At 38.0% G+C, this 72,089-nt stretch overlaps 1 long non-coding RNA gene across 1 annotated transcript; it reads left to right on the forward strand.

The window, feature by feature from the left end:
- The first annotated feature begins 15,723 nt into the window (after positions 1–15,723).
- LOC136338553 (uncharacterized) lies at positions 15,724–60,421 on the forward strand. The gene is made up of 3 exons (XR_010731973.1): positions 15,724–15,815; positions 58,628–58,775; positions 59,723–60,421. It is a non-coding gene; the product is annotated as an uncharacterized lncRNA (long non-coding RNA).
- The last annotated feature ends 11,668 nt before the right edge of the window (positions 60,422–72,089 follow it).

Below are 72,089 nucleotides of genomic sequence, written 5' to 3' on the forward strand. Positions count from 1 at the left end.
GGCCAGGGCGACTTTTACATTTCTATATCACCAGATCCTAATGCATTGTCTCGTGCATAATATATAGTGAGTAAGTGTTGACTAAATTAAAAAGCTGCTCATCCTCATTTTCTCTTCTAAGTAGAAATGTATCCCTTTTCCTTTTCTACCCCTACCCTACCAATCTATAATAAGAAAAGAGTCATTATTATGTAGTAGATAAAGTACTGGTCTTGAAATGTAAGTCCTTGTTTTACAAGTTCAGCTTTTTTTTGTTTTTAAATAGATCAACAGAGACAGAGCAGAGAGAGAAACAGACAGCTACAGACAGACAGGAAGGGAGAGAGATGATAAGTATCAATTCAGTTCTTTGTTGTGGTGCCTTAAATGTTCATTGATTGTTTTTCTATATGTGCCCTGATCTGGGGGCTTCAGCCAAGTCAGTGACCCCTTACTCAAGCCAATGACCTTGGGCTTCAAGCCAGCGACCTTTGGGCTAAAACCAGCAACCATGGGTCATGTCTATGATCCCACACTCAAGCCAGTGACCCCACGCTTAAGCTGGTGAGCCCATGCTCAAGCCAGTGACCGTGGGGTTTCAAATCTGGTCTTCAGCATCCCAGGTCCATGCTCTATCTTCTGCACCACTGCCTGGTCAGGCCAAGTTCAGCTTTTTATCTGTTATGTGGAATTAATACCATGTGACATATTTATCTCTCAAAAAATTGTAGAAATTCTAAATATATTAAAAGTATAAAAGAACTTTAGGAAAAAAAGATGTTACACAATTGTAAAAAAATAGTATTTTTTTGTTAATACATGTAACTTTTTCTGATTTTTCCCTTCCTATAGTTCATCCTTCATCTAATAAAGAGAATAATTTTCTTTTTCAAAATGAAAGTAACAACATATCACTTACTCAATTCAAATAATCAAATGGCTTCCCAATTGTCGCAGATGAATCTAAAATGATCCCCATGGATCCCTAGCTCCTCCTCCATTTTGTTTCCTCCCTGCTCCCCAGCTCCCACTCACTGCATTCTAGCTCCTTTGGCCTTCTGACTGCTCTTAACTGTGCCAGGAACACACTTAACTCAGGGCATTTGCACATGCTATTCATTAGGCCATAAATATTCTCCCCCATGACTCATTTCAAATATCATTCTGGTGTTTGCTCAAATAGTTCTGTTTCTGAAAGTCCTTCCCTGACAACTTTATTGAAAATCTCATTCTTTATTGCACTTTCCAGTTTTAAAAATGTTATATTATAGAGCACTGACATCATATTGTATTGACTATATTACATAGGCATTTACTACCAGGTTTTTTTTCTACCAAAAGGTAAACTTTATAATGGTAGGGATTTTTCACTGAAAATTTTTGTTCTTTTTCCCCCTCCAGAATAGTGTCTGATATATAATAAATATTTACCAAATCTGAGTTGAAGAAATAAATGAACTTGTGACAGCATGGAGCTTCCTGACCTGTTCTAATGGAAAGAATACTGGGCTATAGCGGTAGAGTGTCGGCCTGGTGTGTGGGGGAACTGGGTTCGATTCCCAGCCAGGGCACATAGGAGAAGCGCCCATTTGCTTCTCCACCCCCCCCCTTCCTCTCTGTCTCTCTCTTCCCCTCCCGCAGCCAAGGCTCCATTGGAGCAAAGATGGCCCGGGCGCTGGGGACGGCTCCTTGGCCTCTGCCCCAGGTGCTACAGTGGCTCTGGTCGCGGCAGAGCGACGCCCCGGAGGGGCAGAGCATCGCCCCCTGGTGGGCAGAGCATCGCCCCTGGTGGGCGTGCCGGGTGGATCCTGGTCGGGCGCATGCGGGAGTCTGTCTGACTGTCTCTCCCCATTTCCAGCTTCAGAAAAATACAAAAAAAAATAAATAAATAGAATACTGGGCTATTAGGAGGTCTGCTTTCTAGTTCTAGTTCTAGTTAAATATGCTATTGGGCCACTTGATATTCTCTAGCTGTAGTGGTCTCAGTTGTAAGCGAGGTTGAATGGAATCTGGAGTGTTTAAATTCTGCATGATAGAAACTATGTAGAAGAACTTGGTTGGACAAAGGTGATGTTTAAGAGTTGGGCTTCAGAACACAGTTTCTACATCAGCTAAAAGCTTTCTGTTCCAACCTATTTTATATTTATATAATGGGCTTCTGTAGAAGCTAGTGTAAGTGTTAGAAGATCACACTTTGTGGCTAAGGAGAAACATAACAACATAATATAGTCCTGATTTGTCTGCTTGCTGGTTTCCTTAGACATGGGTATTTCTACTTGGTTAACAAAGGTATCATGATTCATTATAATGAAGCAAAATGTAACTGTAAAAATGATTGTCTGCATAGCCTTAGCATTGGAAAAGCTAATATGGGACCAGTTTTATCTTGTGTCTTGAAATTTATTAGGTTTTTTAAACATGGTGTATGTTGCTTGGAAATTAAGAAAAAGGAAAAAAATATTTTAAGCAATAGTTGAAGATATAACATTACTTTTTGCTTTGGGGTTTTTAAGACCAAGAGGGAGACAAGTATAAGTGATGAATTAGATGAAGTGTTATTCCAAACACACATATTAACCATTTTTAATTTCCATAAATCATTCAAAATGTTTTAAGTATATTAGAACTTAATCTAGGATCCAGGAAATAGACCCACGATTGCTACATTTTTATAGCACATGCGTAAATAATTTTTCCCTGACCCGAGATAAAAATTTCAGTATCAGTCTCTTTTGGCATTTCTACAAACTTTTTATAAACCGTAAGTTAAAATACCCATCTAACCCTAAATATATGGTCTGAGTAGCTTTCAACCTTATCTTAAGCAAATTAAATGAATTTACTGGACCTGCTAGAGGGAATTTGGCTAACTCACAGCTCTGAAACACTCCCCTGAAGTGGAGACAGTGGCTTAGTTTATATGCGATGGAGAAACTTGGACAAAATGATCACTAGCAAGTCCTCCGTTTTGATTGTTATATAACCCTGGCTTGGAAACACACTGCGACGGGCTGACTCTATCCTACCCAATCACCTGCAGCCCAAATCTTTAGCATGCAGATCCAAGAATTTCACATGAGAACTCTTGGATACTTCTCCGCTTTTGTATCCAAAGCATGTGGAAAGTGGGGGAAAAAGGAACAATTCTAAGTTTTTGTTTTTGTTTTAAAAGGAGACATGAAATAATTGAGTTGAAGTCTCAGCTGTCCGCATCCTAAGGAAATGGTAACTCAGGGCAGTCTGGCCGCTCTGTTCTTGGAGATTAGGTACAACTGACAAGAATGTCACTTTGCTTCTCACGCAATATTCTGACCTAATTTTCTTTCACCGGGTCTTCGTTTTCCATCAACAAATTCTCAGCGACAATATGCGCACACAGAGGAAGGCTGTTCCTTGTGAGACAGGCCAGAGCAGTGCGCGGGCTCCTTGGCCGTAGCGTGCTAATGATTCCTGACAGGGGCACCTTGCCCTTCGTCCTCAACGTGCGCGCCTCGCCTGCCTTGGGGAGGCAGACCCGCTGAAGGCCTTTAAAAATAGGTGGCGGGTGGAACAGAAAATAAATAAATAAGCCGATGGAGAATCTAAGTGGGTTGAAACCCTTCTCCAAGGCGAAGGAAGGGCCTGCATCCATCACACGGTGACATTATAAATCTGTATGCTTTGCAAGGCAATGACATGAAAAATTAGACGGAACAAGCCGCAGATGCACAATTTGTCAGCCTCAAAGGAAAGGTTAATGCAAGTTAAATATTGACATGTCAGCAATAAAGATTACGCCAATTATAAATTTACACCAGCACTGGCTGCACTTTAATGACGGTGACACTGACAGGTCAACATAGGGTGGAAGAATGACAGCTGAAGAGAACATGATAGAAATGAGCACACTTGGCCATTTTAAGATCTCAGCTTTTTCTTCCCCTCTGTTTTACACTTATATATATATATGTGTGTAAAAGATATCTATATAGATATAGATATAAAAGAGGTTTATTATAAGAAATTGTCTCACGTAATTTCAGAGACTGACAAGTCCCAGGATCTTCATGGTGACATGGCAGGATAGAGACCCAGGAGAGCTGAGGGTGTAGTTGCAGTCTGAGGCTGACAGGCTGGAGATCCAGGAACAGCTGATGTTTTAGCTCAAGTCCAAGGGCGGGAAGAAACACAGATGTTCTTTTAAAGGCAGTCAGGTGGGAAAAATTCTCTCGTACGGCAGGATGGGGGAGTTATCAGGCTTTTTGTTCTATTTGTGTCTTTAACTGATTGGATGAGGCCATTCCATATTGAGGAGGGTGTTCTGTTTTCTACAGTCTACTGATTTAAATGTTAGTATTATTTAAAGAGAATGCCATTCGTGTTTTGATTGCGATTATATTGGATCTGCAGATTGCGTTGTGTAGTACGGACATAGTCTAAAAAACTCTCTCAGAGATACCCAGAAACAATATATAATCAAATATCTGGCCACCTGGTGGCCCAGTAAATCAACACATAAAATTAACCATCAAAACTCACATACAAATTCTTGTATGAGTAAATACTAGCATTGTATAATTATCGAACACATCCTGTGTATTGTGCTAAACACTTTACCTTTAATCTCTTGTGAAGCATCCCACAGTCCTTTGAAGCTGTTAGCGCTTGCCTTCGTTTCATTTGCCAGATGAGAAGTGAAGTAATTTTCCCACGGCCACAGACCTAGTAACGGAAGGACCCTGGACAGAAAACCTGAATGGGAAGCTGAACTCGTGATACTTACCACTGTCCTATGTATTCATGTTCTCACTAATTTGTATTCACACAACTGAGGGAGAAACTTCTGTAGAGGTTCTAAGGAATGAAACCTTCACTTTATAATAATGTCTTTCTGCCAATGCACATGCTTCCTAGGGGGCATTTCAGGAACGATGTGAAAAATATCTGTTGAAATCTAACAAAAAACTCATTATTGCAGTTACCTAGGAGGAAAAGGAAAATATGAATGGTCCTGCAAGGACAAATAAATCACCCCTCTTAAAATTTGGTTATGACTATTATTTGAAATAAGTTCATTAGTGTAAAATAAGGAACTGGATGCTTTTGTGGAATTTTGAATCTTTGATCCAATTTCAGCAGCAGGCACTTCAGAATCCTCTCCTACGAGATAACCAGGGTCCATGTCACATGGCTATGGTTGCCTTTCTTTCTACTGAAGTTGATGGAGTTAAGCAAGATTGTACATCTACTTTAGAAAAGAAAGCATAAAGTTTTGGAGTAAGATGTGACCAATAAATATTTTTAAAGGGGAGGTCTTAAGTAATTTTAGAGTATTTTAAGTTACTTCAGTGCAACTCGAGTGTGAAGCTCCTTTGGGTATAGAAAATTCCAAGTAAATCATCCTTTGATAAGGGCTAGGACAGGGGTCGGGAACTTATGACTCACCAGCCAGATGTGGCTCTTTTGATGGCTGCATCTGGCTGGCAGACAAATCTTTAATAAGAAGAAATAATAACGTTAAAAATATAAAACATTCTCAGGTATTATAATCCGTTCATTTCCTACTGCTCATGTTCATGATTGTGGGTGGCTGGAGCCAATCACAGCTGTCCTCCGGGACAACACCAAATTTTTATTGAATAATGTGTAACGTACATGGGTGGTTGTATGGCTCTCACAGAATTATATTTTAAAATATGTAGCATTCATGGCTCTCTCAGCCAAAAAGTTTCCCAACTTATGGGCTAGGAGGTCTTATTACATGGACCAAAATAGACAACTGGGAGAGCCCTGGTTTTAATAGCCATTTATAAAAATATTGGGTTATGTCCTTTAATATTTCATGAAAGTTCTGAAAGGGCAGTTTGGGGACAACTGAATGCTTACACACATATCATGTTTCTTCTGGGCACCATTACTCAGAAGTCATTTAATTTTCTAATCTACTGAATACAACTTGTGTGAAGTTATACCATTATAAATAGGTAAGCCAAAAATTTTAACAGCATTACCAACTGACCTTTTATTTCAGATTACTTCTTCAAATTTTGCATTTTTATTTTTAGAAAACACTATTATGCAAACATCTTATTCTTAGAGGAATTTCAAAATGCGTAGATATATAATTCTTATATAACTTTTGTCAAAGTGGTCAATAAGGACTTCTTAGTTGCAGTGATTGCAGATTCACTGTGTTTGTGTTTCCCTTCCAGAAATCCAACCTTGTAGCCATAACCCACAAGAAAGACATTACTATACAGAAAGGAGCTATTGGACTAATAGTCATAATTTGGACTAATACAGTAGAAAGATGAGCTAAGAATAAAATGAATGAAGGTTACCAAGATTAAGGGCAAGAACAAGGAAGCCAGCCTGGCTTTGTAGGGAAGGCTCAGCACAGGAAGTGGTATAGGGCAAGTCATAGGGCCTTAACAATGTAGCTGGTTCTGATTTGGGACACATTAGTATTATGAAATCCTAACTGAGGACCAGAGCACAGAGGCGATTCTAGGCAGAAGTGAGAAACGCGAGCAGTGGGCAGACTTTGACGTGGCGATGGCATGGCCAGCTGTCCAGCCCAGGAAACCGGTTAAACATGAGGAGAGCCTAACACCCAGATCTTGGTTCTTGTATCATTCACCAAGATCAGGAACCCCTCCTGCTTTTTGGAGAAATGGCTTATGATTTAGGGAAAAGAATATACAAAACGAGTCTGGGAGATGTTTGTTGCCGGAAGGATGGGGGCACGACACAGGAACATGGGAGCCAATCCGAAAGAGCTCCAGATGTTCACTGCTGGAACAAGTTGAGTTATAACAATAGTAATGATATATAGTACTTGATTATAATCCAAAGTATAAAATAAATATCCATCACTCCAAACTGATGTAAGTAAATGACTGAAACTATAAATAAATAGAGGACAGTAAACAAATCTTCCATACAGAAGAATGCCAGAGAGTTTCTGTAGTTACTCCCCAATTCAAAGAGGTGGATTTGAAACTCACAACTCCTTAAGTAGGGGGCTGCATTTAGTGATGTACTTCCCAATAATAAAGTATGGAAAGCAAATAAAAGTACCTTTTCGATGGTAGAGAACCTACAAACATTACCTTGAAAAACTGATCAAGCTAGAGTTTCACAGCATATACTCTTAATATGGTGTGATTAAAATGGTCCATTACCTATAGTCTTCCCCCCAAAATCTGTAAAGCCAGTACAACTATGAGACAAATCCAAATTGAGGGCATTCTAGGAAATACTTGACCAGTACTCCTCAAACACATCAACACCATCAAAACAAGAGAAGAGTAAGGCATCATGACAAGTAAATGTACAGTAGAGTCCTGGCAAATATTCTAAAAATACGCAGACATTAAGGAAAAAAAAGTGTAATTTTAATAATCTGTAGAATTTAGTAATGTACTCTTGGTTCCTGGATCCTTGTGACAAATGTACTGTTGCAATAATGTTAACAAAATCTTAATCACAGGGAAATTTTGATGGAGTACATGGAAACTATCTGTACTTTGCAACTTTTCTATAAATCTAAAACTATTCTAAAATTTTAAAAATTTATATAAATTTAAAAAGTGGTACCCAGGTTATATGAGAAAGACTTGTCGTGAACCAAATACCAAATTTCTAAGCAATCCTTTTTAGGGGCAAATTCAGCCCCTGTGGTGAAAATGACATAAGGATTGAGTTAATGTTGATACTATGACTTTAAACAAAGATAATACTTTAGTACCTTGTTTGTTTATTAACTCATTAAACAAATTTATTGCCACATCCAACGTCTTGCACACAGTAACAAGATCTGTACATTACTTTCAAAGACTGCGCTGTCAGTCTAATGAACAAGTCAGAAGAAAAGCAGTGACTAAATTACCATGAGAAAAGTTCTATGAAATGTACTAAACGAAGGTGATGATAACAATAATAATATTACTACAATTTATTAGGCACCTTTTTTATGTAGATATATTCAGTGAGAGTTAGGGAAATAGGATATTTAACAGAAATGGAAAAATCAAGAAAGGTGTTCAGAGAAAATCATATTTGAGCTTAGTTGTTTCAAGATTACTGAAATGTACAGTAGTATATAATGCCGAGATAGTCCTCCTTCACAGAGAGAAGGGTTTATTCAAAGACATACCAAGATGAATTAGACACGTAAACTAGCAGCAAGTGACAGAGATGAAGAAGTGAAGGTTACACAGGTGACAGAGCCAGGTTTTAGGGAGTCCTAATGAGCTGGCAAGGCAAATGACTGTCATCAGGGAGGTATGATTAGAAGTGGCGATCTTCTGCTATAAGCATAGATTACTTTTGTCACTTGAGAATGGAAACGTGTGGAAGCATATAAGCTCTGTTGCTAATCAAATAAAATACATGAAAAGGATAATTTGATAACAAGGAAACATTTTTCTTGTATCAAAGTGAAAAGAATAATTTGCTACAAGAAAATGTCTTTCTTATATCAAAATGGCATATATTTAAAGAAAATATTGATAGCCAGTGCTGGTAAGTAAAAGGAAAATGGCATGCTCATCAAAACTATTATAGGAATAAACTGGTGTGCTTTCTCTAGAAAGTGTTTGGTAGTGAAAGTCTTAAAATTTAAAAATTGTTTGATCAGTAATTTTATTTTTAATAACATTCTATCCAAAAAAATAATTGAGAAACAATATAAATTGTTACATATGTGAAAGAATGTCCATTGCACCATTGATTATAATTTCAAAAATAATTTTTGAAATAATTGGACACGGCCCTAGTATTTAAAATGTAGGTTTTCAACCAATTTGTAGTACACCTACATAATTAAATTTTTTTTACAACTAATAAAATTACATTAAAGAGTTTGTTACTGACTGAATTATATCCTTATGACATTCAAATGTTGAAACCCTAACTCCCCAGTGTGAGTGTATCTGGTCATTGCGATTTTAGGGAAATAATTAAGGTTAAATAAAGTCCTAATGGTGGGACCCTAAGCCTATAGAAATGGTGGTGTCACTTTAAGGAGAGGAAGAGACACAAGAGATGTTTTCTTCTCTATGTGCACAGAGGAAAGGCAGCGTGTAGGTACAGCTGAACGCTGGCCATCTGCAAACCAAGAAAAGAAAAGTCACTGGTGATAAACCCTGATAGCACCCTCCTTTTGGACTTCTAAGAATAGTGTGACAATAAATTTCTGTTATTTAAGCCAGTTGTGTGGGATTTTGTAAAGACACTAAAAGCTAACATGGAGATCATTAATTCAAGAAAATATTTATCATATGCTGTAGAAGCACAAAAAGGCAACTAAAAATTATACGCAATATAAACTGAATTTTGAAAAACAGTTTTTTTGTGGCATAACATTGGCAAACAGTGTTTCTCTTTTGTGTTGGAATTATTGGTGATTTTATTTGTTTTCTTTTTCCTTTCTCTTTTTTTATAGTTACATTTTTATTAATTGTGACTACAAATTACTTTTTTTAAATATAAATGTATAAAAAATAATAATAGCTAGTTGGAGATGAATAGGAAAATTTTACTTTGAAATATAAATAAGAAAACATCAAAGTTCCAGTCCTATAAATTGGGGCCCGAGGGGGAAGTAACACAATGTCCAGAAGTCAACTGTCTGTTGTATGTCTTTAACTGGAGTGAAAATAAAGCAAATGAGGAGAGAATTCAGAGGATGTCAGTTATCTCCCATGTATAGTAGAATGGTCTACTATTGTATTAAAATCCCCTGTAGTCTGGAGGAAATCATGCCCATAGTAGAGCAGATGATGTCACTCTTCCCTTGGTCAAGATTGGCTCAGGGGTTGAAACCTCACTGAGTGTGCAGACGGAACATGAGAAGGCCAGGCACCTGAGCAGAGGAGGGGAAAGGCTGGGACACCGAGGAGGACATCCGCAGAGCAAATGAAGTTCACTCCTCTGGGCAGCCTTCATTTCCACGTAAATGAAGGCAAAGACACAAAAAGGTGATTAGGTTTAAGAATAATATTCGAATAAGAAAGAGTGATACAAACGAAAACAAATACAGATAAGTCAAAGAAGAAAATGACATTGTCAGTTCAAATAGATTAAGAAATCCAGGGTTGAGAAATGAAAATGCCAATGAATAATAAGCCTTCTAGGACCTATATATCCATCCCTTTGTCTGTGTCTCTGTCTGTCTGTCTATCTATCTATCTATCTATCTATCTATCTATCTATCTACCTACCTATCTATCACAATAAATCTACACTGACAATGAACATATATTTACCTTTTACCTAGTGGCATGTGGGAAACAATAAGAGAAAGACTTAGTGTAATGAGTCCTATTTAGCACACAGTGGAGTCCAAACCTACCAAGTGCTCCATACATGATTGTGGTTGTCATATTCAGTTCCATTTAATTTCCATTTTAATTGGAAAAGGTGCACCGGAGAACAAAAAAACATGATAAGCCATCACAGAAGTTATTAATTCCAGGAGTAAGAAAGATAATGTTTGTATTTTTCAGAGAAGAGGCAATTAAAGTGAGATTATGATTGAAGGGGATAAAAGGAAAGGCACACAGAGTTGAGGCAGTAAAATACTGAATGTAATAATAACAGGGAGAGGAGCATGTGGCATTGTGATGGGTTATGATAAAAGTTTCCAGAAATAATAGTAGTCTGTCATATAATTTGTTCTATGTGATGGTAATAGTCACATTAATAAATGGTGGTACAATAAAAACAGTGTGACATTAGACACACTGAATAATATGTCATTAGCTCTAATGCATGAAGAATAATAACTCTGTGGTGTTACAATGGTAGTAATATTAATAAAAATATAATAACTACACTAAGAGCAATAATTATTATTTGTTACAATTTACCAAATACCTAACTACATTACTTTATACTTTAGCTTTTGGTTTATACTTGCATTTAAAAAGCTCCTTGGAGGACCTGGTGGGTAGCTCAGTGGATAATGTGTCATGCTGGCACACCAAAGTCACGAGTTTGATCCCAGTCAAGACATGTAGGAGAAGCAATCAATGACTACCTACTAAACAACTAAGTAGAACAATGAATTACTGCTTCTCTCTTTCTTTCTTTCTCTCTACCCCCCACCCCTCTCTCTCAATCAATAGAAAAAAAATAGAAATTAAAAATAAAAAGCTCTCTAAGAATTATAAATTGAACATTTGAGAACATGTATGGAATCCAAGCATCATGTTAAATATCTTGCTTAGGACAAGGCATGCATGACTTGCCCATGGAGGTGGAAGGAACATTGTTCTAGCTTTATTGATTCCAAATGTCTGAAAATGAACTGTGTCTAAAGTGAAAAGGAAAGAACAGAAGCAAATTCTGGTGCTCCAAAACATTATCAGAGCTGAGATTCTCTCTTTCTGTCTATTTGGCTTTCCTTCAGAAAGGCTCTTGACAATGACTAGGCATCTTTATCACCAGGAGCTTTTTATCCTCCCACTTTTGCAAACCCATCGAAAAGGGAACCTTTCTCCGGGTCTCCAAATACCAACATGACCGGTTAGGTTGAGTCACGTACGCTGGCATAAATCTGGTGTACAGAAACGCTGCTTCATCAACCAGTTAGATCACTCCTCCAACTTAAAAGTAATGGCAGCATTTTGTCATCAACCTACCCACTGAGACCACATGGAATCAGGAAACATTTCTTAAAATTTCTTGAAAAAACATGAACATAGAGGATGGCAAAACATGCTGAGGACACACATGAAATGCCAACTATATTCTGCTGCAGTACCAAAAGTATATCTCTATGGAATACATTTTCTTTTATGTCACTTAGACATTTTGCTATTCTGTGTCATTTATAGCTAACAGATCTTGTCAGTTTTTGCCTTCCCCTTCTTTGGTTTACAATGTCACAGCTTTTCAATGATACATCGTTGGTTTATGTGTATGCACATGAACAAACACACACACACACCATATAAAATGTTTCAAGAATAAAAATGGTGTCAGAATACTCAAGAGCAACATGAAAAAAAAAAGTTAATCAGTGCTTTAAAACTTCTGAGAACTGATAATTACCATCCTATAAATGTATAACTAGGCAAAGTAGCAATCAAGCGTGTATGTGTCATTTGTTACATACATAAAATAAATCGCCTTAGGGAAAGGACTAGAGGATGTACTTCAACAAAAAGAAAAGTAAAAACCATAAAAGAACAAGAAACAGTGTCCAGGAAACAGAAGGTTTAACCCAGAAGGAAAGCAAGGGAAATTTCTGGATGTTGTGCAGAAAGAGCTGTGATATAAGTCTATAAAGAGCAAGCAGCTGCAATGAGGCCAAAAACAAAAAACTAAAAAAAAAAGTAAGACTCCAGAAGATATGCTTCTCAAAAAAATAAGATAAACTTATTGAACATCTTTGAAAACTGGTATCATATTAACTCTATTGAAAAGTTTTAAGATAAGAGTATGGAAAGTAGTATTAACTTCAGAAATTAGAAATAAAAGGTTGTATAATAAATAATGGAAATATACATATTGTATACTACATGGCACAGATGTGAATAATATTTGGGTCATTAAAATGAAATCAGCAAAATTTGATTTTACCAATAATAGTGCTATAAAAATTCAGTGGTTTTTAAAATGTGATCTAGACTACCAGTGTCAGGATCACATAGGAAATTGTTAGGAATATAAATTATTGGGTCCTATCTCAGAACTACTGAATCAGAAGCTCTAAGAATGAGGCCCAGCAACCTGTGTTAACAAGCCCTTCAGCTGGTCCTCGTGCATAGTGACACTGGAAACCCTCTGCTCTAATGATATTAGAGGGGTTTGAGTGGTCTTGGAGGAAAACACTTTGACACTCAACACTCATCTTCTTGAGTAGAATATTAATGGAAAACAAAATAATCAAAACATTAATATAAGAATATTCTTAAATGTAGATATGAGTAGCAAGTGGAACAGATAAATTTATTAGAACTCTACTTTGGGGGATCAAGAAGCAGGGAGTGGAAAGTATACAACAGGGAGCTGTTATTTTTTTTATGACACCTTCCATGGTATTTGACTGCTTAAACTCTATAAATGTAATTTAATAAAAACAAAAAAAATTGGTAAGTAATAAATGAAAATTAGCAAAAGCATTGATTTCCAAGAAAAATAGAAGAGACCCTAATATCTGTGCAAGTGAATAATTTCCTTTTGTATAATTTGGAAAATGTGACTTTATCTATCACTCTTCAGATTATTTTCCTTGCCCTGGAGACATTTGAGTTTGCTACTCATGCATGTATTTTCTGAAAATAAGGTGTCATTGCAAGAAGTTAGATGGCCATCTCAGAATAATAACCAAGGAAGTTGACAGAAAAAATAAAGAAGTAGTGTGATTGATGTTTAAAAGAAGGAACTACTAAATGTGTGGCCAGCTTTTATGAGAAGGAAAAAGAAAATGGAGTCAAATATTTCTATGACAATGGAGTTTGGGAATGGGGGTAATGACAGTCCTGGAAATTGAAAACAGAAGGTTAGGAAGATGATTCAACTTCCTAGAATGTTCAGATACAGGTATCGTGAAAGCAAATGGACACTCAGATCTGTGATGTAGAAAGAACAAAAAACTGGGATGATGTGGTTGTCAACTGTCTTCTCTGATGAAGAAGATGTTGTAACTATGGCCTTGATCAATTAAGTAAGAAGGACAAAACTTTCTTGAGGCTTTTGACATTATTGGCATGGTGGGCTCATTAATGTCCCTATTCAGAGTGTGATGGTTCAATAGATATTGTTGGTGAGGATCTATTGCTTTTCTAGTGCTAGGGCTGTGTAGTGTCTGATAATATGCAACTAACATGAAATGATGATTTATATATCCATGATTGCTTGATGGATAACTAAGCAGAATGTCTAAATATATACATGCAAATGAATTGATTAACCAGACTCACTAGTCAAATGACCTTTTTTGGTATTCAGCATTCACATAGACTTTTATAATTTATCTGAAGGTTTAACTGTGTTTAGTATTTGAGTTTACATAGAGTAGGACCAATTTAAATGAAAATCATCTATTATCTTCAGGACTTAGCCAATATGTGTACAAGTCAAGCCTGTTACTCTTTGCAAAGTTCAGCATATTGTGCAATGAGATTACGTCAACCCTTAGAACAGGACTTTGGGGTTTTTTGAACTCAACATGTAGAAGATATTAGAGACTCAATATACTTTTTTGAAATAATAATGATACACAATGATAATTGTTCTTGAACTTTGTAATTCAAACTCAATAATAATAAGAATAAAAATCATTTATTGAGCATCTACTATACCACAGGCTCTATGATAGACCCTAAAGGTAGCAAATATTGGACCTATAAGCATTTTACCTTGAAAAGTCTGAAACCATGTATTTATACAGCATTGTCAGGGTAAATATTGGGAACTTCCATTTGATTTCTCAAGCTCTTGAAACCTGAAGTCCAGATCCATGGTGGGTTATGTCAAACCAAACTGAGCATACTTAGGCATAGCTGATACTTATGATAGAATTTCTCTCTTACTTTGTTGATTGACAAGACATAGTGTCATTTACAACAACATGGATGGACCTTGAGAACATTATACTGAGTGAAACAAGTAAACCAGAAAAAGCTAAGAACTGCATAATCTCACACATAGGTGGGATATAAAACTGAGACTTATGGACATAGATACAAGTGAATTGGTTACCAGGGGGAAAGAAACAAAGGGGGAGGGGGAAGGGGACTTGAGAGAATGGGGAGGGGGGAAGGGTGGGGAGAAGGATGCAAAGTGGAACAAATATAAATATAAGGTGATGGAAAATGACTTGCTTTAAGTGATCGGTATACAACATAATCAACAGTTCCAATGTTATAAAAATGTTCACCTGAAACCTATGTACTCTTATTGATCAGTGTCACCCTGTTGAAGTTAATTTTCTAAATAAAGTTTAAAAAGAGATTCGATAATAACCTATATGATTGAAGATAGGTGTATTTTAAAGATGTCATTTGAAACCATTTGCAGGACAACCATTCGGGAATCACGTCTATGGGTCTACAATGCTCTCTTTTGAATTGAAAGTGTCCGGTCACCATCTCTGCAGACCAACCTGAAATTCCTCCAACTCTTCTAAATGCGGGAAGAAACAAATTGCATTTTCAGTACCATGGAAATAATTATATTTTCAAGGTCACAATCAATCACCATAAACTCAGTACCTTCCTCTTGGGAGAAAAATGATTCAAATCAGTGATGTTTACGTTTTGTGATTTTGACAAAAAAAAAAAAACCGCCCACTTGATACAGCGAGTTATGAGACAATCTGTGTGATAATTCATTGTACTCCGTGGCATCTCTACTTTGATTTTCGGGCCACAAAATAATAGCAATGATGTCAATAATACCAATATGCATAATTATTATTTTTGTAGTGTTTCATTATTTCAAAAATGTTTTTTTATTTTCAATGTCATGTTTATAGTTCTGCTAATAGTCCTCTAAGGAGCAAAAATGATGGCAATCATTTCTATGTTATAGATCCAGGTGACCAGGGTGGTTTAGAAAGTTTTTCAAGGTCATGCAAGTAGAAGAGCTGGGAAAGAAATCCACAGCTCTTAAGAAAGGACAGGTGCTGTGTATATTTTTTAAAAGTTAAGTAAACAAAGCAAGCCTTTTCTTCTCAGGAGTCTGTGAACATAGCTGACCAAACACAACAATTAATTTGACTGATTCTAATTTCAGTGCTCCTAGCTTCTGGGTTTATCCGTCCGCCTCCAAGTACTCCTGCCCCGACGCTGCAAATGCTGGCCATATTTTCTCATATTGTTGCTTCTGCAGAAAACTACAGGGTGAGTTTCTCACTGAATCCCCAAAGAAGCACTGACCACCCCCTGCTTCTCCATCTCGACCCGTTTCATGTAGCATCCCCTGTTGCCTTGTGCTGACGCTGGTTGTTATTCCCTCGTGCTCTCCTTTTCCCGTGGAGTCCATTCGAGTCTCTGATGGGGGCCAAAACCCATCTCATTGATGAGCTAGTTGAAGTTTTGATAAAACATGTCTCTAGTCTGAGAAAGACTGGAATGGAAAGGAGGAGAGCGAGCAAAAAAAAAAAAAAGAGTGAGAAAGGAAGAAAATTAAAAATGCTTACCAATGGAGAAATGGTCTGGGTTTGAATGCTTGAAATAGAGAGGAGGGGGGCGGATCTTAGAGGCTGGCATAAGCCTGAGAAACAGGAGGACCCCAGGTTAAGGGAACACAGGACCCGAGGCCTCTGGGAAGTTGCCAATGTTCTGAGTTGTTGGGTCCGGAGACCTGAGCCGACTTGAAAACAGAAAGGGAATTCCTTTGAGAAGGAGTATGAACTATATGCCTCAGCACTAGCTGTTTTCCAGCAGTGCCCCTGTGGGGTGGCTCGTGAGGTACAAGCCAGGCGCCCCGATCGCCTCTGGGGCAGCCCGCCAATCAGAAAGCGCTCAGGTGAACTCTCATGTGGCAAAGCTTTTTTTGGACGGAATTACTTTGTTCAAAGTGACAGCAAACTCAGGTACAATTTTTTTTCTAATTTAGCAAAAAATGTGAATAAGGTGTTTGCTTAAGCCATTGCTAAGTCCAAGTGTTCATAAAAGATTGTCCGGAACCGTCCGCCTCCATCCTCTAGTTGTACTGTGCTCTGCCTTGGCCTCTTTCTCAGCAAGGAAATCCCACCTTGTGGAGCACTTAGGCTTATACCTAAAGTGGCCCAGCAGGGACTCAGACCACCGATACAGAGCTGCTGCGACATTTTGAGAATGTGGAATGAGCTGAACGGCATGGTTGAAAACCCACATGAAAAGGCTACTAGAAACATACCTCCAGTCAAAAAAAAAAAACAACAACAGAACAAACAAAACAACATCAACAAAAAACACCAAAACTAATTTATTTAGCTTATTGCAGGAAGAAATGATTGCACTCAGGGGGAACCACGCTGGGAGGAGAAGTTGGTGAATAGCTGCTTATAGGATTTGGCTTGTATCAGAGGGTTCTGAGCAAGGTTTAAGGAGGCAGAGTTCAGATGTTTTTAAAAAGTGAAGGCAATGCAGTGACTGGGCATCATAATCAATTTATTGTAGGAGGCAGGTGGAAGGCAGGGCAGGTAGAATTGCCCTACGGCAGGAGCAGCAATCCCAGGAAGGCAGGGTGTGTCGTGAGGGGAGGGTGTGTAGTCGCGAGGAACCTTGTCTGTGTCTTACCCAGATGTGGTCACGGTGGCTGGAGGTGTTTTCCTTGTTTGAGCATTACTTCTATTTGATTGGGAGTGCTGCACTCTGGTGCCAACGGGGCTGTTTTCCACTTGCTCACTGGTTCAGATCGGAATAACAAGAAAGTTCCGTCCTGAACTTAAATCTTCTCTCCCCTCTCTCGGACCTCAGGGAACAATCGTATCATTGTGCTATGACAAGAACATGGAGTAGTGCCCCCATCTGTGATTTTGTTTTACATGGTTTCAGTTACTTGTGGTCAATTTCTGTCTGAAAATATTGCCTGGAAAGATCTGGGGATAAACAATCCATAAGTTTTAAATTGCATGCCATTATGACTAGTGTGATGAAATCTCATGTCAAATGTCACGGTGTAGCTGTGCTTGTGTCCAAGTCATCCTTGTTTTCTTTCATAACGGACCTGAAGTTCAAGAGTAGTAAGGCTGGCAATTCTGAGATGTCAAACAGAAGCTGTAGAGTACTTCCTTCATGCATAAAGGTAAAAGGCCTAGACTTAATATAAAAAGAAAAGTGTACATTAAAATAGGTAAAACCTATAATAAAAACAAATCTATCTGTGCAGTTGTGAAGAAGGAAAAATAATTCGCTTAACTTTTATTATAGCATATTGTAATTGTTCTATTTTTATTACTGTGGTTGTTAATCTCTTGCCATGACTAATTTTTAAGTTAAACTTTATCATAGATATCTATGTATAAGAATAAAACATTGTATGTATAAGGTTCGGGAATATCCTGGTTATAGAAATGTACCAGAAGGTCTTGGACCGTGTGATAAAAGGGGGGTTATTAGCCTCACCAGCACCAGAGGGAATGAAATAAAATGGAGCAAGTATCAAGCAAACGATGACCCTTGACTCTGAGCATGCCTCATGAAAAAGGAAGGAGAAGATGTAACACTTCCTTTTATGAAACAGTGAATAGAGTCCTCTCACTGATCTCAGGTCACAAAAGTGGAGCTTGGAAGAAATCTCAATGGTCTTCCACCCTTAGGACACAAGAACCTAGCCCACATATTCTGTGTGTTCCAACACATCTCTCTGATTCTGACCAACCAGCTCAGTGATACTGCCTTCCTCAGCGGGAGTTGATAAGAGAGAACCATCTTGGAACAGCGGAAAGCACCATTCAGTAATTCTTGAAGACAGAAGCGTATCACATTTAAGAAACATGGGCTTTGGAGTCAGAGAGCATAGAATCAATTTCTAATGCCATCATTAACTTGCACGTCACAGTGGATAAGTCCGTAAGACTCGGTTCTGAAAATCTATTCAATAAGGCCATTGTGAGGAATAAATAAAGTAATATAGAAGGTTTGTTTGTTTTTTTCTCACAGTCCCTGCCACACATTGAGCACAGTGAATGGTGGCCGCTAGCAGAGTTATGGGAGAGACCATGAAGTCATGATACTCCAGAAAAACCAATGCTAAATTAAAGCAGAGAATTCTTAATAGTGATTACCTATTTGGCCAAAGGGCTTCTTTATTCTGCCAAAGAAGTGAGTCATTTTTTTTTAGGATATGGCTTAATATGTGAAAATCAGAGCTTCACAGATAGCATTATCTGCCAACCACACTTGTGGAGAGGTTGATCAAGTTGTGCATTCTTCCATTCTCGTACTGTGCATGTTTTGAAAGCCTTCTGTCTATCAGACAATGGGAGGGAACCTGGGGATTAATGATAGAAAGATGATCCCTGGCCATGCAAAACTCTCAGATATCATGGAAATGAGTAGCTAATACTGGTAACATAAAACCTAAGTTCCTATTGTTAATGCAAATTGAAGATGCATTAGGAAGTAACTCATGTTGTCTACAGTGCAGCCGGAAGGTGTGGTGCAGTGACAAATTTGGCACCGGAAAATGGTGCTGAACATGGACTCTAAACTTCTGTTCCTCCACATTCAGAATTAGAAACTTAGGGAAGATGGATGAGGGAATGTTTTCTGGGTGCAAAACCATATTCTTAATTATCTGTGTTATGAAGAAATCTAAGAGAAATCTTTTGCTAACAATTTTAAGAGAAAGGTTTGTTATTGCTGCATTTTGGTTTTGTTGGGTCCTGCTCAGGAACAAACAACTGCATTAATTAACCCCTGTGTCTGCCTGGAATTCATGAGGAACACTGACTTCCTGAAAATTCATTTTGCCATAAGTCTCAAAACAAATCATCTTCAGGGGTCAGTGATTCTGATTTTACTCAGAAATGTCATCAGAATATACTGTTGCCCTTTGTTTTCCCAAGGCTTTTTCTTGTTTCTCTCAACAGAAGGGAACGCCTTGACAGCTAAAATAGAAAGATGCCTTGCCAAGGCAGTCTTCCTTCCTTTCAGTGATGTCCGCAGGAAGTCGGTGTAGCCTCTGTACTCAGTAACTATGCCACAGATTCATAGAGGCTCAAGTCCCTTCCTCTCTCGACCATGAACTCACAGAATGGATTTGCTTAAGTCACCTCTCTGGCCTAAGTTTCCTAATAAAATAAAGCAAGAAGATGGGTTATTAATATTTTCTCATAAAAAACAATTATGAAAGCTGATAGGTTTGCATGTCCTCAATATGCAAGGTGCTTTCATTAGTTAGAAAAAAAAGGTGTTTAATTTTAATGATATATAGGCCAAGTAGTATTCCGGTACACAGTGTTATCAACAATTGATCTGGATAAAGGATATTTGCAAGCTTCGGGCTACACATCATTGTTGGTAAATTGAAATCAATAGAGCATTTAAATGTTATTGATTTCATTTCAGATTTAAGGGCCACATGTATGTAAAATATATTGAAACTGAACTGAAAATATATAATCTTAGATTGTTTAATAACACTCGGAATTGGGGCTGATTTAGAAAGAAAAAAAAAACACCAAATCTTGTACTGCATCTATTCCTCATGTTAAATTAGTATTTATTTCTTAAATTATAAAAGTAACGTTCTAACCGTGGCTGCCATTTACCAAGTGCCTACTTCACAGCAGAAGCCATGCTCGTGTCATCTCTAATTCTCACAGCAACCCTACAATATAGACAGGGTATTGCGAGTTCCTTGTGGCAGATCAAACTGGGTGAGGTAAATGGTGGGGGTCAGGCTTTAAACGCAGGTGTAGCAGACCTAAAAGTGTCTGCAGTGTTCTTGATAACATACTTCGTCTCGGCAATTTATCAGAGGAGATAGAAAAAGATAAGAGGTTATGGTGGCATGTCTTGAGATATTCCCCCCCCCTCTACTGATGATGATGACTCAAGTCTCCCACATCGATGCATGTTCTGGTCAGTCCTCCCTTGAACCTGAGATGACCCCTCCTATTAGCATGAGACTAGAGAATGCAGAAGCACAGGGAAGTGACCTCAGAGGCTAGCTCAGAAAAAGCCACCAGCTTCTCAAGGCTTTCTTGGAATGCTCCCTCCCAGGGAATTCCTCAGCCTGATCACTCTCTTTCTAGCTGCCCAGCCTGACGCAGAGCAGGCCCAGTGCCCTGTGTCTACTGAGATGAAAATCCAGGTTGATGCCCATGCAAATGTGTCTACTGAGATGATAATCCAGGTTGAGGTCCATGCAGATGTGTCTACTGAGATGATAATCCAGGTTGATGTCCATGCAGATGTGTCTACTGAGATGATAATCCAGGTTGATGTCCACGCAGATGTGTCTACTGAGATGATAATCCAGGTTGAGGTCCATGCAGATGTGTCTACTGAGATGATAATCCAGGTTGATGTCCACGCAGATGTGTCTACTGAGATGATAATCCAGGTTGATGTCCACGCAGATGTGTCTACTGAGATGATAATCCAGGTTGAGGTCCATGCAGATGTGTCTACTGAGATGATAATCCAGGTTGAGGTCCATGCAGATGTGTCTACTGAGATGATAATCCAGGTTGATGTCCATGCAGATGTGTCTACTGAGATGATAATCCAGGTTGATGTCCATGCAGATGTGTCTACTGAGATGATAATCCAGGTTGAGGTCCATGCAGATGTGTCTACTGAGATGATAATCCAGGTTGATGTCCACGCAGATGTGTCTACTGAGATGATAATCCAGGTTGAGGTCCATGCAGATGTGTCTACTGAGATAATAATCCAGGTTGAGGTCCATGCAGATGTGTCTACTGAGATGATAATCCAGGTTGATGTCCATGCAGATGTGTCTACTGAGATGATAATCCAGGTTGAGGTCCATGCAGATGTGTCTACTGAGATGATAATCCAGGTTGAGGTCCATGCAGATGTGTCTACTGAGATGATAATCCAGGTTGAGGTCCATGCAGATGTGTCTACTGAGATAATAATCCAGGTTGAGGTCCATGCAGATGTGTCTACTGAGATGATAATCCAGGTTGAGGTCCATGCAGATGTGTCTACTGAGATGATAATCCAGGTTGAGGTCCATGCAGATGTGTCTACTGAGATAATAATCCAGGTTGAGGTCCATGCAGAGGCTGGAGAAGAGAAGACAAGTCCGTAGAAGAACCCTAGGCTGCACTTCCTTGGTTCTTCCTTTCTTCATCTGAAACATGTGTGAGACCCCGTGCCAGGCTCTGGTGGGATCAGGAACAAGGAGACAAGATTCCCACCACAAGGTGCTCATCGAGCAGAAGAAGACACAGACCCAGGGCAAACAATTCAGAAAAAGTTTTCTGGTACAAAGTACTGCAAATGTGGGAGCTCCTGGCTAAGGGAGTATGTAGCCCTTCAAGTGACATGTACGGCATGTACCCAGACGAGGAACTTAGGGTGACAAAGGAGGAAATAACAGTGCCAAAGATCAGGATGTCAGGAGAGTAAGAGTGTGGAGGGCCTTCTATACAAAAGGGGAAGAATAATAGAAAAGCAACAATAAGCTGATGGAACACAGACCTATTTTTATAAGAAAAGTTTTGCTAAAGTCCAGAAATTTTCTGTTTGAAAAGTCCACAACCCTTCTCTCAACTCAAAAACTCTAAGAGTAGTTTCCTAGGAGATAAAAATCCATTAACTATTTTTCTTTGCCTTTGGTTCAAATAAGGAAACAGAGGGAAGTACTAAATTAAATCAGATATTAAAAATTAGAGTACAAGAACCCAGGTACTATGAAAGGAAGTAAAAATAAAGTCAACATAATCCTTAAAGTCATGAAACTTAGAAATAAAATTAAATACTATGAAACAGTGGGGGAATTTGGCAAAACTGTATATGTTCAGAGAATTTCCTTATTGGGTAACTTATAAAATAATGTTAAGTAACATTTATTAAGAGCTTAGCACTTCTATAAATGCTTACGCTATTAACTCATTTAATTTTCACAATATCGGTGGGATGGAGGTATTTTTATATAATGTATATTTATGACTATTTTAAAGATGAGGAAGCAAAGGTATAAGAAAGTTGAGTAGCTTGCTCAGTATTTCACAGCTTATAAACTGTCTGGTGGAACCTGAATTCAAAGTAGACAATTTGGTTCTAATATTTGCTCTTAATCACTGCATTATATAAATACTACATTGTACGGCTTCTGGTAATGGTTTTCAAACTGCAACTTTCCTACTACAAGTTTCTCCAGCATACTACCAGAAATGATACAGGCTTAGTGTGGGCTTTGGGCATCACAATTTAACCAGGCGCTTTAAGTGATCACGAAGGACACTATCCCTGGACTGTACTTATACTCCCCTCTAAAACACGGATCAGTCACTTGTGGGAATGCAAGGCTCTTGTGATGAGCTTTAGTGATACTTAATGGTACTGTAAGGAAGAACATATGTATAGATCTGAGCACTGACCTGGGATCCTGCAAAGCTCCTGGCCTCCTCCCAAACCCCTCAAGGCATTTATTGATATAAATACCTATATAAACTTCCAGGAGGCAAGGGGATAAATAAAAACTTGGCCCGCCACTTCAGGAAGGAAGTTCTTATTCCTTCTCTATGTCAGTTGTAAAGAGTGAAATGGCCAGTGCTTGCCTATCCCAGCCAGCTTGTTAAAATCTTCTAAATTAACCTCGGTCTATTAAAATCCTGGTTTCATTTTTAATCATATATTTCCAGTTCCAAGACTAGCTATTTTAAGAGCACTATCAAGGCATCTATGCTGTGCACTATTACAACTGTTTAGTGAAAAATAATTCAGCCTGGGTTTTGAGCAGAAAATAATGAAGTAGGTTGTTATAGAAATTTCCACACAGAGCGATTCTCCACGTGCAATACTTCCTACAAGCACATCATAAACATGTATATATTAATTATGGTGGCACTTTGACACCCTCCTTATGATCATGCCAGTCTCTAGATGGCATGCTTTGCTATAAATGCCAACTTGGAGCTCACTCTTGGGCAGTGGTTGTGGTGCACACAGATGGCCCCTCTAGACAAAATATCATATTCATTTTCTTTATGGCAAAGACTATGCAGTCTATCCCTGTATGGGACTGTGGTATCTTCTCCCAATCCCACCTATAGAAACCAATACCTAAAGGGCCAGTGACATGGGGTACAGTGAATAGGAAGTTTAGAAGGCATTTCTAGAAGGTCGCTAAAAATAATATAAGGGTTATACGCAAACTTTTTTCCAGAAAGTCTAAATCAAATTATATTACAATGGCTTGTCTCTTCTTCTCTGTCTTTTTTCTTTATTTCTTCTCTCCTTTTCCCCCACTCTCTCTTGAGCAAATATGCACACTCTTTCTTGTTTTTTTTTTCTTTTCTGAGCTTGATATATTAATTTCCACTCAACTGTATCACTAAAATATAGGAAAGGGAAGCTATTATTGATTATGTATTGTGCTTAGGAAGTTGCACAAAATTTAACAGATTATAATGCAACATTAAAATTGTATAACCTTTTCCCATAAGAGAGTTCAACCTTGCCAGGTTTATTCACCCATTTATATATTTGTTCATTCAACATAATTAATTATGTACCTTTTCTGTGCTGCTAGGCCCTGGGCTGGGCTATACCACATATAAGTAATGAATTTAGAATTTGCACACTTTTTGTTTCACTCTCAGATTCCAAGGCATAATAGGTTTCAGGGAAAGAACACCCCTGGGAAAATCTCTTCAGTTCAGTTACTGCCTATTTTCCTTTGAAATATTCCCCTGCCCTACACATGTGCATCTAGTTTCATCTCAGTTTTTCAGTCTTTTTCAAGAAATTGAGATTCTTTAAGAGCGAATTGGAGAAAAGCAAACAGGGATAATTCATTGTAACTTGTAACTGAAAAAAACAGGAGATAGAGCTTCCTCTGAGAATGGGTATGTCTAGGTGCTCAAACTGTATTATCATGGGTTACTCTGAATCATCACCTCTCTCTCTCTCTCTCTATGTCTTTTTCTCTTCCTTTTTCCTTTATTCCTCCCTCTCTTCTTCCTCCCCCCTCCCTCCCTCCCTTCCTCCCTCCCTTCCTTTCTTCCTTCTTTCCTTTACCCCTCCTTCCCTCCCTCTCCGTTCCTTCCTCCCTCCCTGCCTCTCTCCCTCTCCCTCCCTATCTCCCTCCCTCTCCCTCCCCTTCCCTTTATCCCTCCTTCCTTCTCCCTCCCTCCCTCCTTCCCTTCCTTCCTTCTTTCCTTCCTTCCTTCTTTCCTTCCTTCCTCCATCTCTTTCCACCTATCAGTTCTTCTCTCCTATAGGTAGGTTAGAGTTCCCAGGTTTCTTATTGTGAACCACAGAAACTCCTTCAAATTACCTTCACACTTATAAGTAGAGCTTTCTATCATAATAGTATAACAAAATCATGAAATTGAATCTTACTTGGGCAGCTTAGGTTACATACATATTCCTTTTAAAAACAACAAAACCACAGTTAGGCTTGGGCCACCAGTATTTTCTTAGAAGTAGGAAACAGAACTCCACCTAAAGCATTTTGTTCAACAAATATATTCCAATATATATTAAGCACCTGCCATATGGCAGACATATACGTATATACCACATGGAGAGGATCAGTGCCTGCACTTAAGATACGTCTGTTATAAGGAACAGAGAACAGAAGATCAGCAAGTTCTCCAACTAAATCCTAACGCTATTATCTGAAGAAAGGGCAATGGACGCTGTTCAGGCAAACATGCATGAACACACACACACCAATGGCCAATACAGGCAGGAAGGCTCATTGTTATGAAGAGTAGTATAATGTTATCACCACAAAGAATTATATACATTGATCTCAGCCTCTCTTATAGATGAAATACCTGAGGCCTAGAGAGGGCAAGTAATTCAACAGTAACAGAGGGCACTGAGGCGAGGCCCTCCGGTACCACACTTTTATTTATTTATTTATTTTTAATTTTATTTATTCATTTTTAGAGAGGAGAGAGACAGAGAGAGAGAAGGGAGGAGGAGCTGGAAGCATCAACTCCCATATGTGCCTTGACCAGGCAAGCCCAGGGTTTCGAACCGGCGACCTCAGCATTTCCAGGTCGACGCTTTATCCACTGCGCCACCACAGGTCAGGCAGGTACCACACTTTTAATGAGGGGTTTCTCATTTCTAAAACAGGACGGTGATTTTGTTCAGTTTCCTCAGTCAGTGCTTTAGCATCTGCCTCTGTCTGCTTGTGTGCATGGTGGAGGAGGGTGCACCTGGGAACAGTGGTGTAGGGAGGACATTGGGCTGGGGTCAAGTTGGTTAAGTTTTCTTCTTGCCTGTAATACTGTTAAGAATTTTTAAGCATTCATTTCTCAAAACCTCCCCCCCCCAAACCCTTAATCCTCTGGAAAGATTATGCAGATTCTAATCATTCTCTAAATTTATAAGGATTTGACTAGGTTTTAAGCTAAAATAAAAACAAACCAAAATCCCTGTTCTGTGTTTTCACTCAGACCAAAATCCAGCAAAATCCCTCTCCACAATGCCTCTCTTCCTCAATATTTCTCTACCAGGCTCATTCTTTAAGGAGCAAAATTCCAAACACTGTACTCTTATTACTCATCCATGAATCCCTCCTATTTCTCATGTGCTTCCTGTTCAATGATTGTTTTCCTGATAAAACTGCATATGAAAATTCACAAAAAGTTATTCCAAATTGTTAACTCATTTTTTTCCCTAGGAAAATCCCCCTATATACTTTATTGATAAGAACTATTTCTTCTAGCCATGTTTATTATAGAAAGCCCATATTTTCTGAATCTCAGACCTTCATTACTCTAATCTGCATTAGAACTCCCATGCCTGCAAAGGCTTGCTAAATTCAAAGAAATACTTTTAAATCTCAAGTTGAGAATAGCTCAGATCCTGGTCTTCTCTCCCCACATCTTTCAGGGGAAAACTATCTTGTGAGAGTTCAGTTTATTGGAATAATGACAAATATATATATACAGTACGGTCTCCAAGAATGTCTTTTATTCCTTTTAACATAAGCGCTGGTATCCTCTGTGGACACTTCAAAGACCTTTAGGTCGCCTAAGTACCACAAGATCAGTAAGTACCAGGCTCCTTTTTTTTTAGACTTTATTTATTTATTTTAGAGAGAGGAGAGAGATAGAGAAAGATAGAGATAAGGGAGAAGGAGCAAGAAGCATCAACACCCATATGTGCCTTGACCAGGCAAGCCCAGGGTTTCAAACCAGTGACCTCAGTGTTCCAGGTCTGCGCTTTATCCACTGCACCACCACAGGTCAGTCTATTATCAGGCTTCTTAGCATGCTTTCTGATTGTGCCTTTGCTTACCCACCAACTACTGCTTCTTTCATTCCCAACCACACTTTATATTCTGTAATAGTACGGTACATCCTCTGGTATTTCCTGACATGTATTAAAGTTTAATATGTCTTCAAGTTTTTGCATATGCTCATCCTTTGTCTATTACTTCCTGCCTAACTGGCTTGCCTAGAGTTTTGCTTTTCATTATTTAAAAATACTCCAGTTACATAACAGCTACTCTAGGAAGTCTTCCTTGATGATACCTCATCATCAGATATACAGGGCAATTAAAAATAATGTAATACATTTTAAAATGTATTATTACATGAAAAATTCCACATTGAAAATGTGTTACTGTATTTCATTATATAAAAACGACCATAAAATAATGTAGAAGGTGATTTACATCTCAAAGAAAAATTCCGTTCCTAATTGCTTTCAGGTCATTTCTACCAAATCTTTTTGCAATAGATTAGAAACTTAAATTTGTTTAAAAACACACACAGCTAATTCTGTGAAACCAGTGTGACCTTATTACCAAAGACAGACAAAAAGGGTACGAAAAGTGAATATTACAAGCAATGTCCCTCACTGCCGTAGATGCAAATTTTTAAATTAAATATGAGCAAACAAAATTCAATAATATTTTTAAAAACACTTATAATCATAGAGATAATTTATTATGAATAAATCATAGTTAGCCCAGAATATAAGGGTAGCTTACCAGAACAAATGTATCTTCTCATCCATCAACTTTACACATTAGGAGAAAAAATATATTTATAAAATTCAACACCTATTTGCAAAATCTCTTGTCAAACTAGCACTAGAACAGATATTTCTTAACCTTATTAAGGGTATATGTACTTCGCTCAATCTCCAACCCCAAGTACAGGAAACTTCATTCTTCATGGTAAAGAATTTAGAAGCCTTTTCATACAAGCATCGGAACTAAGACTAGTATGTCACCATCTCTGCATCCATTTAACATTACCCTCAAGACACCAACCACTGAAGTAAGATGATAGATAGATAGATAGATAGACAGATAGATGATAGATAGATAGATAGGTAGATAGATAGATGCAAAAGAAGAAAACAAAGCACTTATTATTTATAGATAACTGTCTACATTTAAAAATATACATATAATCAATAAGTAAGTCCAATAGCAATATAATAAAAAAGACAATATTTACCATAGCAACAAAAATTAAAGTACCTATAAATAAACCCAATATGCATAGTATTTTACGGGTAAAATAAATTACTTTGATGAATAACAAAAAAGAATATCAAAGTAAATGAAATGGTATACCATATGCATGCATAAAAAGGTTTACTACCAAAGAGGTGTTATTAGTCTCCACATTGATCTCTCCAATTCTGATGAAAACTTTATTGCTCCTTTACTTCTTTGGAAATTTAGCAATCTGTCTCTTAATTACATGTGACAGAGATAGGAGCCAAGAAAAGTTAGAGGAAATAGAGTAAAATGTGTAAGCACACTCTGCCAGAAACGAATATACACTACAGAATTATATTATGTGAGAATGTGAGTTTGTACAGAGATGGACAAATAAACTAACAGAATAAAGCAGAGAATCAGGAAACAAAATGACATTGAACATCAGAGAGAAAAGGAGAAACAATTCAATAGATAATGTTGATTTAATTGTATATTTTTTAGAAAAATAGATATAAATAGATTCCTACTATATATATCAGATCCAAATAAGTAAATATTAAAATGAGAAAGAAATATTTCAAAACTGTTAAGAAATATAAACTACAATCTTTATAACTAAATTTCTCCTAAAAGAATAAAGCCTGTTCAGCATAAATGATTGATAAATTCAATTACATTAAAATTAAGAACTTCTGTTCATCAAAAAATGGCATGAAGGAGAGAAGATGGCAGCGGAGTAGGCGGATGCACAGACGCCCAGCTCTCAACACCAAACTGGAATACAAATCAATTTAGAAAAAATCAGCATGAAAAACCAACACTGAACTGCAAGAACAGCTCTCAAAAACCAAGGAGCAAAGAGGAAGCCACAATAATCCTGGTAAGGAGTGCCTGAATCTCCTCTGCTTACAGGAACGGAAGGAGGGGGGTGAGGCTGAGAGCCCAGAGAGGATTTCACAGAGGAAAAAGAGCAGAAACTACTGCTCACAGCCACTTACCTGGTGACCAGGGAGCAAGGTGGGTTGAAAAGACCAGCTTATCTCCCAAGTGGAAAAGACAGGGAGAGGGACAGACTGTGAGGGGCTAAGGTATGCAAGAAACGAAATAAAAAAGCTGACTCATTTGTGCTGGAGGTGGCCATAGCTGGAGGAGGGACTGAACCTTTCACAAAACAGAGCTGAAGTGCTTCCGGATCAGAGATCTCCAGGACATCTATCCAGCTCCAATCAGCACAACAAGACACAGCTGAAAACAAGAAGTGGGGAGGAGGGTCAGTAACTCAGGTCTCCATGGAGATCTGAGATACACCTCCCCCTACTGAAGCTGAGAAAAAACCCTGCCCCCCGTAAGATTAGTTGGTGGAAGAGACCTCCAGCGTCTCAGGTTACACCCACAGCATTCCTGGATACAGTTTCAAGGAAGCCCCCTGCTGAGATCAGTTAACAAGACTATCACCTGTTAAGAAAACAAACAAATCAAGACTTCAAAGCTGCCCAAATCCGAAAGTGGATTACAAATAATAGCTGATACCAACCCAAGAAGACCTAAAAATAACACAACTGAAAACTGGAGGCAGACAACACCAAGCCTAGACTCAATCAACTCTACAAATAAAAAAAAAAAAAAGAAGATGAGAAGACAAAGAAGTGCAATCCAAATGAAACCACAAGAGACACCTTCGAGAGATGAACTGAGTGATATGGAAATAATCAAACTTCCAGATGCGGAGTTCAAAATAATGATTGTAAGGATGCTTAGGGATCTTAGAACAACAATGGAGGGGCAGTTTGAAAACCTAAATAAAGAAATAGCAAGTATAAAAAAGAATCAGTTGGAGACGACAAATACAATATCAGAAATAAAGACCACAATGGAAGGAATTAAAAACAGGATAGATAGAGCAGAGGATCGAATCAGCGAGTTAGAAGACAACTGGAATGAAGGCATGAAAGCAGAGAAGAAAAGAGAAAAAAAACTCAAAAAGTCAGAGGAAACTCTTAGAGAGCTCTGTGACAACATGAAGAGAAATAACATCCGCATCATAGGGGTCCCTGAAGAAGAAGAAAAAGAACAAGGGATAGAGACTTTGCTCAATCATATCATAGCTGAAAACTTCCCTAAATTAATGCAAGAGAAACTCTCACAAATTCAAGAAGCACAGAGGACTCCATTAAAGAGAAACCCAAAGAAACCTACACCAAGACACATCATAATTAAAATACCAAAGCTAAGCGATAAAGAGAAAATATTAAAAGCTGCAAGAGAAAAAAAAGTTATCACCTACAAAGGAGCCCCCATAAGGATGACATCTGACTTCTCAACAAAAACACTTGAGGCCAGAAGGGAATGCAAGAAATATTCAAAGTAATGCAGAACAAGAACCTACAACCAAGACTACTTTATCCAGCAAGGCTATCGTTTAAAATTGAAGAAGAAATAAAAAGCTTCCCAGACAAAAAACAACTCAAGGAATTCATTACAACCAAACCAATGCTGCAGGAAATATTAAGGGGCCTGGTGTAAACAGATAAAGTGGGAAAAGAATACAGAAAAAAAAAAAAAGGAATACACCTTTAAAGAAGAAAATGGCAATAAACAACTACTTATCAATAATAACCTTAAATGTAAATGGATTAAATGATCCAATCAAAAGACATAGAGTAGCTGCGTGGATAAGAAAACAGGACCCATACATATGTTGTCTACAAGAGACACACCTTAGAACAAAAGACACACACAGATTGAAGGTAAAAGGATGGAAAAAAACGTTTCATGCAAACGGAAATGAAAAAAAATCTGGGGTAGCAATACTTATATCAGACAAATTGGACTTTAAAACAAAGGATATAGTAAGAGATAAAGAAGGCCACTACATAATGATAAAGGGAGTAATCCAACAGGAAGATATAACTATTATAAATATCTATGCACCTAATATAGGAGCACCCAAATATATAAAACAGACTTTGATGGATTTAAAGGGCGAGATCAACAGCAATACTATAATAGTAGGGGATTTCAATACCCCACTAACATCACTAGATAGATCCTCACGAAAGAAAATTAACAAAGAAACATCAGACTTATTGGAAACACTAGATCAACTCGATTTAATAGATATCTTCAGAACCTTTCACCCTAAAGCAGCAGAATGTACATTCTTTTCAAGTGCTCATGGTACATTCTCTAGGATAGACCACATGTTAGGGCACAAAAGTGCTCTCAACAAATTTAAGAAGACTGAAATCATATCAAGCACTTTCTCCGATCACAACGGCATGAAACTAGAAATGAATCACAGCAGAAAAGCTCAAAAATTCTCAAACACATGGAAACTAAATAGCAGGGTGTTAAATAATGAATGGATTAAGAATGAGATCAAAGAAGAAATAAAGAAATTTCTAGAAACGAATGACAATGAGCATACAACAACTCAAAATTTATGGGACACAGCGAAAGCAGTGCTGAGAGGGAAGTTCATAGCACTACAGGCACACTTTCAGAAGCTAGAAAAAGCTCAAATAAACAACTTAACCCTGCATCTAAAAGAATTAGAAAAAGAACAGCAAGTAAAGCCCAAATGTAGTAGAAGGAAGGAAATAATAAAGATCAGAGTAGAAATAAATGACATAGAGGCTAAAGAAACAATACAGAGGATCAATGAAACTAGGAGCTGGTTCTTTGAAAAGGTATACAAGATTGATGAACCTTTAAGTAAACTCACCAAAAAAAAGAGAGAGAGGACTCAAATAAATAAAATTAGAAATGAGAGAGGAGAAATAACAACTGACACAACAGAAATACAAAATATTGTAAGAAAATACTATGAAGAACTGTATGCCAAAAAACTAGACAACCTAGATGAAATGGACAAATTCCTTGAAACATACAATCTTCCAAAAATCAATCTGGAAGAATCAGAAAACTTAAACAGACCGATTACACCAAAGGAGATCGAAACAGTTATCAAAAAACTCCCAACAAAGAAAAGTCCGGGGCCCGATGGCTTCACAACGGAATTCTACCAAATATTCAAAGAAGAATTAACTCCTATCCTTCTCAAACTATTTCAAAAAATTCAAGAGGAAGGAAGACTTCCAAACTCCTTTTATGAGGCAAGCATAATTCTGATTCCAAAACCAGGCAAAGACAACACAAAGAAAGAAAATTATACGCCAATATCTCTGATGAATATAGATGCTAAAATCCTCAACAAAATATTAGCAAACCAGATCCAACAATATATGGAAAAAATTATACACCATGATCAAGTGGGATTTATTCTGGGGAGTCAAGGCTGGTACAATATTCGTAAATCAATCAATGTGATTCATCACATAAACAAAAAGAAGGAGAAAAACCATATGATAATTTCAATAGATGCAGAAAAAGCATTTGATAAAATCCAGCACCCATTCATGATCAAAACTCTCAGCAAAGTGGGAATTCAGGGTACATACCTCAACATGATAAAAGCCATCTATGAGAAACCCACAGCCAACATCATACTCAATGGGCAAAAATTAAAAGCAATACCCTTAAGATCAGGAACAAGGCAGGGGTGCTCCCTTTCACCACCTTATTTAACATAGTCCTGGAAGTCCTAGCCACAGCAATCAGACAAGAAGAAGAAATAAAAGGCATTCAAGTTGGAAAAGAAGAAGTAAAACTATCATTATTTGCAGATGATATGATATTGTATATAGAAAACCCTAAAGTCTCAGTCAAAAAACTACTGGACCTGATAAATAAATTCAGCAAAGTGGCAGGATATAAAATCAATACTCAGAAATCAGAAGCATTTTTATACACCAACAATGAACAGTCAGAAAGAGAAATTAAGGAAACAATCCCCTTCACAATTACAACCAAAAAAATAAAGTACCTAGGAGTAAACTTAACCAAGGAGACTAAAGACTTGTACTCGGAAAATTATAAAACATTGATAAAAGAAATCAAGGAAGATACAAACAAGTGGAAGCATATACCGTGCTCATGGTTAGGAAGAATAAACATCATTAAAATGTCTATATTACCCAAAGCAATTTATAAATTCAATGCAATACCAATTAAAATACCAATGACATATTTCAAAGATATAGAACACATATTCCAAAAATTTATATGGAACCAAAAAAGGACACGAATAGCCTCAGCAATCTTAAAAAAGAAGAATAAAGTGGGAGGTATCACACTTCCTGATATCAAGTTATACTACAAGGCCATTGTACTCAAAACAGCCTGGTACTGGCATAAAAACAGGCATATAGATAAATGGAACAGAACAGAGAACCCAGAAATAAACCCACAGTTCTATGGACAACTGATATTTGACAAAGGAGGTAAGGAAATACAATGGAGTAAAGACAGCCTCTTTAACAAATGGTGTTGGGAAAATTGGACAGCTACCTGCAAAAAAATGAAACTAGATCACCAGCTTACACCACTCACAAAAATAAACTCAAAATGGATAAAAGACTTGAATGTAGGCCGTGAAACCATAAGCATCTTAGAAGAAAACATAGGCAGTAAGCTCTCCGACATCTCTCAGAGCAATATATTTGCTGATTTATCTCCACAGGGAAGTGAAATAAAAGACAGGATAAACAAATGGGACTATATCAAACTGAAAAGCTTTTGCACAGCTAAAGACAACAAGAACAGAATAAAAAGACAAACTACACAATGGGAGAACATATTTGACAATACGTCTGATAAGGGGTTAATAACCAAAATTTATAAAGAACTTGTAAAACTCAACACCAGGAAGACAAACAACCCAATCCAAAAATGGGCAAAAGAGATGAATAGACACTTCTCCAAAGAGGACATACAGATGGCCAATAGGCATATGAAAAAATGCTCAACATCACTAATCATTAGAGAAATGCAAATTAAAACCACAATGAGATATCACCTTACACCAGTCAGAATGGCGCTTATCAACAAAACAACACAGAATAAGTGCTGGGGAGGATGTGGAGAAAAGGGAACCCTCCTGCACTGCTGGTGGGAATGCAGACTGGTGCAGCCACTGTGGAAAAATCTAGTTTCATTCCTCAAAAAACTGAAAATCAAACTGCCTTTTGACCCAGCTATCCCACTTTTAGGAATATACCCCAAGGACACCATAGAACGGCTCCAAAAGGAGAAATGCACCCGCATGTTTGTGGCAGCATTGTTCACAATAGCGAAGATCTGGAAACAGCCCAAGTGTCTGTCAGAGGACGAGTGGATTAAAAAGCTTTGGTACATATATACTATGGAATACTACTCAGCCATAAGAAATGATGACATTGGATCATTTACAATAACATGGATGGACCTTGATAACATTATACGGAGTGAAATAAGTAAATCAGAAAAAAAACTGAGATGAATCCATACATAGAAGGGACATAAAAATGAGACTCAGAGACATGAACAAGAATGTGATGGCAACAGGGGCGGGGGGGTGGGGGAGGGGGGGTGGGGTGAAGAAGGAGAGAGGGGTTAGGGGAGGGGAGGGGCACAAAGAAAACCAGATAGAAGGTGACAGAAGACAATTTAACTTTGCGGGAGGGGTATACAGCACAATCAAATGTCAAAATAATCTAGAGATATTTTCTCTCAACATATGTACCCTGATTTATCAATGTCACTGCATTAAATTTAATAAAAAAAAATGGCATTAAGACACCTGTAATTCATGTAAACTGCATAGATATCTCTCTAGAGTACACAGACAATTACTAAAAAAACCAACAAACAAATACAAAAAATTGATGAGAAAAGAGCCATAGGACCCAGTTTAAAAGTTTGCCAGACAAGAAGAACAATATCACAGTTAGGGACACAATAGAAAAAAATTAAATTAAATTAATCTCTAGTTGCAATCATAGAAAGACAAATAATGACCATGAAAAATGTCATTTTAAACCTTCTGGATGAATTTGAGACTTCTGTTCTATTGCCACATGTCTTGAATTCTGCTTATGTTACATATGTTCTACTAAACTATCAATGATGCATAATTTAAAACATTAAAATGTTAAAAATTCATGACAAAGGGCATAAGCAATATTTTAAGAGAACTCAGAAGAGAGCATCATTATTTTAAGTTTACTTTAAGATTGTGAGAGCAGGGAATTTCTTGTGTGGTAGCATTTTAACAGACCCTGAAGGATGTATTATTTATTATTTATACTTTGCCTTGTTTTTCAAAGGATTTACAATTGCTTATAAAAAAGTTATAAATTTTTTTAAGTAACAGGATGCAGAAACCAGGGTTTAGGGGAAAATAATAAGTGGGGGCGGGGGAAAGGAGCAAGAAAGACATAACATTAGCAAATTGGAATTCATAGTGTTCAGTTCATTTTTGTTGAGGAGGGAAAATGGGAATTTGCCTCTAGGCAAATGAAGACAAAAATACTATCAGTTATTGTTTCAACAATTGATAAGTTTATTAAAGGGGAAGGGCAGCGATTATTTGTTGTTGTTGTTGCTTATTGGTTTGTGTCTTTTTTTTTTTTCCTGGCACTGATTTCTTCAAAGAAGCTGCCATGAACCATGGCAATAAAGGCCATTCTGGACAAAAGGCAAAGAATTAAAACATCAATGTAAAAATAAGCAAACATTACTAATCATTAAATGGAACATCTGAACAGGAATCAAAAAAGGATTGTACCTGACTTTGCTGTAGATGCTTGATGATGATGAATTAGGTTCTAAGGACAAAGGGGAACCAGACAACACAGAGGAGCAGCAGTAAGTGGTGGTCAAAGTGCGGTGCCCAGACCAGAAGCATCAGCGCCTCCAAGGAAAGTGTAAACAATGCAAATTCCTGGCCACACTCCAGACCTACTGAATTGAAAAGCTTAGGTAAAACCAGAAATCTGTGATTTCCAACCCTGCAGGCAGTTTCGATGCACAGCAGTGTCTGTGAAGCCCCAGGCTAAGGAGTCTGGAATATAGACTAGATATAATCCAGGGGTACTGAAGGTATCGTCCCTCCTAAATCCCTTTAGTATCACAGGGGCCAGGCTCATTTCCTGCTACTGCCACTCACAAGTGAGACTGGGAGCCAAACGAGATCCTCCTGCCTTCTAGTACATTTCAATCTTGTAAGAGAATTCTAGAGCAAGCAGGAGTTCTCATCTGGGGCTGGATAATTCCTCGCTTTCCTGTGTACTTCAGGATGGTGCACAGCATCCCTGGCCTCCCGACCCACTTAATGCCATTAGCGTCACTTCCCTAATGGAAGACGACCAAAATCCCTCCTGCAACCACCAAACGTTCTCATAGGGAAAAAATTACTTACACCTGAGAAACAATGAACTAAAGTATTTTCAAACTAAAATGTAGAGTCTGGGTATCACTCAACCCCTGGGAGTATTCTCACCTATGCTCTCGATGTTACAGCACTGTCATCTAGGTTCAACTCAGATAGGGAGTTCTTCTAAAAGACTGAGTACACCAACTCAGGGTATATATTACAGTAAAGATGATGATGAAAATGCTAATGATGATCATAACAAAAAGAAAATAATTTATAATAATTTATTGAGTAGTTACTGAAATTCTCCTCCCCCCAGAGAAAGAACCAGAAATGTAAGTAGTTCATTTCAGAATCTTTCTACAACAGCATAGACTCCATGAAGGCTAATGTCAGCCCAGAAGAATCTATTTTTAAAGAGGCTTTAGATGATAGATGTTTTTAAATTTGAGTGTGGCATTATCTTAGGAATGTATTGAACGCTCAGATTGCTGGGTCTTTTTTTCAGTAAAGTTAATTTAATATTTAGCAAGTATGGAATACCTAATATATACCAGGTATAGAGCTAACCCCTAAACACACAGATACATACATGACACATACATATCAGATACTTGGTGATAAACAACCGGTAAACTTTGGATCAGGAAATTAGAACCTACATCTGTCTGGCTACAATGTCCAGATGGATAGTGTTCATAATTATTACCAAGTATTTCCTCTCATAAATGTCTTAAGCAGCAAAGTCTCTAGAAACACCAAGTGAACAGTTTGGAATTGTATCTGCTTTACATGAATAATCAAGGTACTACATCCAACATTTTGAGGTTAAAGGGAATGTTCTCATAGACAGCCTTCAGCCCAGATGTAATGCAGTTCTCTAATTCTGAGACAAAACTCATTATACGACAAATATAAATTTAGTGACAGCTTTAAAATATAGTTTCTGGCAGGGAAGGAAACACTACCACATAAAGGTAAATATAAAATCTTAAAAGAAATATTTGAAAATATATTTGAAGTGTTGAAAGGAAAAAGAGTACTTTATGTTCTTTATCCTAAAACTTTGTGTGTTGAATTTATTCCTGTTTGTTTTTCTATATTCTGTTTTGTAGCCTTATGAAGTGTTTCAAACATATCTGAATGCTTAAGAGTGAATGCCCTACATGGTGTGATGCTGTATTATATATGAAATGTGCATATATTAACTATATGGAAATATATTTCTATATAGTTATGAATTCAGTAGGTCTCTTTGTTGCCAAAATTCCTTATCATTCCGCAAACTTGGAGGGAAATAATGCACAGAATTTCCTAAGTGGTATATACTCGCAGAACAGGAAGCTGTGAGTGATTCTAGCTTCTTCACAAGTTTCTTCAATAACAAGAAATAGAAATAGTTGAGAAAAGGAATTCTGGTGAGCAAGATGAAGTCATCAAAATGCAGCTTTCCTAACGTTCACTCAGAGAGCTTAAAAACTCTCTAAATAAACAATTATTGATACAAGAAGTAACCCACCCAGTACATCAGCCTCCGAGACAGGGATTTACATGGAGCCCTGATGAAGATACACATTAGAAACAGAACTGGGCAATGTAAAAGAATCAGGACCAAGATACTTTTCTAAGCATTTTTGTTCTAATCGCTACCCCTAATTGTTAAATATTAGTGATTCACAGTGGGACTCCTACAAGATTTAGAACAGAATATGTCTTGCTTGCAGAGACTGTCTCAAGCATTGTAGAATGTTTACTTCTCCCCACTCTCCCCAATGCCAGTGGTCTCCACCCAGCCTACCAGGCAAAAAAATAAAAGCCCTAGAACATTAAATCTTCCTTAGCAGTACAGAAACACCTGCAGTTGAGAATGATTCTTTTTATTGATAAAATACATGGTGAAGTACCTGTTTGAAGAACTATAATACTTATTCCATAATATTTGCTCAAATCATCTTGTTTGAGCTAATACCTTCAAAAAAAAAAGAAAGAAACTTTTCATATACAATTAAGCAAAGAATGCTTAAGTTGGCCTGACCTGTGGTGGCGCAGTGGGATAAAGTGTCGACCTGGAACACTGAGGTTGCCGGTTCAAAACCTTGGGCTTGCCCGGTCAAGGCACATATGGGAGTCGAAGCTTCCTGCTCCTCCCCCTTCTTTCTCTCTCTCTCTCTCTAAAAAATTCAATAAATAAAATATTTAAAAAAAAAAAGAGTACTTAAGTTCCTTCAATTCGACAATATTTATAGTCCTGTTTCCAGAAGACGTTTGTCTGCCAGGTGTGACTGGCGAGGCTCCACCTGCACCCTGACGGCCCAAGAATAGAACCCGGAGAGACAGAACCACCACCTCTTCAGGTGCCACCCTGGTGTGAGTCACTAACACGTGTAGTCTTCATTGTCGTCTCCATGTCCTTTCAGGGACCAAACATAGACAATCCAGAGATTTCTCTTCCATTCAGTTCCACCCTGTTGCAATCACAAGGCAAACTCAGTGAAGTTAACATTTGTACTAAGTACAGTTCTGGCACTGTGCTAAATGTTAGATATGAAATACCAGCAAGAGGGGGTAGGGACCTTGTGAAGCTCATATTCTAGTAGGATATAAACACATGAGAATGGAGATCAGCATAGAATGTGATCAATGTTAAAAGAAATTACAGTACTGCCCAGAAGCAACAGGAGGGAAAGTAAATACCCCATCACAGAAAAAAGAGGCATTTAGAAGATATTTTAATGCCAAGATCCAAACAATAAAGAGGTATTTAGTACATGAAAAGTCAGGAGCGTTATTATTTTCTAAGCATAGTGATTAGCATAGGAAAAACAAAAGGGTTTTATTCAAAATAATCTGTTCATAGATAAAAATATTACAATATTCCTATAAAGCCTAGCAGGGTGTAGTAGAAAACTGCAATAGTCTAGAAATAGAATTAAAGTCAGCTCATTTAGAACCTAATGCATGCAAGATGACAATTTCATCCACTTGCTTAGAAAACTCAAATTGGTGTCCATTATGCAGAACACTACTCAGCAATGAAAAGGAATGAACAGACTACCTCTCTCCAGCCCCTGTGGATAAACCTTACAATGATTATACTTACTGAAAGGAACCAGACAAGAGTCTATATTGTACTATTACATTCATATAAAATTTTGAAAAACACACAAACTCATCCACACTGAAAATGGATCATTGGTTGCCTGGAAGTGGCAGTGGGGTTGGCAGGGAGGGTAGAAAGAAGGCTTACAAAGAGATGTTAGGTGTGACCAGGCAGTGGTGCAGTGGATAGAACATTGGACTGGAATGCTGAGGACCCAAGTTCGAAAACCTGAGGTCGCCAGCTTGAGCTTGGGCTCATCTGGTTTGAGCAAGGCTCACTAGCTTGAGCCCAAGGTCGCTGGCTTGAGCAAGGGGTCACTCAGTCTGCTATAGCCCTCCAGTTAAGGCACATATGAGAAAGCAATTAATGAACAACTAAGGTGTTGCAACAAAGAATTGAATTGATACTTCTCATCTCTCTCTCTGTCTGTATGTCTCTCTCTTTGTCACAAAAAAAAAAAAAAGAAAAAGAAGATGTTAAGATTATTCTCCTGAAGGTGATAGATGTGTTCAGCATCTTGATTGTGGCGATGGTATCATGGGAGTATCTGTACATCAGGGATTATGAAATTATACATGTCAAACATGTCATTTGCTACAGACCAATTATACCTTAATAAAGTTGACCAAAATATCAAATAAAAACAAAGACTTATCCAATGCCTTTGAGTGCTTAAAAGATCTATAAGAGTCAATATAGAACTGCAAATGTTTTCCCATTGCAGTGGTATAAGAATTGAGTGAATGGGCCAGCAGAGAAATCAACATGTAATTTAATTTAAAATATTAAATAAGAAAAATAATTCAAATTTTATTTGTAAAATACCTATTTATAAAATCACTATTATTGCAATTGTGTATGGATGAATATATAGTTTGTGTGTGTGTGTGTGTGTGTGTGTGTACTATTCATATTATTTCTCCTTTCTAAAATATCTTTCCTGGCCTTTAATCTACCCACCTTTTAAACTTCTATTTTCTTTTAAAGCAGCTCTATGCTGCTCCCACCTCTGTGAAGCTTTTATTTTCTAAGCTCAGTTGTACACAGAGCGCCCCTTCCTGTATAAGTTCACAAAGCCTCCATCATATTTCAATCATATAACCGCCCAAGTATCCCTTCATTTACTTATTGGCTTGGGTGTCTCTTCCACGAGAGCACCATCTCTGTAAAAGCCATTCTCTTTATATTCTGGGCAATCATCAAAGTGATCAACATCGTCAACAAAGTAGTATATTGATAGATTTAGTACCATGATTCCAATTCCTATCTTCATACACATGTTCTAAGATATGAGTAACAAAGAGGTATGCCAACCTGCTATGCCAATTCCAGACTACCAGCATTGGTAAGGATTCTAATGCCATTTCTGAAATCTAGACAGAGGATAATGTTTGTTTAGAAACATCCACCATGGGGTTAGTAAGGGGATATGGGAATATAAGCAACACATACTTGTGATATCTAGATTTAAGAGTGTGTAATTAAAATGTTATAAAAACTAGTACTTTAAATCAATGTTGCATCCAAAATGGAGTGTCACCACTTCTTTCTAGAATGCATGGCCTTTCTTCTAGTTGCCATTTTGGGTGGCAAAATTGAGATGTTCTTCATCTTCTCATATGTTCTTATTTAGATTAAAAAAAAATCAGTGACAGACATGTGGCTTTATTAAAAAAAAAGAAAAGAACATTAAGTTGGGGGTGGTTGAGAGGTGAGAAGAGGGAAAGGTGAGGAATGGAAGATGACTTAGGGATGGTGAACAAAGAAACAGGACATGTGGGAATTGTCCCTGACGGTGAAGGCCATAGGATGCACAAGAGGTATACCCATGCAATGTCGACCTCTGTGGCAAACCTGCCCCCTGCAACTGGTGTTTCATGGGCATGAAGGGATCAAAATTCAGATCTAAGTTATGACAGAGAAAAGAGAATGGCCACAAGATGCCATGCTACAAACAGCTTAGAACGTGTAGTGTGAGCATGCAGAACACAGAGTTAATAGTGACCATAAAAACATAAAAGATACACAAATCTTGGAGAAGCAATGGATTTCTTCTGAGACATGATAAGGGAGTCAAAAAGATTTTATGAAAATATCAAAGGACAGGGTGTGTGGGCTACAAAGAGCATAATATGACTACATACTTCTTTATAGAGTATGGTAAGTCTTTGACCATGATATTATTGGATTTCTAAGACTATTCTGAAACATAAGCAGGTCAGAAATTATTAACCATTTAAAAGAAACTGAGGCTCCTAGAAGTTAAAAATCACTCTGGAGCCAGTGACTCAGGGAGGAAGAATGTGTCAACAGGCCTCTTCCTCCTCATTTCACTTCCACCTCTCTCCTCCTTTCTCCTTCCCTCCCTCCCCTACTTCCTTCCTTCCTTCCCTCCTTCCCCTCCTTCTTTCTTCCCTTCCTTCCCTCCTTTCCTCCTTCCTTCCTTCCTTCCTTCCTTCCTTCCTTCCTTCCTTCCTTCCTTCCTTCCTTCCTTCCTTCTGTCCCTGCTTCCTTCCCTTTCCCCCCCCCTCTCTCTCTCTCTCTAGCTCTCTCACCAAACAGAGCTCATGTGAATCTTCATTTAATAGTTAAAAGCTGTATACCAGGTCATGGTTTGAAACATAAATGTTAAACATACACAACAATTACAGATGATGCTCTAGGAAACAAAAATGATGAAGCCATGTATTTATAAGAAGAATGCTTTAATTGGTGATTTACTTTTAAAATAAATATGTAATTTAAAATTATATGTTTCCATTGATTGTTTTCCCCTAGGAAGTAAGCACAATAAAACACTGATTATACAGGTCTGATTATTTAACCATGTTACCTTAATCTTTTACAAAAATGTGGTTTCTTGAGGTTTTGAATGCATGTATCGGCTACATGTACAGTATTACAGTGTGTATAATTGTATACACATATGTATGCATGTGTGTGCATATAGATAACTTGAAATAAATAATTTTAAACCAAAACCAAGGAATTCCCTCTCTATTTGTGCAGTTGTTTGACTGGGTTAGGAAATTGCATTTATAAAAGCTCCTTTGTCTGAAACAACATTATATTCTGGAGAAGAAACCTCTTTCTTCTTTGATGAAGACAGTTTTTTTTTATGGGAACTGAACTATTCCCCAATCCCCTGGTGGGATATGAATTAATATAGGAGAACCGAGTTTACCCTCAACAGCTGCAGCCTGCACCTGTGCTGTGTTTTTCTAATCCTTTTTCACTGCAGTATGGTAGAGAAGAAAGCAGGGGGAAATGCTTTATGGGACCTTCCAGCTAAGATGCTTAATGCATTATTAGGAACAGAAATTCTCGGTGGGATTCAACCCTGCCTATTAGGAATTCGGCTTCAGAAACCGAATAAGAAAAGTATATAACAATTCCCCATCCTGTGCTGAGATTGGCAGTGGGATCCACACCAGTCATTTTCTGGTTTCTCTTTAATCCGTCATACTGGGTTCCCCAGATAATTTCATCTCCTCCCTTTTTTGACCCACAGCCTATGGAGCAGAAGTATTTATTATACCACGTTGGCACAGCGTGAGTAACACTGGCCAAGATGAAGCACGCCGTCAGCTCCGCTGTATGCCTGCTCCGCGTCATTAAGCATTAATGAAGTGGTCTCTAATTGTTTTTTGCTCCTGGGCTCCAGGCTCTTTTTTGCTTGGTACTCTTGGGTAGCTTTCCCTCAAAGTCAAGTGAACTCTTCCAACTGTTGAGATGGCAGGCATGTGCTTCCCTGTGGAGGTCATGACGTTAACCTGCTACGAGTTGGAAGGCAAAAGGAAAGGGACAAAATGTTCCCAGTGGTGGGCATCCAAAAATCAGTGTCTTTGTTGTTTCTAGCTGTTGATTCGTTGACCTCTGGAAACCAAGTTTCGCCATTGCTCAGCATCGTGGGATGAGCTATGCCAACCAGAAAAAACTGCTTTAGCATCATTCACTACTACTTGAAGAAGAAATTTTCAGTGATGGATGTACAAAAACATGTACGGTTTCTGGGAAACTTCTCCAGAGAAAACTTGGTAAATAATATATCTTAAGAGAAAAGTGTTGGGAAAATACAGAATGTTGTAAGAAAAGCAGTCAGCCAATTTACATTGTCACACAGAGATAAAGGTGTTTCAAGTGCCCTGTATTTTATATTTTGAAAAAAAAGGTACCTTCTTTAGATGCGTCTCAGCAAAACAAATCCTTCCCATCAGAACAGGAATAATGATCAAGTTACATGCTTTTCTGAAAGTAGAAAGAAAGTTTTATTGCTGACTGTTTCAAAAGTCGAAGAAGCATATGTTAATACAGACTGCTACCACACTTGACAATTTAGTAAGTGGAGAGTAGGAGAGTATTGTTATCTTAGCCAAGTATTTCACTTCACCCAGAATCTCTCTGCAAAGCCCATGTGGAAACTCTAGCTTAGAATTCAGTGCCAATTTTTACCCTGGCAAATAGGATCTGAAATCTTCAACTGCAACAAACAATTCCTCTTGACCAAGTAGTAAAATAACATTCAGGAAGGGGTAACGGTGAGTTTGTGAAATTCAGCAACCTCAGGAGTTATTAGACAGAAGACATTTCATTTTTAATGAGGGCTGCAGGGGATTTAGGTTATATACACACACACAAATGAATGTGGTTCTGATTAAAAATATCAGTCACATATTGCATGCAAAGATTTAAACGAAGGCCAAGTTACAATAAAATTTCTATGGGGTCAGGTTACATAAAAATGCATTCTGAAGAATTAACTTGATTAATATGAATCCACTGAATAACAAACTGATTCATGTTAATCAAATTAATTCTAATTATTTTCCACTTATGTTGAAATATTAATGTCCTCTATTGAAATTAAAATATCCAAAGAATGTATGCTATTATAGGTATTCATTTTGCCATCGTTTTAGGTCACCGAGTTTCTCTCTTCCCTTCAGGGTCCCCTATAAAACTGTCAGCCAGCCATATTTCTGTTTAAGTAGATGCATCTGCCTCCTTTGACTTAGTTTGGTGCCCTTGTGGCTCCAAGGGTTGAATGTTTATGGCAGTGCCCTGCAAGAACACGTGTTGGTGCCTGAGACCTCAGCATGCCTGTCACTTCTCTTCAGTTTGTGTTGCACAGTTGAGTGGGTCTGTCCTTTGAGTGACTGCAGGGACAGGGCCTGGGAGATCATCAGAAATCAGAATGACAACTTAGCTCAAAACAGAGCCCTTGTCACAAACGAATGTGCTTCAGAGGGCAAGTGCATGTAGCTGGTATTTCCACTGCAGTTGTGGGTTTAGAAGTACATGTCCTTAAAGCCATAGGATTATCAGATCTGCATAGTAGCTTAGAGCTTTTCTCACTTTACAGTTGTATAAAATGGCACCTACAGAAGTGAAGGGCTACTTTTGTCTGGGAAATGTCAGCATGTAGACTTGAACTTAGGTCTGCTGACTTGCTACCTCTGGAAACAAGGTCCTTTCCATGGTCCCTTAATGCTGCATTTTTTATAGCCCTGGATCAGGGCAGCTAGGGTCTTGGTTACATCTATGATGAGAAGAGTTTTTCTCTCTTTTCAGAACACAGTCTCACTCTTAAACCACTGAAGCAGCCATGTAAATATGAACAGTTGATTTACAAGGAGAACTTTAAATGACAATATGGCTTACTCGGTATAATTCCATTATTCTTTCTGGGAAAGTTATTAAATTTCAGATCCTGTTTATCTTTGATCTCTCATTATGTGTTATTAATATGGAATCTCTAAGTATATTTATAGAATAGGTACTTGATCGGTGTATTTTATTTTATTCAATTGTTTCCTTGAATTATTTGGGGATGTGTGTGCGAAGAACACTGAGCTGTCAATTAAACAGATGAAAAGTCAGCGGAATTCAGCCTATTTATAATATGGAATAATTTTTCCCATGAAGAAGGTTATATATACAGTAGACAAGTATTTCCAGCTGCACTGTCTTACCTATCCACCAATTTACCTCTTCCTGGCTTAGGCAGTATAAAAAGAAGGGTGTTAAGAGGGTGTTAACAATAGGGCTGGAAGGAAGGTTCAATCCATTCCAGATGTGGTAGTTGACACCTTGTCTTAACTTTGTTCTCAGTCTAACACCTCATATATCATTGACAATGGGCCAATCAGGAAACACACCCAAAAATTGAGGTATCATGATTAGGTGCTAATAATTAGGGTTGGAATTCCTTTGACTGAAACAAACATTTTGGTAGTCTGTTTCTCAGAGTTTCACACTAGATCTTTTTTACCTAACTTTTGCCATTATACTTTTTTAACCCAATTTTTCAATTACGTTCTTTTGCTTCTTTTGCTCACTCTCTTCTGGAAAATTTGGGTGTGCTTTGCTTTCTTTTTCTTTTTCTTTTTTTTCTACCTGATTTGGAAACCACAGGGTAGGATATTCTGAGCTACACTGCAGGACCTAATTCATCAATAGCTATGAGTTTAATAATGCATTTTTACAGAGCAAGAGAGTGAAAAGGCAAATAAGTTTTTAGTTATTTGAAACAGTGTTCTGATTCAAAAGACCTCTTGTGGAGTTTCCGAAGCTACCAAGGACCATATTTTAAGAACACAGAATTTAAAAATATTCTCATAAAAGTGACTATACATAGTGGGGCAAAAGAGGCTTTATGATTGTTCATATGGGAAACAATATAATAATTAATAAATAATGACATAGAGTAAGCTCTGTGTTTCACATACTAACAAGTGCAAAGCTACTTTTGCCCCACCCTGTATTTACAGTAAGAGTGTGGAATATGGATCTATGTGGAGGAGGTGGGTTAGGAACAGAAGGTGAGATTTGAAAATGAGTAAAATGCTGAAAAGGGTGTAAGCCATTTCTTACACTGGAAACAGAGCAAATCAACTGAGGAAAGCAGTACTTGACTAATTTAGACTAGGTTGTTCAAAAAGGCCTGTGCCCCTTGTGGTGTGGCAATGCTGACACAGTGTTTCAGCGATGGAACAGTCTAAGGCATGTACAAATGTTTAGCCATCTGTTCTATTTACATCCACCTCCAAATAAAGAAATGTCGTCTAAAATTGTTGTTCTCCGCCTGACCAGTGGTGGCGTAGTGGATAAAGCGTCAACCCAGAAACGCTGAGGTTGCCAGTTCTAAACCCTGGGTTTGCCTGGTCAAGGCACATATCGGAGTTGATGCTTCCTGCTCCTCCCCCTTCTCTCTCTCTCTCTCTCTCTCTCCCCTCTCTATAATGAATAAATAAAATCTTAAAAAAAAATTATTGTTCTCCAAATCTCACTTCCATTGCATTGTAAAGGTGTAGACTATACCAGACCACTCAAAAAATCAAGTTCCCTACCAAAACAGAAAGGACTGGAGCCACTAACCTTAGACTGAGGAACCCTAAACTGGGGTAGACTTGTAATTCTAAATTGTGTAGTAAAGTTAGACCTCATTGAGAAAGTGACATTTAAACAAAGACTCAAAACACCTGAGGGATGTCAGATAGCGAGTGAAGAATATTTTAGTCAGTGAAAACAGCCAATGCCCTAGGTCAGGAGAATACATAAAGTGTTTTTTTTTTTAAATCTATACGAAAGCCAGTGTGGCTAAAGTAGGGTTCAGACACTGAGCAGAAAGCCAAACTGTTTAGGGTTTTGTGAGGCATTGTAAGGAATTCGTTGTTTAAGTCAGAGCGGGAGCCATTTCAGGGTTCTGAGCAAAGGACTAACATAATCTGACTTATATTCAGAAAGGTTTTTCTTGATGATTCAGGAAAAATTGAATGAAGTGAGGTAACGACAAAAGCAAAGAGACAAGTATGACTATGATGAAGAATGCCCAACGTGCTATCCATCAATTTCTTTCCTTCCTGTACTATATACATGCTTGTCCTTCAACATTAAGAAGTGGAGGTTCGCCTGACCAGGCGGTGGCACAGTGGATAGAGTGTCAGACTGGGACACGGAGAACCCAGGTTCGAGACCCCAAGGTCGCAAGCTTGAGCGCGGGCTCATCTGGTTTGAGCAAAAAGCTCACCAGCTTGGACCCAAGGTCACTGGATTGAGCAAGGGGTTACTGGGTCTGCTGAAGGCCCATGGTCAAGGCACATATGAGAAAGCAATCAAAGAACAAGTAAGGTGTCGCAACGAAAAACTAATCATTGATGCTTCTCATCTCTCTCCGTTCCTGTCTGTCTGTCCCTATCTCTCTCTCTCTCTGACTCTCTGTCGTTGTAAAAAAATAAAAATAAAAATAAAGAGTGTTTTAAGAAGTGGAGGTTCACTCCCCTCCTCTTGACTCTGGGGTAGACTTAATGACTTGCCTGTGGGAGTGATGGGAGGACTTCCTAAGAAGCCCTGCAACTTCGAACTAATTCTCTTGAAGCCCACTTGGGAGAAGCTCCAGCTTAGAATCTACCCGCAATGGGGGAGAAATACACATTACATGGAAAGTCCACATGTTGACAGGTCCAGGTGACAGGCCCAGCTGAGCTCGAGTCAACATCCAGGGTCAACTGCCAGCCAAGTGACTGAGACATCTGGGACATCCGTTCTAATGTGTCATTTGACTGTGAATGCACAAAAGAGCTCAAGTGGGAACCACTCAGCTGAGCCCACTCAACCTAGAGCAGAACAGAGAAAAATAGAAGACTGCTTAACACCACAAAGTTTGTAGTAATTTGGAGTAGTCCATTCAGCTGCAGACAAGTGAAGCACAGGCTGCTGCTTCATCCATATGGAAGTAGCAACTGAAGAGTGACAAGAATTTGATGTCTCAGTAGAGTTGATGTAGAGCAAAACAGATCATCTGATTGAGTGATGTACAGGTGGATTTGAGGAAAGGGCAAAAATTAAGGATGACTATGAAATAATTTACTCAAATAGGAAGGAGGTAGGAATTGCTATCAAATGAGTTTTTGGATGGCTATAGATGGAGCAAGCATAAAGAAGGAATAGGCTTTTGAACAAAGAAGTGAGACAAGGGTGAGTTAAAAATTTATATGGTACAGTGAGTAGGATGGGCAAAGGGAGAAAGTAAAAACAAGAAAATTACTGAGAAATGGTCATTATAATCCATCCTTAAGGTAAATATGGCTGCCTAAAGTGGTTTCAGAATGGATGGCAAAAAGAAAGAAATGTGTTAAGTCAAAGAAAATATCAAATAAGACAAATGACAAAGTCAAATGTTAAAGTGAAAGTCATATTATTTGGAAAATACTGGCATAGTTTATGCAGTAAGACATAAAAATGATGGCCAGGGGTCTATAGATAGGAACAGAAAAATGGAGATTCCCCTGGAAATGAGAAATTTATAAAGTATATTAAATATTCTGAGTACATTAGAATATTGTATATTAAATATTTTTTCCAGTAATAAATGGATAAAGAAAAAAGAAACATATGTATAATTTCTTTTGTGGAGAAAAGCCACCATGGATTATGACTTTTATGTTGTAAGTGTATGTCAGTGTTTTTTTTTCTATGTTCACTCTCTCTTTTTTAAAGAATTTTTCCATTGATTTGAGAGAAAGGAGGAGAGAGAGAAAAAGAAAGAGCGAGAAAAGCACCAATTCATTGTTCCACTTAGGTGTTACATTTTTAGTTACACACTCATTGACTGCTTGATGACATCTCATGTGTTCCCTGACTGGGGATCAAACCCACAGCCTTAGTGCTCTGGGACAACGTTTTATTCAGTGAGCTACCTGGCCAGAGCTAACTCTCTTTCTTTATGGAGATGATGGAAGACTATTTTCGTCATTTTCTATCCTTAACCCATAAGTGTTCAGTTTAAATTTTGTGGCTTTATTTGTAATCCAGAGGGACTTGAACTTTCAAGGAAAATCTGTTATCTTAACAGATTTTCAAGTGTAATCACAATATATTAGTGCTCCAAATAGATTTATAAATGCTTTGGTTAAATATTAAAAAGTTAATCATCTCTGTGCACAACACCCCAAAAACACTTTTGCCCTTATGAATTAGGAATAAAGCAAACATAAGCACTTTTGAAAGATCAGTGCCCAAAAGAAATGTTTTGACAACAAAACAGAGAAAAGGGAGGCTTCTTTGCCTGAATTTTTATAATCCTGTGTCTGCTAAACTGCGCTAAGAAAGGAAGGGATGGGGGTCATGTAAAACCTGGAAGTAGAGCTAATCCCAGTTTGTCGGCTGCAGTAAGGATCAACATATTCATTTGCTGCTTTAAAATCACTTGTAGTTAGAAACATATTTATCGTATCAAACCTGATTCAGTTCTCACTGCCTGTTTTCAGAGCTGTTCTCTGACAGACATCGGTGACAGAATTCTCCTATGCTCTAAAGTCTAAAAGCATGGCCTATGGCACCTAAAACTAACTTTTCAGCCTCATACGTAGTCAGTATTAGACATTGGAAATGCAGCTTAACCCTATTAATTCCCTATGTAAGCCCCAGTCCCTTCTGGTCCACGGGGCACCAGCATCATATTATTTCTGAGTTCTCTGAGTACCTTCTGTCCGGGTATCTCCTTTGGCTCCGTATCCTATGCTCATGCTGTCTTCAGCCCGAGGAACATCCAAGTATCTTGAAGGCAGGCAGACGTAAAACGAAAATATTTGATAGATTACATACAAGTCTGCTTTGTGTCTGGCCTTCAGCCCCTCATAGGTTTGATTTTTCTTTAAAACAGGAAACTTTACCTCCCTGTTATGTATAAAAGACAGAGTAAAAATCACTTCCTTCAGAACGTTGCATGTGTTGGAATTGGGATTTGAGCCCAAAATGTGGCTCAAAATCCACCCAGTTTCACCTTAATTATACGCTACGCAAATATACAATTTTCTTTACACCCCACAGGAAGTTGAATGTATACACGGTTCATTAATTTGTATCTGTAGAATTGAACTGAATTGAGTCTTTCCTACCTACATCAGCATTTTTTAAAATTTATTTATTAAATTTAATGCAGTGACATTGATAAATCAGGGTACATATGTTGAAAGAAGACATCTCTAGATTATTTTGACATTTGATTGTGCTGTGTACCCCTCCCCCAAAGTTAAATTGTCTTCTGTCACCTTCTATCTGGTTTTCTTGTGCCCCACCCTTCCCCCAACCCCTCTCTGCTTCTTCACCCCATCCCCCCCACCCCTGTTGCCATCACATTCTTGTTCATGTTTCTGAGTCTCATTTTTATGTCCTTTCTATGTATGGATTTATATAGTTCTTAGTTTTTTTCTGATTTACTTAATTCACTCCATATAATGTTGTCAAGGTCCATCCATGTTATTGTAAATGATCCAATGTCATCATTTCTTATGGCTGAGTAGTATTCCATAGTATATATGTACCAAAGCTTTTTAATCCACTCGTCCTCTGACAGACACTTGGGCTGTTTCCCAATCTTTGCTATTGTGAACAATGCTGCCACAAACATGGGGGTGCATTTCTCCTTTTGGAGCCGTTCTATGGTGTCCTTGAGGTATATTCCTAAAAGTGGGATAGCTGGGTCAAAAGGCAGTTCGATTTTCAGTTTTTTGAGGAATGAAACTAGATTTTTCCACAGTGGCTGCACCAGTCTGCATTCCCACCAGCAGTGCAGGAGGGTTCCCTTTTCTCCACATCCTCCCCAGCACTTATTCTTTGTTCTTTTGTTGATGAGCGCCATTCTGGCTGCTGTGAGGTGATATCTCATTGTGGTTTTAATTTGCATTTCTCTAATGATTAGTGATGTTGAGCATTTTTTCATATGCCTATTTGCCATCTGTATGTCCTCTTTGGAGAAGTGTCTATTCATCTCTTTTGCCCATTTTTGGATTGGATTGTTTGTCTTCCTGGTGTTGAGATTTACAAGTTCTTTATAAATTTTGGTTATTAACCCCTTATCAGACGTATTGTCAAATATGTTCTCCCATTGTGTAGTTTGTCTTTTTATTCTGTCCTTGTTGTCTTTAGCTGTGCAGAAGCTTTTTAGTTTGATATAGTCCCATTTGTTTATCCTGTCTTTTATTTTACTTCCCTGTGGAGATAAATCAGCAAATATATTGCTCCGAGAGATGTCGGAAAGCTTACTGCCTATGTATTCTTCTAAGATGCTTATGGTTTCACAGCCTACATTTAAGTCTTTTATCCATTTTGAGTTTATTTTTGTGAGTGGTGTAAGCTGGTGATCTAGTTTCATTTTTTTGCAGGTAGCTGTCCAATTTTTCCAACACCATTTGTTAAAGAGGCTGTCTTTACTCCATTGTATTTCTTTACCTCCTTTGTCAAATATCAGTTGTCCATAGAACTGTGGGTTTATTTCTGGGTTCTCTGTCCTGCTTCATTGATCTATATGCCTGTTCTTATGCCAGTACCAGGCTGTTTTGAGTACAATGGCCTTGTAGTATAGCTTGATATCAGGAAGTGTGATACCTCCCACTTTTATAGGGTTTTCTATATACAATATCATATCATCTGCAAATAATGATAGTTTTGCTTCTTCTTTTCCAACTTGAATGCTTTTTATTTCTTCTTCTTATCTGATTGCTGTGGCTAAGACTTCCAGGACTATGTTAAATAAGAGTGGTGAAAAGGGGCACCCCTGCCTTGTTCCTGATCTTAAGGGGATTGCTTTTAATTTTTGCCCATTGAGTATGATGTTGGCTGTGGGTTTCTCATAGATGGCTTTTATCATGTTGAGGTATGTTCCCTGTATTCCCACTTTGCTGAGAGTTTTGATCATGAATGGGTGCTGGATTTTATCAAATGCTTTTTCTGCATCTATTGAAATTATCATATGGTTTTTCTCCTTCTTTCTATGTGATGAATCACATTGATTGATTTATGAATATTGTACCAGCCTTGCCTCCCCAGAATAAATCCCACTTGATTATGGTGTATGATTTTTTCCATATATTGTTGGATCCGGTTTGCTAATATTTTGTTGAGGATTTTAGCATCTATATTCATCAGAGATATTGGCCTATAATTTTCTTTCTTTGTGTTGTCTTTGCCTGGTATTGGAATCAGAATTATGCTTGCCTCATAAAAGGAGCTTGGAAGTCTTCCTTCCTCTTGAATTTTTTGAAATAGTTTGAGAAGGATAGGAATGAGTTCTTTGAATATTTGGTAGAATTCCATTGTGAAGCCATAGGGCCCTGGACTTTTCTTTGTTGGGAGTTTTTTGATAACTGTCTTGATCTCATTTGGTGTAATCGGTCTGTTTAGGTTTTCTGATTCTTCCAGATTGATTTTTGGAAGGTTGTATGTTTCAAGGAATTTGACCATTTCATCTAGGTTGTCTAGTTTTCTGACATACAGTTCTTCATAGTATTTTCTTACAATATTTTGTATTTCTGTTGTGTCAGTTGTTATTTCTCCTCTCTCATTTCTAATTTTATTTATTTGAGTCTTCGCTCTTTTTTTTCTTGGTGAGTCTAGTTAAAGGTTCATCAATCTTGTTTACCTTTTTACAGAACCAGCTCCTAGTTTCATTGATCCTTTGTATTGTTTCTTTAGCCTCTATGTCATTTATTTCTGCTCTGACCTTTATTATTTCCTTCCTTCTACTAAATTTGGGCTTTATTTGCTGTTCTTTTTCTAATTCTTTTAGATGCAGGGTTAAGGTGTTTAGTTGAGCTTTTTCTAGCTTCTGAAAGTGTGCCTGTAGTGCTATGAACCTCCCTCTCAGTACTGCTTCTGCTGTGTCCCATAAATTTTGAGTTCTTGTATACTCATTGTCATTCGTTTCTAGGAATTTTTTTATTTCTTCTTTGATCTCATTCTTAATCCATTCATTATTTAACAACCTGCTATTTAGTTTCCATGTGTTTGAGAATTTTTGAGCTTTTCTGTTGTGGTTCATTTCTAGTTTCATGCCATTGTGATTGAAGAAAGTGCTTGATATGATTTCAGTCTTCTTAAATTTGTTGAGAGCACTTTTGTGCCCTAACATGTGGTCTATCCTAGAGAATGTACCATGAGCACTTGAAAAGAATGTATATTCTGCTGCTTTAGGGTGAAAGGTTCTGAAGATATCTATTAAATCGAGTTGATCTAGTGTTTCCAATAAGTCTGATGTTTCTTTGTTAATTTTCTTTCTTGAGGATCTATCTAGTGATGTTAATGGGGTATTGAAATCCCCTACTATTATAGTATTGCTGTTGATCTCACCCTTTAAATCCATCAAAGTCTGCTTTATATATTTGGGTGCTTCTATATTAGGTGCATAGATATTTATAATAGTTATATCTTCCTGTTGGATTACTCCCTTTATCATTATGTAGTGGCCTTCTTTATCTCTTACTATATTCTTTGTTTTAAAGTCTAATTTGTCTGATATAAGTATTGCTACCCCAGCTTTTTTTTTATTTCCATTTGCATGAAATGTTTTTTTCCATCCTTTTACCTTCAATCTATGTGTATCTTTTGTTCTAAGGTGTTCTCTTATAGACAGCATATGTATGGGTCCTGTTTTCTTATCCACGCAGCTACCCTATGTCTTTTGATTGGATCATTTAATCCATTTACGTTTAAAGTTCTTATTGTTATGTAGTTGTTTATTGCCATTTTCTTCTTTAAAGGTGTATTCCTTTTTTGCTATATTCTTTTCCCACTTTGATCTGTTTACAACAGGCCCCTTAACATTTCCTGCAGCATTGGTTTGATTGTAATGAATTCCTTGAGTTGTTTTTTGTCTGGGAAGCTTTTTATTTCTCCTTCGATTTTAAACGAGAGCCTTGCTGGATAAAGTAGTCTTGGTTGTAGGTTCTTGTTCTGCATTACTTTGAATATTTCTTGCCATTCCCGTCTGGCCTCAAGTGTTTCTGTTGAGAAGTTGGATGTCATCCTTATGGGGGCTCCTTTGTAGGTAACAACTTTTTTTTCTCTTGCAGCTTTTAATATTTTCTTTTTATCTCTTAGCTTTGGTATTTTAATTATGATGTGTCTTGGTGTAGGTTTCTTTGGGTTTCTCTTTAATGGAGTCCTCTGTGCTTCTTGGACTTGTGAGAGTTTCTCTTGCATTAATTTAGGGAAGTTTTCAGCTATGATATGATTGAACAAAGTCTCTATCCCTTGTTCTTTTTCTTCTTCTTCAGGAACCCCTATGATGCGGATGTTATTTCTCTTCATGTTGTCACAGAGCTCTCTAAGGGTTTCCTCTGACTTTTTGCGTCTCTTTTCTCTTTTCTTCTCTGCTTTCATGCCTTCATTCCAGTTGTCCTCCAACTCACTGATTCGATCCTCAGCTCTATCTATCCTGTTTTTAATTCCTTCCATTGTGGTCTTTATTTCTGATATTGTATTTGTCATCTCCGACTGATTCTTTTTTATATTTGCTATTTCTTTATTTAGGTTTTCAAACTGCCCCTCCATTGTTGTTCTAAGATCCCTAAGCATCCTTACAATCATTATTTTGAACTCTGCATCTGGAAGTTTGATTATTTCCATATCACTCAGTTCATCTCCTGAAGGTGTCTCTTGTGGTTTCATTTGGATTGCACTTCTTTGTCTTTCATTGTCTGTTTTTGGGTTTTTTATTTGTAGAGTTGGTTGAGTCTAGGCTTGGTGTTGTCTGCCTCTACATCAGCATTTTTAAGATAAGAACTTCTGGCCTGACCTGTGGAAGCACAGTGGAAAAAGCGTCGGCCTGGAATGCTGAGGTCGCCAATTCAAAACCCTGGGCTTACCGGGTCAAGGCACATATGGGAGTTGACATTTACTGCTCCTCCCTCCTTTCTCTCTCTCTCTCTCTGTCTCTCTTCTCTAAAATGAATTAAAAAATTTAAAAAATAAAAATTAGAAAAAAAAATTTTTTAAAGATAAAAACGTCCTGTTTCCTGGGAAAGATAATAATTTGGCTTTTACCAAATAAAATTTCAGGTGTGAGGAAAAGTAGCTTAAAGATATTTCTACTTGATACTTTTATTTTATTTTCTTCTTTTTCTCTCTTCTTTTTCTCTTCCTCTTTTGTATTTCCCTTCCTCCTCCTGCTCATCTCCCCTTCACTCCTCCACCCCTTATTATTATTTTAAATAAATGGGGACCATTTTTTTAAGTCTAAAGTACATCTTATTTTATTAAGACACTTTTCAGATGTTATAGACAGGCTTTAGCCGGGTAGCTTAATTGGTGGGAGCATTGTCTCGATGTGGCAAGTTTGTGGGTTTGAACTCCAATCAGTACACATACAAGAATCTACCAATCAATACATGATAAGTGAAAGAACAAATTGATATTTCTCTCTTTCTCTCCATTCTTCTCTCTCTAAAATCAATCAATAAATTTTAAAAATTATTTTAAAAGCTGCTATAGACAGTATTTAGAATATTTGTGAATTATTTCACAACAAATAAACTGATTTTTTGTTTCCTTTCAAGGAGTCAGCTATAGATAAGGTTGGTAAAGTAAAGAAGAGCAAAGAGGAAAATCTGCCTTTTTTTTTTTTGTAAGTTGATGAAAGGTTGATGGAGACATTGTTCTAGATGATACTGAAATAAGAGCTATGAGTCAAAAGATTCTGTAGAAAGGCATGTCTCTCCTGCTTTGCTGTACTGTGGATACTCTAGGCTGCCTAACTTATTTTTCCTTCGTATTGAATTTATGTGGGTGACACTCATTAACAAAATTATACACTTTTCAGGTACACAATTCCACAACACATTGTACATTATATTATATGTTCACCACCCTAAGTCAAATCTTGTTTGTCACCATTTATTTCCCTCATATCCCCCTTCCCCAGCCATCACCATCCCTTCCTGCAAAGCAATTACTGTGCTGTGCCCATGACTTTTTTCTCTTTTTCTCCCACTCAATCCCTCTACTCACCAACCCAGCCCCCCAACTATCCCCATGACACCTGTCAGCCTGCTCTCTATCTATAAATCTGTCTCTATTTTGCTTGTAAGTTCATTTTGTTCATTAGATTCCACATATGAGTGAAATCATATGGTACTTGTCTTTCTCTGACCGGCTTATTTCACCTAGTATTATGCTCTTCAGGTCCATCATGCTGTCACAAAGGGTAATGTTTCCTACTTTTTCGTGGCTGAGAAGTATTCCATTGTGTAAAGTATTGCCTAGCCTTTGCCACTGGGGGAAATTTTCATACATGGAAGTACAACATGAATCAAGCAAAACTCAGGAGCCCTGGAAATAGGACTCAGGATAACTTGAAACTTGGTGTTCAATAGCGAGAGTATTGCTTGACCTCAATGATATATTTTAGATCTGCTAGAAAATAATATTTTACAATATACTATAGGATGTTTAAAGTTAACATTTATTGAAACTCAATATATACCAGTCACTGTCACTTACAACTTTATATTCAATATCATATTTGAGTCTCAATCATTAAGGATGATTTCCATCACTTGCACTCAACAGGACAGTAAAATTAGTCATGAAGAGGTTAAGAAACCTTTGAAAAGACATCCCACCCAGTAGGGAATAGCAGAGGCAGGATTGTGAGGAAAACCACTGTGCTAGCTATGCTCAAAACAACTGTGCTATATTGTTTCCGCTGGGTACAGCACCTACTGGAACCGCCCTCACTGACATTTGATGAAAGAATCCCCATATTTGTAGTCTCCCCTCCTATATAAATGTCTGCAGTTAGCTGCTAAAATGGCATAGTTGCCATGCATTCCCTGAAATTTATTCTGGAAGGATAAAAAGCTTTGCTTGATCATTGCCCACATGCATTCTCAGTTATTCTTAAAGCTAGTTTTCTGGGATGGATATTGATAGGATTTGTGCTCACAGGGAAATCCAGTTGACATGCAAACAAAGGCAAGGAGGAGGTTTAGCTCCAAGCTGGTACCGTCCCTAAAGTTTGACTTTGTACTATGAATTTTAACTGCTGAGCAATTAAATTTTAGAATCCAAGCAAGAGGAAGATTGTCACATGGTTGTAGGGATCGCACTGTAAGGCTGCATAGATCTGGGCAAGGGAGAAATTAGGTATCATACCACCATTACTTTTGCAGACATGAGATCATCTGCAAAAGGGTATTTACTTAGAAAGCACGCAATTAGACTTCAGACAATATAACAGTTCACCAGATACCAAGACAAATAAACTGAGACTAATCTCAATAGGTTAATATACAACAATAACTTCATAAATTTGGATGTTACTAGCTAAAAAATAAATGGTTTAACGCAGTGCTAGTGATGTTATGTATATCAGATATTTTTTATTAGTGGAAGCTAAATAAAAACTGATGTTTACATTTACTTGAAATTCTTCTTAGAAAAAATACTGTTTGCTTAGTAGAGTTCGTGAGGCAGACGTCTGTCTATGACATTCTTATTGTTATTCAATACTATTCATTTAGCAATGATTATGAGCTGATTTGTGTCCCCATAAAAATTCATAAGTTGGACACCACACCAACTTATGACTCTAGTTGGAGGTAAGGCCTTAAGTTAAAATGTCATTGTTAAGGTGAGCCTTAATACATTATGACCAAGTATCCTTTTAAGAATTAGAAATGTGGCCTGACCTGTGGTGGCGCAGTGGATAAAGCGTCGACCTGGAAACACTGAGGTCGCCGGTTCAAAACCCTGGGCTTGCCTGGTCAAGGCACATATGGGAGTTGATGCTTCCTGCTCCTCCCTCCCCCTTCTCTCTCTCTCTCTCTCACTCTCTCTCCTCTCTAAAAATTAATAAAAAAAAAATTAAAAAAAAAAAGAATTAGAAATGTGGACATACAAAGAGACACCAGAGATGAACACACACAGAAAAAAGACCACTTGAAGACATAGTGAAGATGGAGCCATCCACCAGCCAAAGAGAACTCAGGACTCAGAAGAAACCAAACCTGCCAACAACTTGATCTTACACACCTTACCTCTAGAACTGTGACAAATAAATTTCTATTGTTTATGCCACCCAGTCAATGGTATTCACTCAGGGCAGCTCTAGCATACTAACATAGCAACTCTCCTTCAACTGATCATGTCACACTGCCCAAACTTTCTCCATAGTCATATATCATCTAATACTTTAATGTTCTTAATTCGACTGGGAAAGCTAATTCTATTTTTCCTTTTCAAATCAAGTGTAAAGGGATTGTGTTTTGTAGACTGTTATTTGTTGTAAAGGCTTCATATATTCTGAAAATAAAAAAAATGCTCAGTTTAAAATAAAGAAAAAAATAAAATAGAAGGAAAATGTAGTACCATTCAATGTATAATTGACTAGAACTGAAGAGTCTAGAGTTCAGTTATTTCCTGCCTTTGAGAAATTACTGAAACTCTTTGTCTGGTTTCCCTTCCAGCTCTAGGACCATAAAGGAATATAAAGCATCTCTAAAACGGACATGGAGAGAGCTACATGGTGGAAAGCATCTGGTGGCTGTCCCATCATAGCCAAGCAGCCAGAACAACCGTGACTCAATTTCTTATTAAATCTCAATGGACTGAAAGGTAATGTTATCTAAATTATGGCAGCCAACAAGCTGCCAGTACTCTTCATGGGACACGAAACAATCTTGCAATTCTTTAATTCAGAAAGAGTACTGGTGGTGGAGTAGAAGGCTCTGGTTAACGTCAGCACTGCTATGCTGTGTGTCTTAATATACAGTTCTAGACACATAGACCAATATGATCAGTATTTTTAAAAAGCTTTCCCATTGACATTAAAGATAAGATTTGTAAATCAGTGCACTATACTAACTATACTAACTTTACTAAAATAAATCAGTTTTTTCACAGTTTTATTTCTCGTTTCCTGCAAAACCTATGATACGGAATCAGGAATGAACATATACTCATTGAGCAAAGAAATGATTATGATCTTCTGGAAAACATAAGGCATTAATGCTCATTACACAGATGTTGCAGATTAAAGGATATAAATGAGATAGATTACTGTGCAGAGAAGGTGCTTATTAAAGAGCAGTTTTCACATTCTCATTCTTTCATTGTGTTTTATTGTGTTCCTGTTATAGTGTGTGACAAGTCAGCTAGGGAGCAAAGCTAAAAAAATGACAAGGTATTTTTCCTAATTCTACTAGAAAAGATGTGCAAAAAATAGTGATTGCACCATGTTATAATTAGAGTTTTCAAATTCAAATTTGATGGCCCAGAGTCAATATATTAAACTGTTTCTTGGATATGTCATTATTAAGGGAAACATTAGTTGGTAGAATTAATAAATTTCAAATTTCAGTAGCTGAATTCAGGTGTTCCCATATGGCAGAACTGTGGCTTTCTTCCAGGTGTTACACAGCCATCCTCTTCCCTAGTGTCCTCAGGGACCTGTCAGTCTCTGCATCCAGCTGGAGGACTTGGGAAGAGAGCCAGACAAGGGCACAACCCATTCTTCAGCACCTTAACTTGTAAGTGATGATGCACATCCTTTTCATCCACAGGCCACAGCAAAAGCTAGTTATGGGATTCTACATAGACACTAGGGAACCTGGAGAATGAAATTTCTGCCTGAGATGCTGCTTCCCAAAGATACCACTTTGTTATGGAAATTCAGTGGACAGTTGCAACAATTTGTGTGTCGGCTGTCCACAAAGGAAACCAGCATTGCCTGGTTGAGTCATAAGTCCTTCTCAGAAGGAGCAGCACATATTCCAAGATTTGGTGGATGCACATTATTCATCAGGATCGACCTGAAGGATGTCCCAGGTGAACTGGTCAACAGGTTCAATGGCCTACAGGTTAGATAGAGCTGCTATTGATAGGAAAATAAAGGAATTCCATCCTGCTTCCACACTAATGTGCTACAGTGAGTAGTGTAAGACAGTTAGGGAAATAGATGAGCTGAAGATGAAGAGCCTCAATGTCTCTGTAGTAACACCCTATCATCTCATTCAACTCCCCTTTCCTCCCAACATTCTCATCGATTGCATCTAGGTCCTCACAAACTAGTGTTCTCATTCTTGTTCATTCATGAGGATAATCCCCTTGCTAGACAGGGCCACTAAGAGGAAAATGTTTCTTATTGAATGACTGACCTTTTAATTCTCCCAGTTGACTGTGCAGATAAAGCCTGGTCATGTGTCTCAACCAATTGGCCCTCTGTTGAGAAGAGCAGGGCATGGTGCTCTCACTGACTCAGATGTAACTTGCGTGCACAAAGTACAAGGACTGTTCATATAGCGTCCACTAATTAACTGCCCTTTGAAATGTGGGCAGTCCAATGTATTGTGTCCTGGTATTGTGTTTCCTCATCGATACCCTTCAGCCGAGAGTGTCCCATCCCCAGTGACAGCAATACGTTCATTATGATATTCTGTGACCTACTCAGGGTTATGGCCTCATTAAAAAACAATTGACGTCTTTGGAATAAGTCTGTGAATGTCCTTGTTGTCTGCATTCAAACATAATGAAGAAAAAAAAAATGAAAAAAGGTTGACCTAGATCTTTCCAAGACTGGAACAAAAACTGACAAGAGTAATTGTTTGCTACTTTGGGGACTTACAAAAATAGATAACCAATCAAATGAGGTCAGTAAATTTTGCTCTTTCTATATGTGGTTGAAAAACTATTATTTTGAAAGTTTTAAATTGCTAACATTAATGGAAAAATATAGCTCCTTATTAAGCCTATTTAATCATTTTTATGCATAATAATAGAACACTAGACTATGTAGAATTTTTTGAAACTTATTTATGTAAATCCCGCAAACCTTCCTTTCGTTGATCTCGCTACAAATACTGTACTGGGGAGACTCATGAATAATGTGTATGACTCCATGTGTCCAGACTAAGATTGAAAATACTGACAGCTGTCAAAAAATGTGAATCTCACTATATTACAAGAAAATTTACAGACAGTTACTGAAAATATATTACTTTAAACAAAAACATGTTTTTATACTTACGGATATTTATAATATATTTATCCTAAAGCACTTCCCCTGTGGAAATCTTTTGAATGACACAGGAGGGGCTGCATCCTGCTAAGCATCCTTTTGCTAATAACTCTACTGTGCTATTTCCATTTGATTTTTTTTGGAACCTGGATGTCAATAGTTGGTGCATATGTTAACCCGAGTGCTCACAAAATATCTAATATCTGCCAAAGAGCACTATAGGAGCTGGGATGCAATGGTCAGCCAGCTAAGTAAGGCCCCTGACTTTAAGATGTTTATAGTTTAATAGGGAACATGAGTATGTGAAAATTGATTCTACTGCATTGACCAATGTGTTAGAAGAAAGATGAGCTGATGTTCTCTGGGAGCAGAGGAGGATAGCAGAGAAAATGTGGCTTGGGATTTTAGGGTTATAGCAGCGGTTCTCAACCTGTGGGTCGTGACCCCAGCTGCGGTCGAACGACCAAAACACAGGGGTCGCCTAAAGCCATCGGAAAACGACCCTTGTGTTTTGGTCATTCGACCCCCACCAGGGTCCCGACCCACAGGTTGAGAACCGCTGGGTTATAGGAATATGAATTAGAATTCCAGACCCTTTACTTCCCGATCACCTATGAACGCTGTGACCTCGAGTTACTTTCCCAATCTCAAGGAAATGTTCAGATGAAGATTAAAAAGATTAATCCAGGCCAAGGCCTGTAATGATGTCTGATAGAACATATTCCCTAAAATGTTAGTTCCTCATTATATTAATATTAATATTAAGGGAGGTGGGTAATATTTCACATCTGTGATATTTAAGATGTGTCTTAAAAGAAAAAATAAAGATTTTCTAAGTAGAGAAGACAGGGAAGAGCAATATTCCAAAGCAGAAGAAAAAGATGCAAAAAAAATAAAAACAGAAAATTTCTGTTTTAAGAGTGAAATGAGAAAACTGATGCCTATTGCACACTGTCTATATAGCTTAATAAATCCTCAGGTTTAGTAACCCTGTTTTACCAATGAAGAAACTCAGATAACAGGCCTATTAACTTGCTCTACAGTATCAGACTAAAAAATAAAAGCTGTAGAACAATGACGTCACCAAATGCCGGCAAGACCTGGAGTAACAGGAACTCTCATACATTCCTAGTGAGAATGTAACACGGTGCAGTCACTCTGGGAGTTTCCTACTAAAGTAAACACACTCATGCCTTACGTTCCAGAAATTATGTTCCTCGGTACTTCCTCCTGAGATAAAAATTTATGCTCACACAAATGCCTGCACCTCCATGTGCAGCTTTCTTCATAATTGCCAGCACTTGGGAGTAACGAAGGTGTTTCTCAGTGGGTAAACGGATAAGTATACTGTGGTACCTCTGGACAATCGATTCGTATTCAGTGCTGAGAAGAAACGCACTATCAATGCACAGAAGACATGGAGAGATAGTAAATGTATATTACTAAGTTCCCTTGGACATCTGCCAGTGAGTCAGCTCCGCATCACTTCTCTGAAGATTCTGTTACTTAGTCATTAGTCACTACCCCCCATTGTTTAACTGCCACAGGTAACAGAAGCTTTGGCCCTGCTGCAGGAAATACCACCAATCCCCATCTTACATAGGTTAGGGCTTCTGTTCCTCTCACTACTGATGCCCCTAGGTTCTCAGCCCATCTGTCCACAGATGCCCCAATAAAATGTTTTATCCCCACATTTGGCCTGGCTTCCTTTGTGGCACAACCTAACAACCTAGACACTTAGATTTCAAAAATGGTCATTCTCCTCTTAATAAACGCTCTGATTTCAAATTTGGCAGTGATATCAGGAATGGGCTTAAAACGCATGTTTAAAAATGAGAAAAGATATAAAATAATATATCTCTCTATATAAATCCATTTAAATGTATGACACGTCAGAAAATAAAGATGTATATAGAGAAACATATCATGTATATAGTATATAATATGTTTAAGTTATATTCATAAATAATATATAGTGTAAATCTTTTTCCTTCTTCAATTATTTACAGAAATGCAATGCTTATGGAAAAAAAATGTGCTCTTTGCAGCCATATCTCAGATATTACCTGAAGAATGAGAAAATGTGGACCTTGAAAGTGGCTGGGATCCATTTTCTCCGTTAATTGTTTTTCTTCCACAATCACTGACATCTATTTAGCACTTGCTATGAACCAGAAATAAAAGAGTGCATATATTTTCTCACACAGTTCTTAGAGCATCCCCAGGCCGCGCAAGTACTGTTGTCTCTGTGCTGTAGATCAGTGGTCCCCAACCTTTTTTGGGCCACGGACCGGTTTAACGTCAGAAAATATTTTCCCAGACGGGACTTTTGGGTGGGATGGATAATTGTATCACGTGACCGAGACAAGAGTCAAGAGTGAGTCTTAGCCTGACCTGTGGTGGCGCAGTGGATAAAGCGTCGACCTGGAAATGCTGAGGTCGCTGGTTCGAAACCCTGGGCTTGTCTGGTCAAGGCACATATGGGAGTTGATGCTTCCAGCTCCTCCCCCTTCTCTCTCTCTGTCTCTCTATCCCTCTCTCTCTCCTCTCTGAAAAAAAAAAAAGAATAAAAAAAAAAGGAATGAGTCTTAGACGGATGTAACAGAGGGAATCTGGTCATTTTTAAAAAATAAAACATTGTTCAGACTTAAATATAAATAAAGCAGAAATAATATAAGTTGTTTATTTTTTCTCTGCGGACCGGTACCAAATGGCCCATGACCGGTACCGGTCCACGGCCCGGGGGTTGGGAACCACTGCTGTAGATGAATAAACAAAGGCGCAAATAGGTAAGTAGCTGCTTGTGTTCCTTTGCATAGCTGATAAAATGGAGACCAGGATTAAAATCCAGGCAACCTGGCTCCAGATTCTTCACTCAGTTTCCTCTCCAATTGCTCATTTGGTATACACACTACGCTAGCGGGCACTGAGCCAGATGCTTTCACTACCATTTCAAACATCCCATTCATTCTTTTAACTCCTGGCCTTTGCCTTTGAAACAGATCAGGTACCTGGCCGATAAACACATCACTCCCTTTTTTTTTATGGCCCTAGAACTTGAAGTTTGGATAAGGAGTGATCTTCTCAAGACAGCAGATGAGGTTGTGGAAAATACCCGAATGCATTCTAAGATGTGTCTAATGCTCCCAAAGCAGCTTTTGGTTAGAAGTGCGAAACAGATAACCAGGCATGCGACCTTTTGAAGTCCAAAGAGATGAAGGAACAATCGATGGTCCAGCTGTAGTGCTCGGACCCACAGCACTCCTCCGCCAATTCCCAGGCACCTTCCCAGGGAGCCACGTTGTTCTCATCAGCATGCCCCATAAATTTTGCAGGAAGATGCAAGCTGCTGGCTTAACGCTGACACTGATTGCAAAACCTCGCCCCAGGCCAACTGCTGTAAGAAGAGAGCTTGGGGTCCAGAAGGCAACACCAGCGCTGGTTGTTCAGCAGATTTGTCAGCATTTAGAGATCACAGGAAAGACAGACAACACCGAGATAAGGCTGCTTCCCCCATGGGAAATATTGTAGGGTTATGGTTTTTTGTTGTTGCTGTTTTTGTTTTTTTTGCATTGGTCAAGCAAAAACAAATATTCCTATCAGGCAGGTTTGTTCTTCATAGTTAAAGATGTTATGAAGGAGATTTGGTTTGCCAGGGTTTTTTTTTTTCTTCCCCCTCTTTACCCTTCCAGTGAACTTTCTTCTTTCTCCCTTCAAGCAATAGAGGGTGACCTAGGCCACAAAAACCCGGTTTCCTCTCATTAGAGAGTAGCCAAGGGCGCTTTAAACTAATAAAGCAGGAGAAAGATCACAGATAAAACAAGATAGGACATTCAGGTGGAGATGACAGGAGAGTGCCTAGAGGGCTATGTTAATAATTACAGTCAGAGGAGTAGGAATAGGGTCTCTAAAAAGAAAGCTACTTTATGATGTCTTTACAGCAAAGCGTTCTTCATAATAAAGCCAATTCTGAAGTTTCCCACCCCCTCCCCCAATAAACAGGGCAGTTCTCCCCAGGAAATTATTCAAAAAGCCAAAATAAACACTTTCCCTCTCCAAGCAGAACAGAATCATTTTTACAACAGGAAATAAATGAGATAAAACATGCACTCTATTACATTGAGATTGCCTTCTATATAGCCTGTTGGAAATTTTGGCGGGCTATGTTTGAATCCATATGGCAATTTCCTTTGGCATTGGTTAGTAAAAAGCTTACAATTATTCTCCCTCCAAATTCCCTTGATTCTACGCTAACCAATTCCAGGTCTTTTTTTTTTTTTAATATGTCCTTCTTGCTTTTCTACTGCATTCCTAGGTACTCATCAATTGATAATCTGTTGTTTTACTCCACCTCACTTTAGTGTTTATTTATTGGTGCTTCTGGGACAAGAGCAATAGCTGTTAGCAATGCAAAAATGAAAAAAACTAGGTCCATGGTTTGATCAAGTCACAGCAGTAGAAAAATAGGCATTCAAGTTGGTAATTCTACATTCTGAAGCATTATAATGGAACGTTTGAAAACAGATTCATGAGACCAGGTGCACCTGGCTTTGAACATTGCCCTTTTCACTTACTGAGTACACTGACCTTGGTTAGGTTACTTCAGTTTTCAGAGCCCTGATTACTTTATCAGTAAAAGGGAGATAACAATGCCCACTTCAAGGGTTTCAAAAACAGCAGTAAAAATCAATGTGGTATAGAACAGTGGTCCCCAATCTTTTTGGGGCCACGGAATGGTTTAATGTCAGAAAACATTTTCACAGACCAGCCTTTAGGGTGGGACTGATAAAGGCACAAAATAAAATTATGCGACCGGCGTAAAAACTGTAGTATTTTTAAATATAATTGTTGAACTTATGAGACAAGCGGCAAGTGTGAGTCTTAGACGGATGTAACAGAGGGAATCTGGTCATTTTTAAAAAAATAAAACATCGTTCAGACTTAAATATAAATAAAACGGAAATAATGTAAGTTATTTTTTCTTTCTCTGCGGACCGGTACCAAATGGCCCACAGACCGGTACCAGTCCATGGCCCAGGGGTTGGGGACCACTGGTATAGAACATGCTTAACATTCAAGTAATGTGGCAAATAATATGCTAGACAAATGAGGTATTATGGTGGGACAGAGGAAGGATGAACTAAGTCAAAGCTTCCCAGATGTGAAGTTGAGGTGATGATTAAAGAAAAATAAAAAATCACAGGCAGATATTTACGAGACAGGTAACAGAAAATCCTAATAGTGAGATTCATGTACAAGTACACAGAACTATATAGGCATGACGTAGTAATTTGTGATTGGAGTGGGGATTCATGCTGGGTGATAGAAGAAAATGAAGCCTGAAAAATGAGTTGAAAGAAGACTTCTATTTCACAATAGGAAAATTTAACCTCAGAAAATAAGAAATAAGTCAGGATATTCAAGAAGAGGAACAAAATCCTAGAAGTGTACTTTAGAAAATGAAATGTGGAACTCTATGTGCTGTGTAGACAATAAGTAGCAGCAGAGAGAGACTGGGGGCAGGAAAGCCCATTCAGAAGACATAGAAGTAATCAATACCTACTATTTATATTTAAGTTAAATTTATATATGTGTATTGTTTACAGTAATATACAGTAATATTTATATAAACTTGTATATTAATATAGACATAATAAAACCTACATTGATAGAATTATATAAAACCTAAAATCAAGCAATTAGGATAAAAATGAAAGAAGGGTAGAGGTGAAAGAAAAGAACACAGGAAACTTTACGCTGGCCTGGATGTAGGGAATTACGAACTGGATAGGCCAAAGGCATTTTCGTGGCTTTTGTCCTGGGAGACTGAGTGATTTGTGACACCCTTAATAATTAAATATAACTCAGGATGAATGAACAGAATGAGGGAATATGGATGATTATTCCCCGTTTTTTAATGCTCACCTCATATATACCCACACCCTTTCCCAGGTGACTTTGCAGTGCTTTCCACTGGAGGTAGGACATTTTCTCTTGTTCCATTGATGTTGAGCTTGACTTGTTGATGTTGAGCATGTGACTTACTTTGGCCAATGGAATGTGGATCACAGTATCAAGATGTCATATGCAGGCTAAAGCTTTAAAAGGACTCCCTTACCTTTGCCTGAATTTATGTACTCCGGGAATGCACTAGGAGAAGCACATCTTCCAGGTAGCTTTTGATCCAAAGAGAATGCAAAAGCACATGGAGTATGCCTACAACCCGTCCACAGCCTGAAGGGAATCCCAGCTAAGCTCAGAGGAGCCACAGCCTGAAGCAAGCTCCCCAAGCTAACCTGCAGAGCTCTGAGCAAGAAAAATAAATGTTTGCTGTTGTATGCTCTTGAAATGGGTTTTTACTCAGAACTACTGTAGAAATGGCCCATTAATACAGATGGAAACAGTGATATTTCAATATCTGGTTCCAATATGTTCCCAAGGCCCAACTATCCCTTACCCTTGGATACTCTGAGCTGCTACAATACTATTCCAATTAGTCCTTACTCTTTTCTTTTTTCTAAAGTGGAGAAAAGTGGTTTCTGTTATTTTTCATACACTGAATTTTAGTACACTTATAATTCTGCTAAGATACTTTATTTTTAATTATCTTTCCAGATAGAGCCATAGAATAATAAAGTCACATATTTGACCAATAATTTTCATATGTAAGAAAGTATTATTTTATTAAGGATGTAATGAATTAATTAATGACAGAATGGATTCCATAGCTACACACTCCAGATTTCCTTATGCCCCCTAAGCATCTTGAATTGTTTTATTGATGAGTAAGTAGCAAAGGAACCAAATTAAGAGCATGGCTAGTATAAAAATTTAAGATGTGGTTAAATAAATAATAGAGAAAGAATATGAATAAAAGGAGAACAAAAAATAACAGTGCTGTTAAGAAATAAGAATTTTATGAAAGGAAGTGGAAAACAGTATCAAGTACCAGAGAGATAGCAATTAGATTAAATAACTATTAGCAGAATCAAGTTCTGAGTGAATTTTCCCTCTGAGCAATTAGAATGATATTTGTGCCAGTGGAGTCTGAGAGTCTTTGCAGAGAACAAACTTTCAGAGAAAGAAAAGCATTCCAGATTATCTGGACAGGAAAAGAAAGAAAAATAGAAAAGGAAAGAAGAAAACAGATACGAGCTCCAAGGTTGTACTTAAAACATTTCCTGTACCCACCTGAATTGACTATTCTTCATTCATTTCAATTTCTAGTAGACTGAGAGTGGTTATTAAATAAAATCTACTTGTGATTATTTATATTATAATTAGTCATGGTTGGGAACAAACTAAATTTTTAGAAAACATAGTATTTAAAATTGCTTCACTGGAGCACTTTCTCAACCCATTGAGACTTTACTTCCTGGTAATTATCGACAGTTTGGCTCTAATAAATTTATTAAAACATTCTTACAGGTTTGGAAGTTTTTTTACATTGACAATTGCAAAAAGAAAAGATTGTTTCAGGCCAGGGTTATCTTCTTTTTTGGAGAAAAGAAACATTAGGGGGCATATCATGCAAATTATCTCACTGCTGCTAGTCAGGAAATTTCATATTGGTGGATTAGGGGAGACATTTCTGGGAGAGGTTAAAACTGCAACTAAGTCTTGGTTCACTATTGTTGGAGTAAGTGACTCCGTTTGGGCCTGTTATTCTTTTCTTAGCAATAGTATTATGTTAATTTACCTAAACAAGTATTTTATTTATTTGTTATTTTTATTATATATTTGAATATTTTATTTATTGAGTTTAGAGGAGAAGAGTGAGAGAGAGAAAGAGAAAGGGGAGGGGGGAGGAGCTGGAAGCATCAGCTTATAGTAGCTGCTTTTCATATGTGCCTTGATCCAGCAAGCCTAAGGTTTTGAACCAGTGATCTCAGCATTCTGGGTCAAAAGCATTATCCACTGTGCCACCACGGGTCAGGCTACCTAAACAAGTATTTTTATTAAGAACTGGCATTTGAAAACATTTTAGGAGTAAAATTGTTTCTACTGGGTTTTTTTTTTTTGTCTCCAAAATTCCCACATTAAAACTATTTCATTTTTATTAAGTATAAATAAAAGTAAATAAAACTGATCATGTTGTCATAGTTGTGCCCAATAAACCATCTTGGTTTATTTAGTCTTTTTATATTCTATAGGGAAAAGGGTTTCAAATCCGGTGCTTAAACAAACAAATTGTCCTTAGATATGTCTTTCCAAATCAGCTGAAATCACTTTAAGAGCAGAAGAGTTATGAATGCACTCACTGAGTGGCCCATGAAGGGAAAGAATTTTTATGTGTTCTTTTAAAATTATATTTCCTGTACACAGAACAGTGTCTGACATATAGCAGTTCTCAGGGAATATCTGTTGAATGAAGCAATAAGGAAACACGTCTTTGCTTTGTTTACCCTCCCTCCTTCTTAACTTTTGGATAAAATGCTCTCACTCCCTCTGCCCTTTTCTCTGTTTCAGCTAATAAAATCTGGACCAGATATTTAGCTATGATGAGAATGCTCTATCGTTGTACGTGTGTGTGCATGTTTACACCGTCATATCTGCTCAGTACAGCATCCACGTCACAATGCCCTTGCAAACTGACCATCAGTGTTATTTCATGCATCTTTGGAGTAACTGTTAGAGCGAATGAGCAGAGCAGTTGGTGCTTCAAAGCAGTGGCATATAGTTCTGTTCATTGCAGATTAATATAAAGGGCTTGTATTAGTGTGAGCTTCCTGTGACAGCAGAATTTGAGACAAAAGCTTGGGTGCAGTTGCCTGGTGAGGGGAAGGAAGCCAGGGAGCAGGAACTGGCGGGAGCCAGGGAAGAAGAAAAGTCAGTCAAAAGTATGTTACTGTGCCGGCTCCCACTGCGAGTAACGGAATTCATCGCGGCCTCAGAATATTCTCTCTGAAGGATAGAAATGCATCTTCATCCCCCATGTCCCTTCCCCTATCAGTTGAAAAGGTGGCCAGAGGATTGTTAACTTCTCTAAACTTCTAGCTAATCTTCAAATACGTATGAGATAGAAGAGCTGGGGTAAGTAAGGTGCTTGAGGTAGCTTGCTGCCAGTGTGCACAGAGCTGCCCAACAGAGCTGCAGATTACACCAGTGTAATAAGCAAAGCAAGCGGTGTTCTCTAAAAAAAAAGTCTTTCAACCACTCTTGTCTTTTACCTTGCCCTTCTTGAAATTATTCTTTACTCTTTCTCTAGAGAAATAATTCTTATGTTTTTATCCATTAATGCAAAACATTTTTTTTATTTTGGAGTTTTAAACATAGTGGTAAAACTTATTGGGATAAAGGGAAATAATAATAAGCCCTCAAAGCTGTAGAAGGCAGGCAGGCTCTCGCAGCAACTGCTCCAAAGTCCTTGATAATCCTCCACATATTTTCTTGGTTTTTGGGACCAAGCAGGTTGTTATTCACACTTTCCACCCTGGGTTTTCCAGGGCTTGTGCTGGGCCCTCCTCACAACCAATCCCTTTCCTGGACCTCCTGAGGTTCTGTACTCTCATCCAATCTGGTCCCTTTCCCCAGGCTAGATACTTCTCCTCTAGGGTTGCCATTTTAGCTCCCACTGCAAATGCCTCAAAGTACAAGAACCTCCCCCTGTGCCATCTTGGCTTCTAGTTTACATGTGCCCAGTTGGCTTCTATTTTACATGTGCCCAGTTAAGAATTTCCGCACTGCCCCACCAAAACAAAAAAACAAACAAAAAAACACAGAAAAAAAAAACTTCTTTAGTGAATTCTATTTCTCAGGCACTGCTCTATGTGTTGGTAAAGAAGCTCATTTCTTAATGTTAGAGAATTTACATTCTAAAAGGTGACTGATAAAAACATACAAGCAGGAAAAGGCAAGCTAATGACTAGGAGGAGAATCACAATGGCAGATCTTGCACAAAAATTAAAATGCCAGTGTGAAAACACACTGGTGAGTTACTCTAAATTACATGGAAACCTAGGATTCAATCAGAGAACCAAAGCCTCTCCAATACATATTCACATGAGAGCCGTTGTCACAGAGGTTTGACCAAATGCAACTGTGGGAACAGATTAAGCAGTTTCTGTAAGGGTATTGAATTCATATATGATGCTAAAACTTGAGGTCTTCAGGGCATATAATTGGGAAGTGAAGTGTTGGTCAAATAATTTTGTAAATATGATATATATGTTTGCTTGCTTATAGTTTGCATTGGGTGTGGGGGACAAGCTGTAAGCAGGCAGGGTGGTTATAGCCTAAGGCTTAGTGTTAAGACTAAGCCTTTCCCACCCTTTTAAGACTAATATTTTTTCAAAACTAAGCTTTTCCCCACACCCTTGACTATTGCATGATGTGGGGTGGTACACTCTCATAAGGAATCCCATTATGCCTCAGACAAGGGACTTTGTATCAGAGACTTCCTTGTTTGTATATTGGATTAAAGGTTTTGATTTCTACACTATAAAATGGGGCAGAGGAGCCCATAAAGGAGGAGAGCAGAGAAAGGCCACGTAGAGGAGAGGAGAAGCAGCCAAGATGGTGGAGTGCTGAAGGAGAAGACAGTTTGTGCAGCGTTTGTGCAGAGAGGAGATGGGGAACAGAGGTGAATAAGGCTGGTGAGGTACAAACCTTTGATTCTAGGAAACTTGGATGAGTCAGTGGCTTTGGGAGCTCTGAATGGAAAGGGACGTGTTTTCCCACTGTGTGTATTTCTTGCCTGCCGGGTGCAAGCTAGGATTAAAGGTAATGGCCCACCAGTTCTTGGCTCTGTTGTTTCATTACCGTCTGTTCAAATCACATGTGAACCCGCATGAGCCAGGCAGCTGTGATGGTGGCCGTGCCTACTGGCTTTACAGAAAGATAATATAAAATAAGGGGAGAATAATCTGAAAACCACAAGCAACACCTGGAGCTCTGGATGTCCAACGGAAGAC

The sequence above is a fragment of the Saccopteryx bilineata genome, chromosome 5, assembly GCF_036850765.1.
Source record: "Saccopteryx bilineata isolate mSacBil1 chromosome 5, mSacBil1_pri_phased_curated, whole genome shotgun sequence".
Classification (NCBI taxonomy): Eukaryota; Metazoa; Chordata; class Mammalia; order Chiroptera; family Emballonuridae; genus Saccopteryx; species Saccopteryx bilineata.